At 33.7% G+C, this 72,089-nt stretch overlaps 3 protein-coding genes and 1 long non-coding RNA gene across 8 annotated transcripts; all 4 read left to right on the forward strand.

The window, feature by feature from the left end:
* The first annotated feature begins 21,947 nt into the window (after window positions 1-21,947).
* LOC112771982 (hexokinase-7) lies at window positions 21,948-25,991 on the forward strand. Of its 4 annotated transcripts, none has more exons than XM_072224163.1 (10): window positions 21,948-22,265; window positions 22,450-22,593; window positions 22,732-22,802; window positions 22,903-22,955; window positions 23,139-23,265; window positions 23,500-23,655; window positions 23,749-23,803; window positions 24,138-24,182; window positions 24,806-24,940; window positions 25,564-25,991. In XM_072224163.1, exons 2-8 carry the CDS (start codon window positions 22,503-22,505, stop codon window positions 24,146-24,148), a joined length of 564 nt encoding a protein of 187 aa, XP_072080264.1. In that variant the 5' UTR covers window positions 21,948-22,265; window positions 22,450-22,502; the 3' UTR covers window positions 24,149-24,182; window positions 24,806-24,940; window positions 25,564-25,991. The 4 variants fall into 4 exon arrangements, with proteins under 4 accessions (XP_072080264.1, XP_072080265.1, XP_072080266.1 ...); XM_072224164.1 differs by having other exon boundaries at window positions 24,832-24,940; XM_072224165.1 differs by having other exon boundaries at window positions 21,972-22,265; window positions 22,450-22,548.
* Window positions 25,992-29,201: 3,210 nt separating this feature from the next.
* Window positions 29,202-30,624, forward strand: LOC140181163 (uncharacterized). The gene is made up of 2 exons (XR_011875914.1): window positions 29,202-29,503; window positions 30,307-30,624. It is a non-coding gene; the product is annotated as an uncharacterized lncRNA (long non-coding RNA).
* Window positions 30,625-45,441: 14,817 nt separating this feature from the next.
* LOC112771396 (protein LNK3) lies at window positions 45,442-50,074 on the forward strand. Of its 2 annotated transcripts, none has more exons than XM_025816124.3 (7): window positions 45,442-45,695; window positions 46,920-47,231; window positions 47,614-47,702; window positions 47,819-47,895; window positions 48,565-48,681; window positions 48,779-48,924; window positions 49,524-50,074. In XM_025816124.3, exons 2-7 carry the CDS (start codon window positions 46,930-46,932, stop codon window positions 49,654-49,656), a joined length of 864 nt encoding a protein of 287 aa, XP_025671909.1. In that variant the 5' UTR covers window positions 45,442-45,695; window positions 46,920-46,929; the 3' UTR covers window positions 49,657-50,074. The 2 variants fall into 2 exon arrangements, with proteins under 2 accessions (XP_025671909.1, XP_025671911.1); XM_025816126.3 differs by having other exon boundaries at window positions 45,517-45,695; window positions 46,920-47,427.
* An 11,107-nt stretch (window positions 50,075-61,181) lies between these two features.
* Window positions 61,182-61,943, forward strand: LOC112772498 (protein MIZU-KUSSEI 1). Its single transcript, XM_025817461.3, has one exon. The coding sequence runs from the start codon at window positions 61,182-61,184 to the stop codon at window positions 61,941-61,943; it is 762 nt and encodes a 253-aa protein (XP_025673246.1).
* Window positions 61,944-72,089: the final 10,146 nt, after the last annotated feature.

Below are 72,089 nucleotides of genomic sequence, written 5' to 3' on the forward strand. Positions count from 1 at the left end.
GTAGGTTAAGTGTTTTGAATTGTAAGTTCTATTTGAATTGCCTTTGAAAAAAAAATTTCAAAAACTTAATGATTTTGTTAATTTGAATTTTGGTTGGTTTAGAGTTGTATATAGTGTTGGGAGAGTTCTCATTTTTGTTTTTATGTTAAAAAAAAAACACCCTCCCACGTGTACGCGTGGTCCCAAGATCTCCAGCGTGCTAGGATCGTGCGAGCACTGTGCTGATGCATGCCACAAAGATAGAGAGTTGTGTACAATGGGTGCTAAAACTATGTGTTTAGCACAATTTTGTCCCGCGCGTACGCGTGCTTCACGGGTACGCATCATTTTTCATTTCTCTCCCATCACGCGTGCTCATGCCTGACGCGTACGCGTCAGCCCTTCTTTTCCTCCCTTGCGCCCACACATGATAGACGCACACGCGTAGATGTCCATTTTCTCCATGTCCATGCTTACGCGTCACCCACGCATACGCGTGGATTCATATGTGATAACCCCCCTGACGCGAGTGCCCTAGGTCATTTGTGTAACCCTTCACCCCCAACGTCTCTCTGTTTCATCTTCTCTGCTTCCCCTTCCCCCATTGAAACAGCACTGCACAATCACAACTGACCAGTCACCGCCGGCGAACCTGAGCCGCTGCTGATCCATCCTTCTTCTCCCTTCTCTTTCCTTTTTCCTTTTTTTCCCTCCTCTCACCCGTTCTGTCTTCCCTCACTGCCACCATCACCGCCGCGGCCACACCTTCGCCGCTGGCATCCCTGTCACCAACCACCATTACCCTTCCTTCTTCTCTTCTCTATTTAGTTCGCCACATTCCCTGATTCTTCAAGCATTGCTCCTGAGCCGTTCCTCTATTCCTGCTCTGTTCTCCCGCAGCACCGTCATTGGAGCCGCTGCCTCTGGGCCGGCATTACTTTGCTCTACCCTTCTTTCCTGCCCACTTCCATTTCTGTTTCTGCCTTTCCAGGTTCCATTCTCTTTTCTGCTTTCAATTCTATTTTCTATGCCTTTTTCTATTTTCTGTTAGCTCAGTTTAATTAGTTGTTTAATTTCTGTTAATTAGGTTAGTTAGAGATGCATGCTTAGTGGATTATAGGTGGTTAGGTAGTTTATTAAGACTTTTGTAGTGGATTTAGGTCTGATTTTTGCTGATGCAGATGCCTGGAATGAGTGTTTGTCTGAGTTGTTCTGATCATGTGTTGATGATGGTGATTTGTGATTTTGTAAATCTATATGTGTTATGTTGATGCTGTTAGATGCTGTCTCTGTGTTAATGCCAGTTTCATACGAGTTTATTATGTTTTACTCTTGTTTAAATTTATTCTAAGTCCATATGGATTGAATTTGCTGCTTAATTGTATTTCGAGAACGTCCAATTTACTGCCAGAATGCTGCCAAAATTTTTTGAAAACTTTTGTGTTAATTAGATGCCAATTTGTGAACTGAATTTGGTGAACTGTTACTTTAGTTATGTTTTGCCATTACCAGATTTAATTCATAAATTGATCGGCTAGCATTTTCGCTCCCTTTTTGTTTCCCTTTATTTGAATTACTTGGTCGACGGCAATAAGGAGCTATTTGATGGATTTCTGTGTCAAATAGGCCTTTGTTGACATGAACCTCTTCTATGTTTTGAATCCTCAAGTTTAGGTCAAAATCTCTCTTCTTCATGGTTTATTTCAATTCTCTTTTCTTCAACCATTGAAACCTATGTTTGTAACTCTCTATTTTACCTAATCTTGTGTAATGTTGATTGAGGTTATTTAGATTTGTAACAATTGGTGCAACTCACTTTTGTAACCTTTTTGAATGAAGTTTGTGTCTCAATACTTTTTAGGTTACACTAAGTGCTAATTCTTAATCTCTTCACACCAATTTTTACAATTTTGTGATCAAACACATTGATGATGAATTATACCTCTCTTTTGTACTTACCTTGCTTTACTAATTTCATCATCAATGACTTGCATTGCATATCATGAATGTGGGTATGGTTGTCTCTCAAAATTTTTGAAATTATCTTGGTTGAGAGCATTAATTGTTATGCCTCTAACTTCTAATTTTCTTTTCTAACTTTTGATTCAACTAACCTCCTAACTTTTCATTTTAATTTTCCCTTTTCCAATTAACTCTTTTTAAATTCTTTTGAGGCATAGCAAATTTCTGTTTCTTAATGGACAAGCATTCTAAATCTTATTGTGTTTAATTTCTTGGAATGTGATTTCTGATTGATTTTGAATTCTATTTTCATTCCATTCCAAGAAACTACATTTTATACACTTACATCATGTTTCAGTTTTAAATCTTCTATTCTTGATTTTCTGTCTGTTTGATCATATACTGTTTGCCTTTCTATTCTTCTGCTTTTATTTGATATCTTGTATCCTGTGAATTCTATTTTTTAGGATGGCTGACAAAAAAGGGAAAGGCAACGCCAGCTCTAGTAAAAGGAAGAAAGCACAGTCATCCGCTGTAAAAGCAGATGAATTTTGGTGTGAGAAGTAATTTATTGCGAAGGAGAAGGCTGATCAGAATATAGCTTCTTCTGACTCAGTTAAATTTGCTAATCTCTACTGTGAACTTAAGTTTCTGCACTTTCTAGAAAAGCAGAACCTTCAATTGGAGAGAAAGTTGCAAATACCGTCCGAGATGAGAAAGTACACTGAACAGCAAATTGAACAGCAGGGTTGAGTATTTTTGGATAGAGAGCTGGTAGAAGTGAACTCATCATGGGTCTGAGAGTTTTACTGCAACTATTATCGGACGACGCTTGATGCGGTTCAACTTCGGGACAAACAGATTGTAGTCACAGAGGAAGCAATAGAAGAGATCCTCTATTTCAGGCTGAAAACAGATGATAAGGATGGTTTTCTTAGGGCTGAAGAGGCTATTCGCATGATGGATTTTGATTGGGATGCCGTCCGGCATCGTGTAGCTATTCACCCTGACGTTCCATGGGCAATCGGGAAGTCGAAGTCGACTCCATGGGGCATCAAGGTTGATTATCTCAATGATGAGGCTAGGTTGTGGCAACAGATACTAAGCAACTATGTCGTGCCTAGCACTCACGAGTCGGAGGTGCCAGCAGACATAGTGATTCTTATTTGGTGTGTCTTGGAAGGAAAGGACCTGTGCCTTCCAAGACTCATCAGGAGGTATATGTCCTGAGTACATGTCAGAGGCACCTTGGCATCCCCATGTTTGATCACCCAGATGGCTCGCCAGGCTACGGTACCTTCGGAGCCTCAGGATGAGAGACCGCTGGTTGCCGACCACAAGAAGGTTATTCCGCACGGCAAGCGATTCGGACCTCTGAGCCGCAGAGCACCCACTACTACTCCTACAGAGGCTGCCACATCATCAGTAGCACCTTTAGCAGGACCATCCGCATCTTCTATACCAGCACCATCATCCGCATCTCAGCCGATCTACCATCTAGTGTTGCGCCTCTTTTTGCACATGGATCAGATAGAACATCGCAACCAGCGACGTTATAAGCAGCTGGAGCGTCACAACCGGCGTCGCCATGAGCAGTCAGAGCGTCGCAACAGGAGACTTATGCACACCTAAAGAGGATAGTAACTTCTGGCGGTATTGACATTCCCTCTAAGCCTGACACCCCTTCAGAGTATTCTGATGACGAGGTCTAGTCCGAGGAGGAGGTTCAGTCAGAGGAGGCTCAGCCAGAGGAGACCCGTCATGAGGCCCCTGCATAGACACAGGCTCCTACCGAGCAGCAGACCTCTATAGAGCCAGAGCCACAACCACAGTTGGCAGAGCCAGAGGCACATCCACCTACAGGAGATGGTGGAGATGCACTCTCACCCGACTTGATCTGAGGAGCATCGAGGACGATGTTGTCATTTCAGTGTGGGGAGTGACAAACCCCAATTTGACGGTTTATCTTGTATTGATTTTTGGGGATCTTATCACCTTTTACCCATATTTATTCAAGAAATAGCATGGTTTTGTATATTCTCCTTTAATTGTGCTTGAATGTGAAAACATGCTTTTTAGGACTCAAAATAGCTAAATTTAATTCACCTTGATTCTATTAGATGCCTTGATATGTTTGTTAAGTGATTTAAGGTTTAGGAGGCAAAGATTGGATCAAGGGAATGAAGAAAGAAAGCATGAAAAGTTGGAGAACTCATGAAGAAATGAAAGAACCGGAAAGCTGTCAAGCCGACCTCTTTGCACTTAAACGACCATAACTTGAGCTACAGAGGTCCAAATGATGCGGTTTCAGTTGGGTTGGAAAGCTAACATCCGGAGCTTCGAAACGATATAAGATTTGCCATAGTTGCTACACGTATGGTGGCGCGCACGTGCAAAGTACGCGCACGCACCGTTGCTGCCACCTAGTTCACTTAAAGCAAAACGTGGCCAACGAATTCTAAAGCCTTGTGGGCCCAGTCCAACTCATTTCTGATGCTATTTAAGCCAAGGATTGAAGGGGAATCAACATACTTTTCATACTTTTGATACTTTTCATACTTTTCATACTTTTCATACTTTTAATCATTAGTTTAGTTTTAGCTTAGTTTAGTAGTGAGAATTAGTTTCTAGAGAGAGAAGCTCTCACTTCTCTCTAGAATTAGGATTAGGATTAGGTTTAGTTCTTAGATCTAGGTTTTAATCTTTGCTTTCTTCTACTTCTACCTTTCAATTCTTTGTTGTTACATTCACCATTCTTCCATTCTTTTGTTGCAATTCCCTTTATGTTGTTCTTATGTTTTGTTGTAGATCTACTTTTGCTCCTTCTATTTTCTTTCAATTCAATTAGAGGTAATTCATAATAATTGTGTTCCTTTTGATTGTTGTTGTTAATTCCTTGCCATAATTGTTGTTAGATTCTATTTTTGTTATCAATTTACTTTGCTTTTCTTTTATGCCTTCCAAGTGTTTGATGAAATGCTTGGTTGGGTTTTAGTATAGATTTTGTTCCTCTTGGCCTAGGTAGTAATTAGTGACACTTGAGTTATCTAATTCCTTTGTTGATTGATAATTGGAGAGATTGCTAATTGGTTTGGAGTGCACTAAAGCTAGTCTTTCCTTGGGAGTTGGCTAGGACTTGTGGCTCAAGTCAATTCATCCACTTGACTTTCCTTTAATTAGTAAGGGTTAACTAAGTGGTAGCAATGAACAATTCTCATCACAATTGAGAAGGATAATTAGGATAGGACTTCTAGTTCTCACACCTTACCAAGAGCCTTTTTTAGTTGTTAGTTTATTTTCATTGTCATTTACATTTCATGCTTCTTATCCAAAACCCCAAAATAACTCATAACCAATAACAAGACACTTTATTGTAATTCCTAGGGAGAACGACCCGAGGTTTGAATACTTCGGTTTATAAATTTTAGGGGTTTGTTTTAGTGACAAACAACTTTTTGTATGAAAGGATTAGTGATTGGTTTAGAAACTATACTTGCAACGAGAATTCATTTGTGAAATTCTAAACCATCAAAAATCCATTCGTCAAAATGGCGCCGTTGCCGGGGAATTGCAATGGTGTTATGTTATCGGTTATTGTACATATGTGAATAGTGTGAATATCTTGCTTTTTGCTTTATTTGCTAGTTGTAGAATTTTATTTCTCTTATTTTCCATTATCTTTTGATTTTTGTTTTCTCTTTCCATTATGAATTCTCATTTTGGCTATGAGTGTGATTACAACTATGTTGTAGGTGATGAGAGCTTCAATGAGGATGTATATCAAGGATGGGACAATCAAAGGTTGGAGGAGCCATATGCTTATGATCAATCCTCTTGGCAACAACCTCCACCAATGCACTATGAAGAAGAACCATTCTATGATGCATATCAATCCAATGGCTATGGTGAATCTCCTTGTGACTTTCAAGAACCACCACCATATGCCTATGAGTCATATCCTCAACATGAACCTCAACCACACTCACAAGCCCATTTTCAACAAACACCTCCATATGACCATGATCCTTACCTACCATACCAACCTCCTTTTGAACCATATGAGCCATACATGGAACCACAATTCCAAGATTACTACTCCCAAGAACCACCTCAATACACACCACCACCTAACCTAGAAGAACCACCTTCCTATAATGAACCCTTTCTCCAAGACAATGAACCCTCTTATCCACCCCAATCCTCAATGGATGAAACCCTCGGTGTTCTTCTTCAAGGACAAGAGGAGATGACAAGGGATGTGCAACAATTCATGACCGCCTTGGATGAGGTGGTAAACCGGTTAGCATCCCAATGCTTGAACACTCAAGGTACTCCCATGGCTACATGTGGAGAAACAAATGAAGAGCATAACATAAAAGAGAGATTGGTGGAGAATAAGGGAAGTTGCTTTGTATTGGAACAATTGGAGGAAGCTATGATTATTGAAGAAAGGGAAGAATTGGTTGAAGACTTAGGAGATGCGGAGCCTCCATGGGAATCTAGAATTGAAGAAAACCCCTCCAAGATGATTGAAATTGATGCTAGGAAGGAAAGTGCACACCCTCCAAGACATATTCCATATGAAGATTTGGATGGGATAGAGCAAGAAGTGAGTTCCCTTGGTGATGAAGATCAAGCATCAAGTCTTAGTGGTGAAGAATCCTTTAAGCATGAAGAACCTTCTCCGGTTGGATTTGAAAGCGTTGAGGAGGTAAATTTTTCTCACCCTCCCTATTATGATTTGAGTAAAGGAAAAGGTTTAGATAAAATTGTTGAACAAAGGATTGAGATTAAGAGATCTTGTGAAGAGGTGGAAGTCCCTAGAAATAGAAGAACGAGGGTTGGTTATGCTTTGTCAAGATCTTTGGAAGCATCTTTGCCTAGGTTGTCATCTACCCCTTCACTTGAGTGGGTAAAATTCATTTCTATTAGCTTTATTGTCCCACTTGAGTATGGCTTACTTGAAACGGATGGTCAACTTAGGATGCTTTGTGGGATGAAGCGTAAGCGAAAGATGTTTCGTGGTTGGCGTTGCAAATCAAGGCTCATTTTGGTTGATACTTCAAGAGTTGAATACAAAGGTGGGAATAGTGCTCAATTAGATGGGTCTAGGAGGATTGTTGGCCACTATATAGAGAATTCACCTCACTCACCACCCGGTTGGACTAATAATGATGATCAACCTCAAGACGGGTGTGAAAACAAAGTGTGGGATCCCGGATTACAAGAAGAGGATCAACTTTGGGAGCCCCAAGCTTGTGAAGAACTCCATCAAGACTTGGCTCAATCCATCAAGAATCTTGGGGCACAATGGAGAACCAAGCATTGGTGGGAGTTCCAAGATGAATACAAGCACAAGCCACCTTGATGAGGAGCTCCCCATAAGTCCAACTTAAGGACAATAAACAAAAGTGCTAGGTGGGAGACAACCCACCATGGTAAAATCCTTTCATTTTCTCTTTTGTACATATTGATAGAATTAGCTTAATTTCATGTTTTGTTTAGTTAGTTGAGTATGTTTGGTAGTTTAAGTATGTTAAATAAGGTTTTATGGTGTTTTGGTAGCTGTTTGGAGGTTTAGAATGCTTGGATTGGTGCAAAAACATAGAAAATTTTTTTTTGAAAAACAGAGCACCATCCACGCGTACGCGTACATGGCGCGTACGCGCACTTACAGCATTTTCGACCATCCACGCGCGCGCGCCATGCGTGCGTACGCGTGGATTGAGAAGTTCCAACCTCCATACATTTTCCAGAGAGTTGTGCCTGCGCCGCGCCAACGTTATGCCTCTGGCACAAACCTATTTGCGCGCTCGCGCACATGACGCGTACGCGTCACTCTCGAAATAAGTCATCCGCGCGCGCGGCATGCGCGCGTACGCACGGATTTCCTTCCTTCACCACATTTCTTTTCTTCTCCTCTTTCTATTTCTTTCCTTCTCCTTTCTCCTACCCCTCATCCAACACTTCCAAACACCATTGATAACCATTTATTTTAGTTAACAAATTAGTTAGTTAGTTAGTTGATTAGTTAGTTTTAGTTTAGTTTTCATTTTATTTTCTCTCTTTTCATCATAAGTGTTGGAGTATTGACTTTGTTTACTATACATTGCTATATCCCTTATTGCCTAAATGCTATTTTAGCATGAATGTTTTTAGATAATCTTTGTTGGATTCTATGATTGAGGTTATATTTTGTTACTTGGTTTTGAGTTCTTCATGCTTACCTTTTGAAAAAATACCAAGTGATGAGAATTGTCTTCGAGCTTATAACTCTTTTGAATTGCACGTTGTAGCTAGCCATCATGTGATTTGGATCCTTTTCCCTCGATTAGGCAACCTCTTGATGGATAATGTTGAGCATTTACCTTAATGCATTGTGTTCATGATTATATCCATCCATATGTTTGACTTGAATGCTTTCATGCTTCTCTAATGCTTGTCTTACCTTACAAGCTTACTTAAAGCATCTCAAGCACACTGGGATAAGTGAAGTGCATGCTTCTTTTGTGACATAGCTTTTATGCTAATGTGTATTCTAAACCGCGCAATTTAGAATTCACACACCTAATATTTCTTAATGTCACACTAATTCACTCACCTCATTCTAGTGATTTACCTCATTCCAACAATGTATGCTTCCTTGCTTTTATATCTTCTCATCTTATAGTGTTATATTTTTGTTTTTCATAACGAATGCACCACAAGCAACCATGGAGGCGGAAGAAAGAACACATAGCAATCCGGAGAGTCGTCGTACCCCCTTGCTCATCTTTGAGTGCACCGAGGACGGTGCAAACTTTTAAGTGTGGGGAGGTCGTCCGACCGATCGGCAATCTTGGGTGACAAATTTCTAACTCCAATACTTTTGCATTTCATTCTAGGATTTTAGGATTTTTACTTGCATTTTCTTATTTTTGCATATGCATACACAATAAGCTTAGTCAAAATAATGAGAATTTTTCAAGATTTCTATCTATAGGGCATGTCAATTGATTTGAGTGAAAACCTTTCATAGAACTTGCTTGAATTATATATATTGTAGATCATGTTTTGAGCTAAGAACACAAGCTTGTGAGACTTGAGCCTAATAGCGTGGTTACATCTTATAACCACTTATTTTTTCCTTCTTGTGTGCATTAGTCTCTTTCTATGATTGTAATCTTTGATTTGTTTGATTCTTTAATGTCCATTATTTTGTGTATTCATGCATTTATATGATTGAGGCCATCATTTCATTTAGCTCACTTACCCAAATAGCTTACCTTTTATCCTCCTTTGTTAGCCAACTTTGAGCCTACGCTTAACCCACTTGTTCTTAATTTAGCACATTACAAGCCTTAAAGCGAAAAACAATAAATGTCCTTAATTTGGATCTTTGATTAGCTTAGGCTAGTGTGTGTGTGTCATTTAAGTGTGGGAAATATTGGGACATTGGGGGAGTAAAAGGGTAGTTTTGTATTTTTGTTGTAAATATTGGGAATTGGGTACATGCTCATGTATTGATTAAATGTATAGACCTTATGCATTGGTACTCTTGTATACAGTTTGAAAGAAAGAAAAAATGAGAAAAAAAAATATATGAAAAGTATAGAAAAAAATAGAAAAAGAAAGAAATAAAAAGGGGACAAAATGTCCCAAGGTGAAGCTCAATAAGATCAATGCATATGAGTTGTGAAATGAAAAGAAAATGCATGAGTATGTGAAAAAGTGAAAAATGGGTAGCTAGATTAGAACTTAATTGTATAGGATGTCATAGGTTAGGTGGGAAGTTTAAGCTTATCAAAGATTCAAATTTCAAGCTCACTTGACCAAATATGCATCCTACCTTGACCCTAGCCCCATTACAACCAATGAAAAGACCTCATGATACTTGTATGCATGCATGAAATAAATGTTGATTGTTAGAAGAAAAACAAATCTTGGAAAGCATGAAATAGAGGAGAATTGAGTGAATCAACCCTAAACACTTGAGCGAATAGAGTGCAAACACATCCGGTGAGGGTTTGATGCTCAATTACATGTTTTCACCTATGATCATCATTCTTCATGCAAGTTTGTAAAAATATTTAATAACTCAATTCAATTGTGGATTAGACTTGCTAGTCCTTAGCCCTTGTGCATATATGTTTCTTGGGAATTGATTTATTTTGACCAAGCACTTGCATTCATTTAGATAGTTGCATATAGGTAGATTGCATTTAGTTAGTTTCCATTGAATAAATGCCATACCCTTACTTCATTCTTGGTTTAAGCATGAGGACATGCTTGGTTTAAGTGTGGGGAGGTTGACAAACCCCAATTTGACGGTTTATCTTGTATTGATTTTTGGGGATCTTATCACCTTTTACCCATATTTATTCAAGAAATAGCATGGTTTTGTATATTCTCCTTTAATTGTGCTTGAATGTGAAAACATGCTTTTTAGGACTCAAAATAGCTAAATTTAATTCACCTTGATTCTATTAGATGCCTTGATATGTTTGTTAAGTGATTTAAGGTTTAGGAGGCAAAGATTGGATCAAGGGAATGAAGAAAGAAAGCATGAAAAGTTGGAGAACTCATGAAGAAATGAAAGAACCGGAAAGCTGTCAAGCCGACCTCTTTGCACTTAAACGACCATAACTTGAGCTACAGAGGTCCAAATGATGCGGTTCCAGTTGGGTTGGAAAGCTAACATCCGGGGCTTCGAAACGATATAAGATTTGCCATAGTTGCTATATGTATAATGGCGCGCACGCGCAAAGTACGCGCACGCGCCGTTGCTGCCACCTAGTTCACTTAAAGCAAAACGTGGCCAACGAATTCTAAAGCCTTGTGGGCCCAATCCAACTCATTTCTGATGCTATTTAAGCCAAGGATTGAAGGGGAATCAACATACTTTTCATACTTTTGATACTTTTCATACTTTTCATACTTTTCATACTTTTAATCATTAGTTTAGTTTTAGCTTAGTTTAGTAGTGAGAATTAGTTTCTAGAGAGAGAAGCTCTCACTTCTCTCTAGAATTAGGATTAGGATTAGGTTTAGTTCTTAGATCTAGGTTTTAATCTTTGCTTTCTTCCACTTCTATCTCTCAATTCTTTGTTGCTACATTCATCTTCTTCTATTCTTTTATTGTAATTTCCTTTATGTTGTTCTTATATTTTGTTGTAGATCTACTTTTGTTCCTTCCTTTCTCTTTCAATTCAATTCAAGGTAAATCATAATAATTGTGTTCATTTGATTTGTTGTTGTTTAATTCCTTGCAAATTGAGTAGTGTAGATTTACTTTTCTTGCAATTTTACTATGCTTTCCTTTTATGCCTTCCAAGTGTTTGATGAAATGCTTGGTTGGATTTTAGAGTAGAGTTTTATGTTCTTGGCTTGGAAAGGTAACTTAGGAACTCTTGAGTTACTAATGTCCAAGTAATTGATGATTGGGATCCATTAACTCTAGTTCTCACTAATTGAATTAGTGGAGAGTTAGGACTTACGGACTAGGATTGATATAGCTCATTTGACTTTCCTTTACTACTAGTTAGAGGATGATTTAATGAGATTAATCCTTGCCAATTCTCATATTGTGGTTAGTGATTAGGATAGAGATCCTTGACCACCAACCCTTGCCAAGACCTTTTTAGCCATTAGTTTACTTTCTTACCATTTATCTTTCATGCTTCATATCAAAACCCCAAATATAACTCATAACCGATAACAAGACACTTCATTACAATTCCTAGGGAGAATGACCCGAGGTTTGAATACTTCGGTTTATAAATTTTAGGGGTTTGTACTAGTGACAAACAACTTTTTGTATGAAAGGATTAGTGATTGGTTTAGAAACTATACTTGCAACGAGAATTCATTTGTGAATTCTAAACCGTCAAAAATCCAATCATCAAAATGGCGCCGTTGCCGGGGATCGAACCCGGGTCGTCCAACGACCATAAGTGTTGGAGTATTGACTTTGTTTACTATACATTGCTATATCCCTTATTGCCTAAATGCTATTTTAGCATGAATGTTTTTAGATAATCTTTGTTGGATTCTATGATTGAGGTTATATTTTGTTACTTGGTTTTGAGTTCTTCATGCTTACCTTTTGAAAAATACCAAGTGATGAGAATTGTCTTCGAGCTTATAACTCTTTTGAATTGCATGTTGTAGCTAGCCATCATGTGATTTGAACCGTATTCTTTGATTAGGCAATCTCTTGATGGATAATGTTGAGCATTTACCTTAATGCATTGTGTTCATGATTATATCCATCCATATGTTTGACTTGAATGCTTTCATGCTTCTCTAATGCTTGTCTTACCTTACAAGCTTACTTAAAGCATCTCAAGCACACTAGGATAAGTGAAGTACATGCTTCTTTTGTGACATAGCTTTTATGCTAATGTGTATTCTAAACCGCTCAATTTAGAATTCACACACCTAATATTTCTTAATGTCACACTAATTCACTCACCTCATTCTAGTGATTTACCTCATTCCAACAATGTATGCTTCCTTACTTTTATATCTTCTCATCTTATGGTGTTATATTTTTGTTTTTTTATAACGAATGCACCACAAGCAACCATGGAAGCGGAAGAAAGAACACATAGCAATCCGGAGAGTCGTCATACCCCCTTGCTCATCTTTGAGTGCACCGAGGACGGTGCAAACTTTTAAGTGTGGGGAGGTCGTCCGACCGATCGGCAATCTTGGGTGACAAATTTCTAACTCCAATACTTTTGCATTTCATTCTAGGATTTTAGGATTTTTACTTGCATTTTCTTATTTTTGCATAGGCATACACAATAAGCTTAGTCAAAATAATGAGAATTTTTCAAGATTTCTATCTATAGGGCATGTCAATTGATTTGAGTGAAAACTTTTCATAGAACTTGCTTGAATTATATGTATTATGGATCATGTTTTGAGCTAAGAACACAAGCTTGTGAGATTTGAGCCTAATGGTGTGGTTACATCTTATAACCACTTATTTTTCCTTCTTGTGTGCATTATTCTCCTCCTATGATTGTGATCCTTGATTTGTTTGATTCTTTATGTCCATTATTTAGTGTATTCATGCATTTATATGATTGAGGCTATCATTTTATTAGCTCACTTACCCAAATAGCCTACCTTTTATCTTCCATTGTTAGCCAAATTTGAGCCTACGATTAACCCACTTGTTCTTAATTTAGCACATTACAAGCCTTAAAGCGAAAAACAATAAATGTCCTTATTTGGATCTTTGATTAGCTTAGGCTAGAGTGTGTGTATCATTCAAGTGTGGGAACCTTGGGACATTGGGTGAATAAAAGGGTAGTTTTGTATTATTATTGTAAATATTGGGAATTGGGTACATGCTCATGTATTGATTAAATGTATAGACCTTATGCATTGGTACTCTTGTATATAGTTTAAAAGAAAGAAAAAAAAATGAGAAAAACAAAAAAAATAAAATAAAATATGAAAAGTATAGAAAAAAATGGAAAGAGAAAGAAAACAAAAAAAGAAATAAATAAAAAGGGGACAAAATGCCCCAAGGTGAAGCTCAATAAGATCAATGCATATGAGTTGTGAAATGAAAAGAAAATGCATGAGTATGTGAAAAGATGAAAAATGGGTAGCTAGATTAGAACTTAATTGTATAGGATGTCATAGGTTAGGTGGGAAGTTTAAGCTTATCAAAGATTCAAATTTCAAGCTCACTTGACCAAATATGCATCCTACCTTGACCCTAGCCCCATTACAACCAATGAAAAGACCTCATGATACTTGTATGCATGCATGAAATAAATGTTGATTGTTAGAAGAAAAACAAATCTTGGAAAGCATGAAATAGAGGAGAATTGAGTGAATCAACCCTACACACTTGAGTGAATAGAGTGCAAACACTACCGGTGAGGGTTTGATGCTCAATTACATGTTTTCACCTATGATCATCATTCTTCATGCAAGTTTGTAAAAATATTTAATAACTCAATTCAATTGTGGATTAGACTTGCTAGTCCTTAGCCCTTGTGCATATATGTTTCTTGGGAATTGATTTATTTTGACCAAGCACTTGCATTCATTTAGATAGTTGCATATAGGTAGATTGCATTTAGTTAGTTTCCATTGAATAAATGCCATACCCTTACTTCATTCTTGGTTTAAGCATGAGGACATGCTTGGTTTAAGTGTGGGGAGGTTGACAAACCCCATTTGTAGGGTTTATCTTGTATTGAATTTAGGGGATTTTATCACCTTTTACCCACATTTATTCAATGAAATAGCATGGTTTTGTATATTCTCCTTTAATTGTGCTTAAGAGTGAAAACATGCTTTTTAGGTCTTAAAATAGCTAAATTTAATTCTCCTTGATTCCATTAGATGCCTTGATATGTTTGCTAAGTGATTTCAGATTTAGAAGGCAAAGATTGGATCAAGGGAATGAAGAAAGAAGCATGAAAAGGTGGAGAACTCATGAAGAAATGAAAGAACCGGAAAGCTGTCAAGCCGACCTCTTTGCACTTAAACGACCATAACTTGAGCTACAGAGGTCCAATTGATGCGGTTCCAGTTGGGTTGGAAAGCTAACATCCGGGACTTCGAAACGATATAAGATTTGCCATAGTTGCTACACGTATGGTGGCGCGCACGCGCAAAGTACGCGCACGCACCGTTGCTGCCACCTAGTTCACTTAAAGCAAAACGTGGCCAACGAATTCTAAAGCCTTGTGGGCCCAATCCAACTCATTTCTGATGCTATTTAACCCAAGGAGTGAAGAGGGAAACATGTGTTAGTTACCAATTAGTTTAGTTTAGCTTTGTAGTTAGTTTCTAGAGAGAGAAGCTCTCACTTCTCTCTAGAATTAGGATTAGGTTTAGTTCAATAATCTTAGATCTAGATTTTAATTCATGCTTTCATCTCCTTCTATCTCTCAATTCTTTGTTGCTACATTCATCTTCTTCTATTCTTTTATTGTAATTTCCTTTATGTTGTTCTTATATTTTGTTGTAGATCTACTTTTGCTCCTTCTATTTTCTTTCAATTCAATTAGAGGTAATTCATAATAAATGTGTCTTCTTTGCTTTTCTATTGTTGATCTCTTGTTTTTGTAGTTGTAGATTCCTTTAATTCTTGCATTTAATAATGTTTACTCCTCTTGCACTTTATGTGTTTGTTGAAATGTCTCTTTTAGTTTTAGTGTAGATTTTGTTCCTCTTGGCCTAGGTAGAGTAATTAGTGACACTTGAGTTATCTAATTCCTTTGTTGATTGATAATTGGAGAGATTGCTAATTGGTTTGGAGTGCACTAAAGCTAGTCTTTCCTTGGGAGTTGGCTAGGACTTGTGGCTCAAGTCAATTCATCCACTTGACTTTCCTTTAATTAGTAAGGGTTAACTAAGTGGTAGCAATGAACAATTCTCATCACAATTGAGAAGGATAATTAGGATAGGACTTCCAGTTCTCACACCTTTCCAAGAGCCTTTTATAGTTTTTAGTTTATTTTCATTGCCATTTACTTTTCATGCTTCTTATCCAAAACCCCAAAATAACTCATAACCAATAACAAGACACTTTATTGTAATTCCTAGGGAGAACGACCCGAGGTTTGAATACTTCGGTTTATAAATTTTAGGGGTTTGTTTTAGTGACAAACAACTTTTTGTATGAAAGGATTAGTGATTGGTTTAGAAACTATACTTGCAACGAGAATTCATTTGTGAAATTCTAAACCATCAAAAATCCATTCGTCAGGGAGGTCGCCATCATCGGTAAAGTTATTATTTTGGTGAAACATTCTATTCCAGATACTCTTATTTTATTTTGTTTTCAGTACTTTCACCTTTATTCCAGACATTCCAGATATTTTTTAGCTTGTTGCACTTTACACTTTTGCTTGTATATATTTTAGATTTTTAATTAGTTTGCGTCTTTTTATGTTGGTAGTATTTAGATATATTTTAGTTTATTGTAGTTGATTAGTTGTGATTGGAAATGTGCATATGTGAACCTAGTTTATTCCGATACACATGAGGAATTGAGTTGATTGAAAATGGGAATAAACTAAGAATTTTTAATTTTGCACAATCACATACATCATAGTATATATATAATAAATGTTGGTCAATTGATGAAATTTTCAAGAAATTCTTTTCTTTTAAAAAAGGGCATTGAAATTTAAATTGATTGAGTTGAAGCTTTTTGAAACTTGCATGATATATATATATATAGTTTGGAATATAATTTTTGAGCTAAGAACACACAACCTATAAGTTTTGAGCCTAATTGTATGGTTACATCATTTAACCATGATTTTGATTCTTGTGTGTTTTCTTCTCTATGATTACAATCTTTGATTTGTTCTATTCTATATGTCTATTATTTAGTGTATATTCATGAACTTTTGTGATTGAGGCCATTATTTAATTATAACTCACTTATCCCAAATAGCTTACCATTTCATTTACCTTTGTTTGCCACTTTGAACCTTTTTAATTCCCTTTTGTTCTTTATATTACCACATCACTAGCCTTAAGCAGAAAAATAATTAATTGTCCTAATTGAATCTTTGGTTTGCTTAAGATAGTAAGGGTGAGCACGGGTTGGTTTGGTTCGAGTTTTAGGTGAAATTAGAACCGAACTGATCAAAATGTAATTGGTTCGGTTTGGTTTGGTTTGGATTTACGTTTTTTTGTGTATGTACCCGAACCAAATCAAATCGATTAAGAATATATTGGTTCGGTTCGGGTAATTGGGTACCCGATGACTTTAAAATTCATAAAAAAAAACAAATTTTTATCTTAAAAATTCAACCGGTACAATAAAACATGTAACATCAATAGAAATAATCCAAACATGTTAAACACTAAATACATTAAAAACTAAACTCATTAAAATCCAAACATATTAATAGTGAATAATCTTTGTCTAATGGAAATACAAAAGTGCAATAGAAATATTAGAAGCTAAACACAAAAGTCTAGTGAATAATCTTTCAAAGAAGCTAAAATCAGAACACATTAAAATCCAAGCATTAGAAGCTAAATTCAAAAGTGCAATTGAAATATTTGTCTAGTTTTCAAAGTCTTCATTCCATAATCATTTATTCCATCAACCAAGCATGTTTCAAGAGAGGAGTTGTCACCTTCAAAAAATCAGTATATAATTAGCTAATGTCAATATATGAAATTGATTAATTGAAAGTAATTCAATAAACAAATAATTAGTGAAAAAAATGTTAACCTCAAATTGTTGTAAACAACATCAACTCCAATGGCTTGATTAGATATTGCTAAAGCTGAAAGCTCTACACTAACAGTAATTAAATTATTATTAAAGACTCAACAATAACAACAATTACATAATGATTTAAAGAAATATAATTTAAAAATAGTTACCTAATTCAAGTTTTTCTTGGTCCTCAAGATCTTGCTTTAAATCATGCATCTTCTCTTGAGCCATCAACCAATTTTGTGAGCAAATTAGAGACTCAACAGTAGAAGGACTCAACTAGGTGCCCTACTGGATTTACGTTTTACCCCTTTTGGAGGCTCACCAGTAGCTCCAACAGCTTCGATCTGTGTTTCTGATGAAGGATTTGAGACAGGCAATGGTGGGGGAGCTGGACTTTGTGATGCTCCACCAAAAATACCATCGTTAATAACAGCGGAAGTGGCTGCACTTGGAGAAGAAGTACTTCCAACAATCGTATCACTTTTAGGGTTAGTTTTCTCCATTTTTGAATATGAAAAATACATAAAATAAGTACGGAGCCATCAACTTTATAAAAATATTCAATATTAATTTTTAGGATATTTATTATTAGCAAAACTCTATATATTATTATTTCATAAAATAAGAGAAGTCATGTATTTTATCAGATCTTGACATTCATTAATTAGTACAAGTATTATAATAAGTTACTAACCAAATAGTACAATTGGAAGACCTTACTGCAGAGTATTTGTTAATCACTTAATCGATTATATAATTACAACAACATAGGCAATCCTGATCCAACATTAAACCCAGATTATTTACAAACATTGCAAGCAATATGTCCCCAAAATAGAAGTGGAGATAGCCTAACTAATTTGGATGTTTAACTCCAAATATATTAAACAACAGAGGACTAAGAATGTATAATTTCAAAAATTGAACAAAAGGATTGCTTCAAAGTGAATTAGAGGATTGAACAACAGAGGACTAAGAATGTATATTTAACTCCAATTTAGGTCTTAAAGAGGATTGCTTCAGAGTGATCAAGAGCTTTATTCAACAAGAACTAAGAATGTATAATTTCAAAAATTGAATAGAAAATTAAATATTTAACACTTTAACATATAACATTCTCCAAAAATAATAGACTAACCTGACTGAGTGACCGGAGAAGACGATGCTGGAGCCTGGAGGAAGCTGGCTGCTGGAGAGGGAACGACTGACCGAAAACAAAGCTGGTTGCTGGAGAGGGAACCACAGACGACGATGCTGACGGAGATGCCGACGAAGACGTCGACAACGGAAAGGAAGTTGGTTGCTGCGTCGCTGCCGCTACTAGGAAGACGATGTGCCTAACGGTCCTGTGGACGAGGTGGAGAATTCATCTAGGTGAGAGACTGAGAGTCTAAGAGGGCCCCGCTAGTGACACAGTGTTAGGGTTACAAGTTGGAAAACTCACTAAAAGCCATATATATTTTTTTTATTTTTCTATTTAATTAATATATGATCGGGTTCACGGGTTGGTTCGGTATCCGCACCCCCAGAACTGATACCCGAACCAATCACCAACAAAGGCCATTGGTTTAGTTCGGGTTGGACCCGAGTACCCGTTAGTTCCAGAACCAATTTAATTGGTTCGGTTCGGGTTCAGACGGGTAATCAGATACCCGCCATGCTCATCCCTATAAGATAGTGAGTGTGTGTGTTAATTAAGTGTGGGAAATGTGAGAACTTTAGTTGATGAGAATGTGTTTTGTTGAGAATATTGAGAATTTGGGTGTATACTCATGTGAAAGTATAGAAACCATATGCATTGATGTCCTTTGTATATATTATGCTTTCATATATATATATATATATATATATATATATATATATATATATATATATATATATATATATATAAAGAAGAAAAAAATAATAATATAAACAAAAAAGAAATAATAAAAAGGGGACAAAATTATCCCAATGTGAAGCTCAATAAAAATCAATGCATATGTGATTGAATTGAAATTGATACATGAGTGTGTATATATGTAAAAGTGAGATTTTTGGGTAGCTAGGCTTGATTTTAGAATTGCTTAGAGTGTGTGTGTGTTAGGTGAGAACTTAGGTTAGTCAAAGATTCAATTGATAGCTCACTTAACCATACATATATCCTCACCCTTACCTTAGCCTCATTACAACCTTGAAAAACCCTCGTGATATTTGCATATGTACACTAAATATTTGTTAATTAGTTAGATAGAGAAAAAACTTTAGAAAGTATGATTAGAGGATATTTGAGCGGATTAACCCTAAACACTTGAGCGATTAGAGTGCATATACACATCCGGTGAGGGTTCAATTGCTCAATTCCATATTTCCATCTTTGATGATTGCTTATCTTGCAAGTTTGTAAACTCTTTTGAATAACTCAAATCAATTGTGAATGTGTTTTGATATGATTGATTTAGCCCTTGATTGTGCATATATGATTTCTTGGAAATTTGACTCACTTTGACCACATACATGCTTATATATATATAGATAGATAGTAATCAGAATAGCTAGATGCATGTAGGTAGCTTGTATTTATATAGTTTGCATTGAATAAATTGATTACCCCTTTTTGTCTTTATTGAGTTTAGCATGAGGACATGCTTGGTTTAAGTGTGGGGAGGTTTGATAAACCCAAACTTTAGGGTTTATCTTGTGCAGAATTTGGTGGATTTTATCAACTTATCTCCCATTTATTCAACAAAATAGCATGGTTTTATGAATTTCTCCTAATTTTGCTTAATGGTTAAAAATATGCATTTTAGGCCTTTAATTAGCTAAAGTTAATTCACTTTGATTCCACTCGATGCCTTGATATGTTTATTAGTGATTTCAGGGTTAAGAGGCAAGGAATGGATCATAGAAATGAAGAGAAAAGCATGCAAGATGGAAAATTCATAGAAAGCAAGGATTTGGAAGATTCAAGGTGACGCGTACGCGTGACCGACGCGTACGTGTGAAAAAGAAATTCGTCTAGGTGACGCGTACGCATGACAAGGAAAGTTGCCAGGTGACGCGTACGCGTGACCCACGCGTATGCGTGACAAGCGTTACGTGACCTCATTAAAAGCAACACGCTGGGGGCGATTTCTGAGCTCACTAAGGCCCAAGTCCAACTCAATTCTAAAGTATTTGAGGCAAAATTCAAGAAGGAATGAGGGGGAGCAATTAGGTAGTGTAGGAAACATGTTTTAGGGTAGTTTTCTAGAGAGAGAAGCTCCCTCTTCTCTCTGGAATTAGGGTTCTTAGATTAATTTTCTCTTTAATTTCAGATTTTATTTCATGTTTTAGTGTAGTTTTCTTTACATTTTCATGATCTAGTAGTTTAATTCTCTTATTTCTTCTTGTTAATTTCTCTTTTGAGCTACTCTTTAGTTTTATCAACTCTCTTGTTAACTTTGCTTTTCTTTAATGCAATTTGATGTTTCTTTGTTTGTTGTTGCTTTCTTGAGTTGTTATTGTCATTTTCTTGCATTGGGTAGTTGTAGATTTATATTTCTTGCAATTTAATATGCTTTTATTTTATTGCACACCAAGTGTTTGATAAAATATTTGGCTTAGATTTGGAGTAGATTTTGTACATTATTGGCTTGGAAAGAGAAATTAGGTGATCTTGAGTCATTAATACCCAACTTATGTTAGTGATCTAGAGTGATTAGTTAATCTTGCTTCCAGGGACGGATCCAGAAAAAATTAACAATGGGGGCAAAAATATATCAAGTAAAATTTATGTATAGATATTTTATTTTATTTTATTTTTTCATAGTATACTCTAACTTAACAGATTAAGGATTAATCTGTCGTAGATCTGTACTTTATTTAAGAGTCTATCATTATCCAATAAATTATTATATATACAAAATAAAATTTAAATTCTTGATTCTTGCTTAAATGAACTACTGATATTCTAAGATATATTCCAAATAATTTCTAATTAATTAGTATCATGAAGCTAATTATTATTATTATTCTTTTAGTTAATTTATTTATTTATTTTAGAAATAAATATAATATAATAAAAAAAATAAATATCAACATTTATAAATAATTATATTTGTTTATCAAAATTTTTGTGGGGGCAAATGCCCCATCTTGCTTCTACCTAGATCCGTGCTTGCTTGCTTCCATTAACATTACTTATGGATTGAGATTAACTAGACTTATTTGACTTTTTCTCGACGTTGGAGATGACGATTGACTTTCTCCCGATGTTGGAGATAGCGAAATAGGATTAGCTCCTGATAACTATTGTATATGATTAATGACTAGGATAGAAAGCCTTGATTCTCAATCCTTGCCATGAATGTCTCTCTTTAGTATTTGCTATCTTTATTTGTTACTTTATTTTATTGTCATTTAGGCTATTATCATCCTATGATGTACGGACACTGACACGGATACGACACAATACGGGACACACCGATACGGGAATTTTAAAATTTTACATGATATGGGGACACACATACATATAAAATATCACTACTAGAAAATTAGTTATTACAGACGGATATTTCCGACGGATTTTATCCCACGGAAATACAGTCGGAATTTTAGAGGGATTTTTTGTCGGAAAACAAAAAAAAATGAATTAACATAAATTACAGACGGAAAAGAGAATTTGTCGATAATTCTGTCGGAAAAAATATTTTTTTTTGTGGGAAATGATTACAGACGGAAAATCCGTCTGTAACTAAATGAACAAAACACTGCGTTTTATTAAATTATTACAGACGGAAAATCCGTCTGTAATTTAAAATTTTCCGTCGAAAAATATTGATGTAAACCTAACTTAACCTAATGTCTCGAGCTTCATTCACAATTCACACTTCACACACGAGCTTCTTCCTCACGAGCTGCTTCTTCTCTGGTCGCACGAGCTTCTTCCGCCGTTGCCGCTGTTCGCATCCCGCGATCTCTCTGTCATCCCTTGTGTCGCACGAGCTCCTTCCGCCGCCTCTCTCGTCGCGTCTCCTCCCTTGGTCGCCATCGTTGCAGAGCTCCCTCCGCCGCTTCGTCGCATCTGCTCCCTTCATCGCCGTCGTCACAGAGTTCTCTCCGCCGCCGCTCTTGTCGCGTTTGCTCCCTTAGTGAATTTCAGGTATAATTGGATTGTGATTTTAGTGCTTAGGGCTCAATTTTTCTGTGCCAATTTTAGGTTTATCAATTTTTCTTCGCAATTTCTATCTTCTTGTTGCTGTTGATGCTGATTGAGCTTGTTGTAGGTTTATTAATTATTTTACTATCAGTGAAGAAAGAGATTTTTTTGTTGGTCATGTCTACAGCGATTCGTGAAAAACTCAGCCCAACTCGGTGGAAACTCGGTGGTTGTTGTTGAATGGAAAAACTTGAAGCGAAGCTCGGAATGATAGTTGACTCCATTGGTAACTTTTTCTCTGGCAAAGACCAGCTTCCCTTGTGTGACCCTGGTAACTTCTTTTAAACCCCAGTGCTATCTTTCTCCTGTCTAATTTGACGTAAGACAGAAGTTAATAGGTCCTTTGTTGGTTCCATTATGCATTGCTGCAGTTACACTGATATATAAAGTCTGATTCTTTAAATTGCAGCTCTAAATGCAAGTGGTCTTGACAAATTTCTTAAATCAATAGGAAAAAATCCCTCATATGTTGATTTGGAGGTGAGTTAATATTCAGGACATGTCTTGTAGCCTATTTCTCCTCATTAAACCAAATTTTGTTGCTTTATTCTAATTATTTGAATGTGTTCTTGTTTGACAGTTGACTGAACAAAAATTGACAAGAAGGGAAGGTAGAAGCTTTTCTTGTTTGAGGTTACTTGCTAAGATTAAAGCCTCGCTATCTTTCACTTAAAATTTCTGAAGGTTTTGATAAATTTTACCACCAATAGAAGCAGGAGGCTAATCTGATTCAATCTGCTCTTATTGTCAATTATCTCTGTTTCTATCTCAATGTGTTCCTATCCTAAATAACATTGTTCATCTTTTGTTGTTTAGGAAGCTTGCAGACAAGATTGCAGTTTCTGGTTACTATGTGGTTGTTCCGGACTTCTTTTATGGTGAACCCTATGATCCTCAGAATACTAATAAACCTTTAGGAGAGTGGCTAAAAGATCATGGAACGGTTAGTTCTTTTTAATGATTCAATATTATTCTTTGTTCATAACTTTCTTTATTGTTATTATTACAATTATTGTTATTATTACAATAAAGTGGACTAAGGGTTTCAATATTGAAGATGTGATAATTATTCTTACCTCGATTATGATATATTTAACTTTGTTGTAATTCTTCTTGCCATCGTTTATGGTGCATTTGCAGAATCTACAATCAGACTAACTCGGTGATTTTGCATTAGGTTAATGATACCATTGGAACACTAGCTAGAGGCAGATTCTACAATCAGGATGTCATTGCTGCTGTGATCCTTGGTACAGGGACAAATGCAGCATATGTTGAACGTGCAAATGCTATTCCAAAATGGCATGGCCCTCTCCCAAAATCAGGAGACAGGGTAAGTAGGTTATACTATTTATGGCTGTCATTGTCTTGCATGTTAGAAATATCTTCTAATTGGTTGTTTCTTCTATTTTGTTTGAGGTTTTAGGGAAGAAGAAAGAGCAAAAAAGAATGGGTGAGGAGAATATGCTGCTATCTCTCAGGTATTGTTTCACTATTGACTCTCTTTCTGATGAAATTAGCTCATTCTCATAGTAATAGGTGCATTTCCTTAGTTTATCCTTTTGGTCTCCATGCATATGTGAAAAGTTATTAACCAACTAGCCAAGAGTAGTGGCACAGCTGACATTTTTAAAGGGTTACTTAAACATCTAGTTAGGGTTCAAATACTGGCAGTGTGTTATTAAGAGATGATTTAGGATTGACTGTGTTATTAAGAGGCTTTGTTTTACTCATACAGATGATTTAGTTAGTACATTTTGTGCTTTTGGTACTGGTTTTGTTTTCACTGAGAAACTTAGAATTGTTCTCTTGTAGGAAGTATCTGAGATCCTTCCTCCATATGATCGACTCATCTTAATGGTATGTGAAGTTGCTTGAGTCTCCCATATTTTCCGAGATTTTTTATTTGTTCATTATATATTATGGTTGTCCATGACACTAGACATCAGACATGATTTAATTCCCCATATTTTCCGAGTTTTTTTGTAAGTATTCTATTACATATAAGCATACAGACATGATTTAATTCCCCATAACGATCCAGCACTCTTGTGTCCTTGGTGGACTACATGTAAGAAACACTTTAGGCCTTTTGCATATTTTGAGTCTCTGATATGTGTTCATTGTCAACTGTGCAATTTTTATAGCATTTCGTGTGTGGTTTGGCATGTTTCTAAGTCCCTTCATTCATTCTAGAAGCTTGTTTCTATTCCCTTACTTATTTTTTAGTAAACTATTGAAATGGCAATAGTAATTTCAAATATACTTTCAGTATTTATTGAACTTTTTACAGTGGGGTTTTTGAATATTATTAAAAAACAAAGACAGTTTTTATTTTTTTTTATTTTTTTTATTAACCTGCTTTGAATTCTAAGTCATGATAGGTAAAGTTATAGCTTTTGTTTACTATATTTTATTAAATAGGTATGTCTCTATTCTGAATGTTTGTTTCTTTCTGTTTGGCTGGAACTGATGACTGATAGGAGGGCCAAATAATAATGCTTTTCAGATGCAAGCGGAGATTCAATTGCTTTCGCCACTCGTTCCTGTTCGTCAATTGAGCTTCCTCAGGTTGCTGGTCCATCATGGGCACCCTTTGCTTCTTGGATCACTGGTTGGTAAGTCAACCTTTTCTCCTTCTTTGCCTTTATATGCTTTGTTTATTTTTATTTGCAAATAGTATCTATCATGTGTTGAAGTAATTAAATTCAAAGGAACTTGCTTGTTTCTTTGTTTTGCAATTTGAACACTATAACGATATTCTATTAGAGAAGAAGATATTCACATCCCAGAATCAAGATTTTCTATGTTCAATTTTCAAGTTCTACTTCTATATCACTGCTGAATCAAAAGGCCACATCAATTTGGAGTACATTTAAGCCATTTAACTATTCAGTAGTACAATCATAATCATATATTATCATTTTCATATTATCAATTTCAGTTATAGTCAATGAAATTTCTGCCGCTTTAATTTCCCTGTTTTCTTTATTACCCAATTTTTAACTGTAGTTTTGAAAGTCTACATGCTTTTTGTTACCATCATATTGATAACAATTCTTAATTTGCTAACACTAGGTTGGTTATTGAATTATGATTATCTTTGATTTTTGTGTTAACATTTTCTTTATCATTAAGTTGGAGTATGAATCTATGATAACTAATATTTTCACTTGTCCTAAACCAATGTGCCAATGAAGTGTGATTGCAACATAAACCCTTTTTTTTTTCACTGTTGTAGATTACTTGGGTTGAGCATTCCCAATATGATGAGAGTCTCATTCACCAACTGTATCGGCCGTTGATTGCTAAGGAATCTAATGGGAATAAGGATGCTATGGACCTTGAGATTTGTTCAAGAGGGAATGTGGTGGGGAAACTAGTAAGAACAAAGCACCATAAGGAAATTATTTTCCCTTTGGTGATCAACTCTTCGGAATCAAACCTATCAAGTTCAAGAAGAATTCATGCACATATGGCTGATGGATGTTGATTCATGTCCATTTTTTGAGAAAGAATTCAGTTAATCTTTCTGTAATATATGTAAAATTGTGTAAAATTTAGTACGATTGAACAATATACTGAGGATTATAGTTGATAATACACTTTGTTTATGTTTTGAATTATATTTACTTGCTTGTTTATAATAATTTTCTTTTAGTTTTATAATACGATGAATTTGTTTATTTTTTGTAATATTATAAATATTCGAGTACAAATTAGATAAAAATTTGTATTAAATTTATATTTATTTTGTATGAAAACAAGTTTATTTTGTAATTGAAAAAATAAAAAAAATATATTTTAGTTTACTGACGGATTTATAGACGGATTTTCTGTCTGTAATCAGAGTGTGAGATGATTTTTCAAGGTTCAAATTACAGACAGAAAATCTGTCAAAAAATCCGTCTGTAATTTACAGACGAAAAATCTGTCGGAAAATCCGTCTGTAATTTTCGACGGAAAATCCGTCGGAAAAGTTTGTCGGCTTCGGAAAATGGATGGAGAATTTACAGAGGGAAAATCCGTCGGTAACGGGTAAAAATCCGTCGGTAATTTTCCGATGGAAAAAAATCCATCGGTAAATAATTTCCGACGAGGCTTTTACAGAGGGACAAAATCCGTCGGTAATTTCGTCGGTAACAAAAAATCCGTCTGTAATATAGACCAAATCTGTCTGTAAATCTGTCTGTATTAAGCCATTTTCTAGTTGTGTATAAAGTATTTTTTAGATAAATCGTAATAATATTTTGATATTTTATTGATATTAAAATATAAATTAAAATTTTGAATTATTTTTAATGTCTTATTTTAATTATATCAAGTATTTAAAATATTTTTTAATAAATAATAATATATACTATAGCTAAATTTATTTTAAGAATATATGTTAAGAATAAGACTGAACACGTTGACACGTGATGGTAAAGGTGTGTCCAGGTGTGTCCGGAGAAGAATTTTTTCTTTTTTATTAAGACACGGTTTGACATAGCAGACGCGCGAAATGTGTTATCATCTTATCCACGAAATGTGTTATCATCTTATCCAGTTGTGTCCGAAATGTGTCCGACACGCAGACACGGCAATTCAGCGAAGTGTCCGTGCTTCATAGTTATCATCTTATCCGCAAATCACCCATTAAACTTCATAACCAATAATGTGCATACCTCACTGTAATTCCTTTGAGAGACGACCCGAGACCTAATACTCTCGGTTATTTTTATTGGTTTGCACTCGTAACAAAAAAAAAAATTCTGATGGAGAAGTGATTGTTGATTTAAACTATACTTACAACGAAACAATTCCATTTTTATTGAGAAATTCTAGATCAACATAAATTTTTACGTCATCTATTCATTTTACTCTTTATTGATTGGCATCACCATCTGTTCATTCTGTTAGTTTCTTTTGTTCAGTTATTAGAGTTGATGAAGCGAAATAATACAACTAAAATTTACGAATGAAAAATAAACGAAACTGGACTAAATAATTTAGACAATAATGTAAATAGTATTATTTAATAGTAAAGATTATAATTTTTCAATATATAAAAAAGTTTATAATACTCTTTTATATTAGTTATATATTATGAAAATCCATGTAAAGAAATCATACATACGAGAGAACTTAATATTTTCTAATTTTTTAAATATTTTTTAATATAAAATATGGCATTCAATAGTATAGTAAATGTTTTAACCACTATATATAATTAGCTATGGTGATAAGAGAAACAAATAAATTATAATTTGTTCATGTTTATCAATTTGAACCATATCATCTTATTCAACTTTATCTAGTTACCATGATAAGTTGACAAATATCAACTTGAGTCTTATCATTTTGTTTATATTAAATGATTTGCTAGTAATTTGGTTTTTGACTAAGTCAAAAACTACAACTAGTTAGCTTATCCAATTTTGATTAAGTAAAAAATCGCAACTTGTTAGCTTAACCAAATCACCACAATGTCCACTTGTTTCTTTAACTATTTACATGAATCTATTTGACAAAAACAACATCAACTCTACAGTCTGCCATTTAAAATTATTTTTTGGTGTATTTATGTTATATTTTTAACAGACAAAGGAAAAATCTATACTAACTAAATTTACCCATATCGATTGGTTTTCTCATGATATTTAAAAGATTATCATTGATGTATATGGATTGAATGCTTATGTGTTTTGTTCTTGAATGAAATGCTAAATTACTTGTGATATGCAAGACACTCTAATTGGCACAAGATATTAGAATCTTTTTTATTTGTGTCTGAGATCCTCCAATAATCTTTGCAAACAAATTGCTTCCTTATAAGATTGTGTAGCCGCATATTTAGTTTCTTTAGTTGATAATGCTACCACAATTTGTAATTTAGGTAATTAGGATTACGTTTAATTCTAATTGTTTGTTTGGGCACTATTATTTTGTTAAAAAAAATATCTTTTTTAATAAAAAAGATCTTTTTTTACTTTTTAACGTGTTTGATAAATTTTTAGTAGTAAAAATAAAAGTACTAGAAAAATTTAAAAAAAAAACATTTTTTTTGAGAAACAGTAATTTACATATTTTTTTAAAAGATCTTTTTTCTATAAAAAAAGATGTTTTTCATCTAATAAATAAACAAAAAGTACTTTTATATTATTATACCCAAATATAATTGATAGATAAAAAAGTCTTTTTACATGAGATACCCAAACATAAAATTACATTTACTTTTTCATAAGATCTTCTAGAAAAAGATAACTCGAAAAAAGATCTTTTCTTAGAAGCTCACCCAAACAAGCCCTAAGAACATGATAAGACAAGACATTGAGAACAAGACATAAAGGACAGAGACATAAAAATTAGTGTTCTTGTATTTTGTTTGGTGATAAACTAGAACAAATGATAAAAGTCCAATTTATTCTCTTTTTTTTCATTCAAAAATTTCAGAAGAAAAATATAATATTAAAAAATATAATTATGAAAAATTAATAAGAATAATGAAAGAAAAAGTAAAAAAAAATTGTGTCTCTTGTTAGTATCTCTGTGTCTTCCTATTAGAATAGACACAAAATACACTAATTCAATATCTCTGTACACAATGTCTTTGTCCATGTCTCATTTGCCAAACGATTTTATCTCTTTGTATCCCTATCTCAATGTCCCGTGTCTATAAACAAACACAGCCAAACTAATATTTTAAAAATCGGACCGAACCGACCAGTCAAACTGGTCCAACCGCAAATCGGTGGCATTAACGATCTGGTTAGATATGCAAAACCGTTGAAACAAAAACCGATGGAGAACTATTGAATTGGCCGAGAACCGACTGGTTGGACCAGACCGGGAACTAGCCGATTCGAAGGAAATGACGTCATTTGGCAACTTTGGCTTATTGATTACTAAACTGAACCACTTCACTTCTTACTCCTCTCAACCTCTTCTGCATACCTGAATCAGTCACTGTCCCTTCTGCAACCCTATCTACTCTTCGACCCACTGTCCCCGCCCATCCGTCGAGCCACTATTACCGTCCATCCGTCGAGCTCGGCCGCCGTCCGTCCGTGTTGCCACTGCCCCTAAGTCTCCAACCGCTATTCTCTTCTTCCGCGAGCTCGGCCTATCCCATACTCTCTGCATCTTCTCGCCGTCGTTCTTATGTTCTCGCCATCGTCTGGTCGGCGTTGTCTTCGAAGGTCAGTGAATGTCTTGCTCGCTTGTTCTTCAGTTGTTCTTCGTTTTTTTTTTTACCTTTTTATGCTCTGTTTTTGTGATTAGCTCAGGTTCTTTACTAATTATTGGTTCTTTACTGATGTGATTAGCTTTGGTTTTTTACTGATTTTGTGTGTTGTAATTTGATTGATTAGTGAATGTCTTGTGATTAGCTTTGGTTCTTTACTAATTATTAGTTTTTTACTGATTAGTGATTAGCTCTAGTTCTTTATTGAAAATTTTACTGTTGCTGTTGTACTAAAAAAAATAACATAAAAATGTATACATACAATCTTCAACAAATTAAGGTTCGTCGCTTCCCAGAGATCCACTCTCCAACGATTTCTCGTTGCCCCTTCCAATTCCTTGGTGAAATATTCAACCTAAATCTATTTCATGAATTGTTTATAATCTGTTTTTAACTTTTTCTATTTTGTTGTTGCCGTGAGGCATGATTTTCAGTAAAAGAAATTCCTACTTTTTGTGCTTGTTGATAACTTGTACTGTGTTGTTTGTATTGAGGTTTTGTTCTACTGCATATTTATTCATTTCACCGCTTCATGTTTTAGGAATGGCTTTTATTGGCCTCGATTTTTAAGTATTTGTTTAATAATTCACTTAGGTAGTTGTTATGTTTATCATCTAAATTCAATGAATTGTTGATTTATATTTCATTTAGGTCAGCTTGAATTGTTCTAAAACTTTTTGTTTCGTCCTTGAGCCATTGTGCTTGTTTTTCATGGGATCATAATTTTTTAGTCTTATTATTTTTTGATTGCATCTATAGGTCCCATTGGTTTTGTTTGGTGGCTCTCGAAAGTATACTTCTGCTTTGTATGTTGCAACAGTGAAAGCTAATTCAGTCGAAAAGGTTGAGTATGAGATTCTTCAGTTTGTTGAGGAAGTTAAGAACAACATTATAGTTTCCTAGTTCATAAGTGACTTGTATGTGAAGAAAGATCATAAGACTTTGCTTGATGACATTTCAAGTAATGCTTTAAATTTAGAAGATATTTTAAAGTTTATATTAGATTATAATTACATTATAGGATGTTTATTTATAATTTATTAATTATTTTATAATAAAAGGGTTTTTCTGGTTGAACCACTGATAGCTAGAAATTAGATTTCTATGCACAACCATCGGCAAGCAGGGACGGATCCAGAAATGTTATCATGTGGGGCCAATAATACATATAATATTAAAAATTATGTAAAAAATTATATAATATAAGATGTATTACAAAAATATACCGATAGATAATATATTTTAAAGTACAAAAAATATGTGTACTTTTTACTAACGAAGTGAATCGATTCTTCGTATCATAAAATTCATCGATAATAGAATTTGTGTCAAATTTTTCAACAATTTTCTTTTCAATATAATTAAAAGATAATTAGCAAGAAATTCATCTTTTATTTTGTTTCTGAGTTATTTTTCATAATATTTATAATTGAAAAAGATTTCTTAGTTGTAGCAGTTGAAACAGAGAGAATTAATACCAAATGAATAAAAAAAGATGGTCACAAGAAGAAAAAGAATTCACTCTGAGATTTAAAAATTTTTATTTAATTAAAAAATATTAGTAATAATATCTTTTTTAAATTTTTTTAATATTGTTACTTACTTTTTAGATATTAAAAATTATTAATATTTAAATTAGACTGGATATTTATTTATACTAGATTAAATACTAAATAATTTTTTAAAAAAATTAAATTATACATAATAACTTATTACTATTAAGTTTTTTTAAAAAAAGTTGGAGGGGCCGAGGCCTCCACTCGACCCCCTTATGTCCGTCCCTGTCGGCAAGTACACCAAATCGTATCGAGTGATACCACAATGAGTAGGTTATTGTTCCCACAAAAATTAATGGATTAAGCAATCAAAATCAATTGATTATTCTAGTTAAGCAATTTAGAATTGAAAGAGAATTAATCAAAGAGCATAGCATAAAACTAGATAACTTGGCATTAAAGTAAATAACTGAAATGTAAATAACTGGAATATAACTAACTAGAAAGTAAATGACAAGAATTAAAACAGTGAATACGTAAATCAACCGGAGTTAGTAAAGTACAAGAAATCAATCAATGTAAATGTGCATACATTAAAGACAATTCTAAAGCAAGACAGTGAGATAATGATAGTAAAATCATTAGAGTTTAGAGATGCTGATAAAAGATTATCATGTTGTTTATAACACGCAAGTACAAGAAATCAATCAATGTAAATGTGCATACATTAAAGACAATTCTAAAGCAAGACAGTGAGATAATGATAGTAAAATCATTAGAGTTTAGAGATGCTGATAAAGGATTATCATGTTGTTTATAACACGCAGTGGAAGTAATAAAGTAATCTTAAAGATCTATTTTGTGCTTAAACTTTATTTTAATAATAAACAATATGTAGATCAGATCTAAATACCTTTAGACGCTTTAGTAAAAACTTTATTCTTCGATTGTATGAAGACTCTATATGTATCCACACTGAGACCAATCTTTGCTGTCAACTCCTTGACCAATAGCCATCTAATCTAAATTGAGAAACTTCTTGCAACTCTTTGTACGCTATAAAATTTTTCTCCAAGAACTAGACTCACATACATTTATGTGTGTAGAGGTAACGGAATAAAACTCTTATTATTCTCTCACATTTTCTCTACTCTTGGCATACATATATATAGTATGAGATTTGTTACTGATTTTAAATTTGATTCTCAATTCAAATTTAAATCGTATCTTGAAATTCCAAATTTGAATCCTTCAAATTTATGAATCATATTATAACTCAATTTGAAACAGAATCAGTTAGGATCTGATCCAAATTTAGAAATAGAATAACTAATTATTCTCAAATCTCATTTAATATTCTCAATTATCATACTATTATTATATTCTTGGTGCTAGCAAAAAATATAATAATATTCCATTTTGAATTAATATAATATTTATTTGATCAAATCAAAATAATGATTAAATAATTCTATAATAAAGATTAGAACACTCGTTAGTGTGTGACCCTATAGGTTCAACACTAAGCGGGTAGTAAATTAGTCATACTAAATTTACTAATCAAGGTTGGTGTCTAACAACACTCCTCAACGACCCGATAGTATGAAGTAATATATTTTTACTAAGAACCTTGGAAGAACAAAGTATAATTCATTCCATCTTTCCAGCTCTTGGTTAACCTTTAGAGTATGGTTTAATTGTCAAACTCTAACTTGTTACCATTATTATAAAGAACTGTGAATGACCTAAGAAACTCATTTCTTCATTCATTCAATCTCCTTGGCCAATGTTTTATTCATCTCAGTCATTATAATCATAGAGCTCAAACTCTTTACCGAGAGTTGACGGATTCCTTATTGACTAATAATTAATTCTACAAGTATTTAAATTATATCCAATATCCATTCAACTAGCACCCTAGGGTATTAGGTGTCCGGAATCAAAGTATAATAAATACACTATGACAGTCGCAGGTCAAAGGAAACTCTATTACCATGTTCATCTTGAGAATATCGTATTGACAAATATACGGTAATTATAACCATTAAAAATTCTCAGAGTGAGTCAGATCAATGGTCATATCTCTATATGCACCATCTATATATATAATTTAATAAATGAGATCTATTAATATTCATCCAATGATATATATATATATATATATATATATATATATTGATCTTTTCGGATTATTAATATCCTTTTTAATAATCCTATGACCAAGAATAATTTAGATTAAATTATAAAAGATTTATCTCTCAATATTATGATCACTATCACAATGATAAATCTCTAAATTTAATCAAAGACCTTTTTATATTAACATTTTAATATAATAACAATAACAAATTATTTGACACATGATTGATTGGATTATGGTCATACTACTTATTCCCAACAGCTGAATCCTCATGATCAATAGATCTTATCTCTACCTCAATCATGCAATCATTAATCTCTGGCAAATCATAAGTAATTAAACTCCAATTTCTTGGTAATTCAATTTCTCTTGACTTAATCAATTGCCAATTCCTTGATCAATTGCTCATGAGAAAAGATAAAGCAGACTCTCCGATTTAGCACCACACAATTCTTAAAATCTGGAAATGGTTGATTCAATATCACTTATCAAATCTAAATCCATAATCATAAGAATTAAGATAAAGAGTGTTAAGCTTGATTTCTTTGATTCAAACTATTTTCCAATAGATTTGAATCTTTAAAATGAAAAAACAAGCACTCTAATGCAAGAATTGAAGATAGAGAATCAATCACATTAATCCATTAAAATTCAATAGAGCTCTTCTCTCCTAATGGAGGAGAGTTAGTGACTCATGATTCAGAAAAATTAAAAAATGGGTTTGAAAGTGAAAAATGAAAGTAAAAGTGTAAAAAAAATCCCAAAAGTAAAAGTCTCATTCTCAGTGTTCTTTGAAGAACCTTTATACTCCTTTCCTAATTACATTCAAACTCAAATACAAATTTACCTCGAATTCAAGTCCAATTCAAGTCACATGCAAATTTAATTTCACTTGGATTCCCTGGGCTTGTGAAGTGTTGATTCCTTCGATTAGAAGTGGATTACCTTTTCATCTAATGTAAGTGAACTTGATTCAAAAAAAAGAAGAGCTATTAAACCTTTCGAGAAAACTTTTAATGCAAATACAAGGGAGACTCTAAATTTACATATTGCTAGAATATTTTTCTCATTTGGATTACCTTTTCATCTAATAAAAAATTTGTATTTTGTCAAAGCTTTTTTTATACTGCTAATAATTATGTTAATGGTTATATTCCTCCTGGATATAATAAATTGAGGACAACTTTGCTTGAGAAAGAAAAATAACATGTGGAGAGAATGTTAGAGCATACCAAGAATTCGTGGAGTGGAAAGAGAGTGAACATTGTAAGTGATGGATAAAGTGATCTCCAAAAAAGGTCTCTTCTTAATTTTATGGTTGTGATTGAAAGTGGACCTATGTTTTTGAAAGCTGTAGATTGTTCAGATGAGATTAAGGACAAGAATTATGTTGCAAAGCAAATAAGAGATGTGATAAGAGAAATCGATATCTCAAATGTAGTACAAATTGTGACTGATAATGTGCTGCTTTGTAAAGAGGTTGGTTTATTGATTGGAGCTAAATTTCCATCTGTTTACTGGACTCCTTGTGTTGTTCATACTCTCAATCTTGATTTAAAGGACATTTGTGCAACTAAGAATACAGAGAAAAATAATTTTATTTATGAAGAATGCTCGTGGATTACTCAAAATGTTAAAGATGCTTTTTTTATAAAAAAAAAAAAATTCATTGTTAATCATTATATGAGGTTATCTATTTTCAATGAATTTAATACATTGAAGTTGCTTAATGTTGCTCCTACTCGATTTGCCTCTACTATTGTGATGCTCAAAAGATTTAAGTTGTTAAAGTAAGGACTCAAAGAGATGGTTATAAGTGAAAAGTGGTCTTCATACAAGGAAGATAATATTGGCAAAGTTGAGTTTGTTATAGAAAAAAAATTTGAATGAAAATTGGTGACAAAAAATTTATTATATTCTTGCTTTCAAAAATCTTATTTATGATGTTTTAAGAAGTGCAGACAGGGATGCACCTACTCTTCATTTGGTTCATGAGATGTAGAATTCAATGATCAACAAGGTAAAAAGAATTATATATCTCTATGAAAGAAAAGACGAACAAGAATCATCGTCCTTTTACAATGTTGTGCACTCAATATTAGTTTAAAGATGGACAAAAAGTAGCACATTCCTTCGTTGTTTAGCACATTCATTGAATCCAAGGTAATTCTTTGTATTTATAGTTTATAACTTTTATTTATAAGTGAAGATAATTGAATTATTACTAATTTTTGCTTAACCTCTAATTATATATATATATTTTAGCGACAAATGGTTGAGAGAAGATCCTACACAAGTTTCTCCTCATTAAGATATTGAGATCACTAATGAGTTAAATGTTTGAAGGGTATTTTCCTGATAAAGAAGAGAGGAAAAAGTAAACATTGAATTTGCAAGCTTTTCTGATGGTAGAAGTGTTTTTGATGATTATGATTCATTGAATGATAGAGGTATAGCCGATGCAAAATCTTGGTGCCTAATTCATGGTGGTAAAGTGAAACTTCTTCAACCAATTGCTCTTAGGCTATTAAGAAAATCATCTTCATCTTCTTGTTGTGAAAGAAATTGGAGCACTTATTCTTTTATCCATTCCCTAAAAAGAAACAATGCAAGTTGAAGTCTAAACGTGCAGAAAATTTAATATTTATCCATATTAATCTTAGTCTTCTTTTAAGAAAAACTCCATAAAATAATAAAGGAGAAACTATGATGTGGGATATTATTGGAGATACTTTTTCACCAATTGATGAGAAAAATGATAATCTTGAAGTTGTTCACCTTTTTCTTGATGATTCGGAGTTAGAAAGAGTGACTTTTTCTACCATATATGATGAAAAAATAGCATGACTTTTTAGATAACTTTTTTTGTGTACATGTGTGACGTACAAAACTTTTACTAACTCTATTTAGACATAAGAATTTAAAATTTTATCTTTTGAATACCTATATACTTTAGGAAAAAAATGCATATTATCATATGGTTGTTTTTGAAAATACTTATTGGTTTAATATTAATGAATATATTATATTATTAATATATGCGTGTCTCCGTATTTGCCAACTTTTTAAAATTTACGTGTCGTCGTGTTGCGTGTTGTATCATGTTCTGTGTCTATATCTGTGTCTGTGTTTTATAGAGTGAATGTATCCTAAATTTCTTTTGTTGTATTTTTTTTTTTAAATATTCAATGATATAGAATCTGCTATAACTACGTATAAATTGGCAACAGAATTTTTGTAAGTCTACATTTTATTGCTTCTAAGCATTTTTCTTTTTTCAAATTGTCTTGATTTTTAGTTTTTAAAAAGAAAAATTATTTTCACTAATTTTTTTTATATTAAATTTTGTTGCAATAGTTTTAACACTAATTTATCCATTTGCAGCCGAAAATTAAGAACCTACCCAAAACTGTTATGCCACTATTGGGTTACAAAAGTTGATGGAAAAAATAACAAAACTAAAATTTATACATGAAAAATAATAACACTCTAAATATGGATAATAATTCACAGAGACTTCATGTACCATTTTGCAATTGGTCAACTTCATGAAAGCCTTGGTATGTTCGAATATTGTGTGAATATCCGGCGGACAATCAAGGCCATTGTTCAAGGAAGGCTCATTGAAGAGGGATCTTAGAAAAGAAACTGAGCCTGGTTATTGGTAGCTCCTCTACTTCTTGAGGTTATTATATCTAGTTTCTTATAAAAGGAACTATTTTTCATGTAATCCGATAATATATGAGGAAGAGTACAACGAGGATTAGCCAGGAAGAGTACAACTACGAGGATTAGCCTTTATTGGTACAGTCTAATTATACATCTAAGTATTTTTGATAATTTTTTTTTGTTTTTAAATTTGTGTATGTAGATTCTTCTTTTTTTTTTATTTTTTCTTTTTTTTTTTTGGGATAAGTACGATTTTGGTCCCTAAAGTTTTGTGCCAGAATCGAAATCGTCCCTCTTCTAATTTTGGATTTAAAATCGTCTTTAATGTTGCATTTGTATTTAACTTTGTCCTTTCTAATTAAAATTTTTTTTAATGACAATTCTATCCTTTTCATTTCGCGCGAAACGCTTGATTTCTTCACTTAGATGAAAAATCCTTAACGTTTATTACAGCACCCTTTATTCACAACGCTTGGTAAACCAAATCCATTACATTGTGCCCTAACCCAGAATCGGAGAGGACCGTAGATGTTGACGGACTGAAACTGAAGAGAGGAGGCGAGATCGAGGAACTGGAAGGAAGGGACGTGAAGAGTCGCTGAAGCATTACTGATAGGGTTTGCGTAGGTATGATTTTCTTCCTTCTTTTCAGTATGGTAGCTCTCGCTGCAGTGGTTAGTGTCGGGTTAGATTACTTAGGGTTTGGTGGTCTGTTTATCGTTGGAATGAGGCCATGTGTGTGGAGAGTAGGGATTAGCATCGGTGTGAAATAGGAAGATGCGTGTGTTTTATCATTTTTTATGAATGTCTATGTGTTGTTGTACTCTGTTTCAGGGTGTTGTAGAAGACGATGGGTTATTTTAAAGTGAAGGTCTACCATGGAGGATGGTTTACATATAAGAACGGTCCATTAGAATATGTGGGAGGAGAAACAACAGTGATAGAAGAGATTGATGGTGATCGGTGGTCTGTATTTGAAGCGTATGCTGAGCTAAAGCAACTTGGTTACATCGAGGAGAATATCCCATCATTGTGGTTCAAGGATCCAGTTGTTGAAGACATGGAGAAAAATCTGAAATTGTTTAAAACTGATGCGGATTCCATTGAGATGTGTCGAATAGCAGAGTTGAGAGACCATGTAGAGTTGTATGTTGTCCATAAGGTTCAGGACGAAGAGATGTTTCCTGATGATGGCTACATTGATGTTGGGGATAAAGATGGGATGGGTGACATTAGTGAGGGGCAAGAGCTAGTTTTGTATGGTGGAGTAGATGAGGGGCGAAAGCAATCTGAACCATTTGCTGTTTACTCTGGGGCAGAGGACGACAATAAAGTTGAGTATGATAACTCTAGTGACAGTGACAGTCTCGATTCGGAGTATAATCTATCTGGGGAAGAGGACGATAGTGAAGATGATGTGCACTTTACTGATAGTGATGATGAGCTTGATCCTGAGGTAAGTGGGTTTCAACATGTGAATGTGATGAGTAAAAAACCTAGGGCTGTGAAAAAGAATGCTGGAGCAACTGAGCAGTTTGAAAATGATAAGGGAGGAGACAGTGATGACTTAGATTTCGATCACCAGGTTGGGGCTGATGGGTCTGATTCGGAGCATGAGGGTTTCATATTTCCAGTTCACAAGCTTCAGAAAGATATGAGTCAATACAAATGGGAAGTTGGCACAGTGTATGCATCTCGGGAGGAGTTCAAGGACACTGTAACTGCTTATGCTGTGCATACGGCAAGGTCAATCAGGTTTAGGAAGTGTGATTTGTAGAGGGTTAGGGCTGTTTGTTCGGGTGATTGTCCTTTTTGGGTGTATGCTGCAAAAATCAGAGGTGAGGAAACTTGGCAGCTACGCAGCATGAATTTGACACACAAATGCACACAAGCACACAGGGTGGGATCTTACACTCGAAATGGCTCGGCAAGGCGTTTAAGAAGAAGGTTGAATCAAATTCGAAGGTAAAAATAAGGGAGTTGGTTTCGAAGGCACAGAAGAAATGGAACTTGACTGTCACTAAATCATTGGCCACTAAGACCAAGCATATTGCACTTGATCAAATTCAGGGTACCTTCCGAGAGCAGTATAAAAGAATTTATGATTATGGACATGAGCTGATGAGGGCAAATCCATGATCCTCAGTTCGCATACAAGTGCAGAGGTCCCCAGATCTTGACAATGAAGCACCAACATCATCCAAGACCACTCACTGCATCTTTCAGAGGATCTATGTGTGCTTGGAAGCATGCAAGTAGAGTTTCCAGCATTGCAGGGATTTCATTGGCCTAGATGGCTACTTTTTGAAGACACCCCAGGGAGGACAACTGTTCACTAAAATTGGTTGGGATCCCAATGACCAAATGCTGCCGATTGCATATTCGGTTGTGGAGGCCGAGACGAAGGACTCATGGAGTTGGTTTCTAAGTCATCTTGCATCTGATGTTGGGCTGGATAAGATGGGAAGATCTACCTTCATGTCTGACCAACAAAAAGTAAGCAAACTTCCCTAATTTTACAACATGAGTGACATCCATTCAATTCTCCCTAATTACAATTTCCTTGATTTCATGCGTGCAGGGTTTGTTGCCAGCATATGAGGAGGTTATACCTGGTGTGGATAATTGGTTCTGTGTGAGACACTTGTACAGCAACTTCAGAAAAAGGTTTCCAGGATTACAATTGAAGAAACTGATGTGGAAGTGTGCTAAGGCAACTCACTGGAGGGATTGGGAGAGGCACATGGCCGAGGTGAAAGCTGTGAATCAGGAAGCCTATAGGTACCTAATTGCTATCTCTCCTAGGTATTGGTCTAGATCTAGGTTCACCTATAACTCTAAGGTAGATACATTGGTTAATAACATGTCCGAGAGCTTTAATTTTGCCATTGTTGATGCTAGAGAGAAGCCTATAGTCACCATGTTAGAGGAAATCAGGGTTAAACTAATGACTAGGTGGGTAGAAAATAGGAAACTTGCACATAATTATTCAGGGACAATCTTATCTAGGATTAGATTCAGGTTGGAGAAGAGATCTAGTCAGCTGGGGATTGGCGGCCATACTAGTCTGCAGCCTCAAAGTATGAAGTGGTGAACGGTTTAGACAAGTTTGCGGTCGACTTAGGATCCTATGAATGTTCATGTAGAATGTGGCAGATGAGTGGCATACCCTGTGTCCATGCTATCAGTTGCATAAAGTTCAAGGGACTTGACTTAGAACCTTTTGTGGCTGGGTGTTATAAGAAAGAAGCTTACACGAGGTGCTATGACTCAATCATACATCCCTTGAATGGAGTAGATCTTTGGGAGAGAACTGCACACCCTGATGTTATGCCTCCCCCCTATCGAAGGCCTAGTCACAGGCCAGTGAAAAAGAGGAGAGCAGCTGTTGGAGATGAAGAACAGAGCAGTCGCACTCACCTATCAAGGAGGGGAGAGAAACAAAGGTGCTCTCTGTGTGGATCTGTTGGGCACAACAAAAGCAGATGCCCTAAACCTATTGAGGAGTTGGTATGATTTTTAATTTGTCTTCCTTCTATTAATTGGTCTCTCATATGTTATTGCTATCCCATTATAAAATTGTATATGTTTGTGTGGCCCAGCAGTCAAAGAAAAAAGGAAAGCAGCAGAAGGGAAGCACCAAATCAAACCATCTAGCTGCCAATGGAGGAAGGAAGACTGCCTCTTCCCAGCCCAATCCCAAGCAATCTGTCAAGAGAAAAGCTGTTTCAGCAATACAGCCACCATCTGCAGCCCAATCCAACAATGCAGCACAGCCAAAAAGGCCTAGAGGCAGGCCCAAGGGGACTACTAAGCCCAAGTGCTCAACCCAACCTGCTCCACATCCCAACAAGGTTGCCAGCCCAACAAGTTTAGCACCTCCTTCATCCTCATCACAGCCAGCCACTAGAACTCTTCCTTCATCTCAGCCTACCCTTTCCACATCTTCAAACCAACCTGTTGGTCACTTCTCTGCCAGGCTCTCTGGAGCACCTCACATTTCTCCAAAGAAACTGAAGTTAATGGCAAAGTTGTCTCCAAGGAAATGGAAAATGCTTTAGGAAAAGGAAAATGGAAAAATTAGCATCCTATTGTCATGATTGTATTTTATGCATGTTGTCTTATTTTGGGTTATGTTTCTGTGAACTTTGCTAGAAAAGTGCAGTGTGACTTGTTAGCTCCTTTTTTTGGTGATATTTTGCCTATGAGCATCTATGTGTGTTGTACTTGGTTGCTGGATTGGACCAGCCAACCCTTTTGGGATTACCTCTGTGTCTGAAATACTTTTTATTATGTATGTTACTATGACATTTACCATATTCAGTTGAGGTTGTCTTTGATTCAAGTTTGTTATATTGTTAGGAAACTAGTCAGTAGTGGAAAACAGGTATTTACCAAGCAGAAATCAAACTCACATTACAACAACCAACCATGCATACATAATTGTCATTTATACATGCTGAGAACCAATTCAACAGAACACATTCATAACAGGTACATAATTGTCACCTAATAACTTACCATCAAAATACTTTTCACCAAACCACATTCAACAAAACCAACCTTAAAAGAATTTACCAACAACAACAGCAGCATCATACCCAAATACCTTTTTCATACCAGGTTCAAGGGAATTACACACTTAGGCCTAGACATAGAAAAATTCTGCAGTAGCAGATATAGGAACCTAGCCCACCCAACAAACCCTAACAGAGCAACGACCATTAACTTCCACTCTGCCGCTTTCGTCCTTGATTTCAGGGAGGCAACCTTCTTCTTCATCCTTGTAATTTTTGGGTTTTCCACCTCTGTCTCTGGCTCTGCCCAACGAAAGAAGTTGCAGCCTTCATGCACCTACACATAATCACCGTCTTCACTCTCCAGTCCTCAACCCAAATAACTCAACTCAGAAGAAAAGAAAGAAAAACAAACCCCATAGTAAACATAGCCCCAGAATCTGCGCCCATAGTTCTCCTTCGTCCCCGAGGTTCGCATCACCGGCCTCTCACCATGGAAACAGAGCAGCAACCTACCATGCGAGGAAGATTTGCTTCGAGACGAGATTGAGCTTTCGGCAGCCATGGCGTTCTCCCTCCACGACGTGCGCGACGGTGGTGTCGGCAGCAGTTCCAGATTCAAACAACTTGCCCTTATTTTTGGGGGTTAACATATACATTTATATTGCTATTACCTTTATTTTTATATAACTATTCTTCTAACTACCCTAACGATGAAAAGGGCATTTATGTCCGAAAAAAATTTTAAGGACGAAGTTAAATACAAATGCAACATTAAGGACGATTTTAAATCCAAAATTAGAAGATGGACGATTTCGATTCTGGCACAAAACTTTAAGGACCAAAATTGTACTTATCCTTTTTTTTTGTTATTGTCATCACTAACAACACTAATATTTTGCTAACATCTTTATTGGTTCTGATTTTTTTATGCCATCATTAAAAATTTCAATTTATTTTTTAGTTTATTTTGGTCCATTTGTGAATTAATTGAGTTTCACTTGATGCTGCTGATAAGTATTGACCAAATTTTTTATTCCTTACATAATTTCGATTCATTTATTAGTTTAATTAAGATTCATTTGGATTTAGAAATGTATAATTTATTAATAAAAACCCTTAAAATCAAATTAAAATTATGGCCACAAGAAGAATCAAACTACAATGGACGAAACTATTAAAAGAAAAAAAAATCATATTCCATTATTATTATTATTATTAAGAGGCCTGCTACACATACAAGTCTTTTTGACTTATAAGTCTTACAAGTTGCTACACATACGGGCCTTTTAATGCGTTATTCAACCGTTTCCTGTTTTCAAGCGCTACACTCACCATGTATTATGAACGACTCTTCTTCTTCTTCTTCCTCTTCCTCTTCCTCTTCCTCTTCGTTCTTCTTCGATTTTCATGGTTTCTGAAATCAAGCTTTGAAATCGTTTTGAAGATAATGGAACTTCAGAAATACACCCAAACGATTACAGAAATATACCCAAACGATTACAAAAATACACCCAAAGGATTACAGAAATACACCCAAACGGTTACAGGAATTCACCCAAACGATTATAGAAATACACCCAAAAGATTACAGAAATACATCCAAAGGATTACAAAACTACACCCAAAGGATTTAAGAAATACACCCAAAATTCGTTGAAGTACACCTTATGCATAATTCAGAACTCTTTCTCTTTCTCCTCCTTATCTTCTGCTGCTTCTTCTTCTTCAAAAACGATTTCAGAGCTTGATGTCAAAAAATAATGGAAATCGAGAACAACGAAGAAAGAAAACAGAGAGAAAATCACGTAAATGAAGAAGAGGAAGACGAGGAAGAAGAACGTGCAGCAAGAAGAATAAGAAGAAGAAGGAGAAAGAGAAGGCAAGAAACGAAAGAAAAGAAGAAGAAGAAGAAGAAGAGGAAGAGGAAGAAGAACGTGCAGCAAGAAGAAGAAGAAGGAGAAAGAGAAGGCAAGAAACGAAAGAAAAGAAGAAGAAGAAGACGAAGAGGAAGAAGACAAAGAGGAAGAAGAACGGTTCGAAGCGCGTTTTGAGCGTTAGTTTTAATTGGATTTGTAAGGCTTACAAGCCTTAATCGCTTGTATGCGAAGAATTTCTGTATTATTAAATACCATGAAAACTAATGATTAGTTTTTTTTTTTTTTTTACCAAAGATAAAGAGACTCAAATTCGCAATCTCTTAAATAAGTATGAAGAGACTATGTCATTTGAGTTATAACTCGTTAAAAATTATTAAATACCATAAAAATATCTTATCCTTAAACTTTATCCCTAAGTTATGCCATTTAATGATTATTATTAAATACCATGAAAATTAATGATTAGTTAAACATTTAATATCTCATCCTTAAACTTTATCCCTAAATTTCTTTTGTCTTAATAGAATGCGTATTTCCCAAAAGAGGAAAAAAACTATTTCAATTTGAATTTTGAATATAAGAGATTGCGATGAAAACAACCTACGTAGCAATGAATGAGTCAATGAGACAATGACGAAATATTGCAACGTGTGCCACTGAGATTACAGATTTAGGTAGAGCGCTTTGAGGCCACAAGTCTCAGAACCAAAGCATTCTCTGCCACAAACTATATAACAAGTCCCTGTCTTTCGCCTTTTGGTTTTCTTAGAAGTGTTTCCTGCTTTTTAACCCTTTTAGGGAATAGGGATAGAGATGGAAATAGAAAATGAATACTTTGCACATCTTAGCACTACGGCACTACCAGTTACCATGTGCTTCTTAAATATAATGTACTTCTCATTTTGTTATTTTTATTTTATAAATAAAAATTGATTGGCCTCAAATATTCTTACAATACAAATATATACAAATAAAATATAATTTTAAAAAAAAAATACTATATATCCAAATTTTTTTATTAATCAAGTTTAATCAAATTAGTCTAATATTAATAAAAATTAGTTATCAATAGCATTATTTTAAGTCTTATCTTAATTAAACTTAATTCATAAAAAGACTTGAATATATAACATTACTCATTTAAAAATATATATAAAAAAACTATACTTCTATCATATTTTAAATCGTTTTAAAATAAAAAGAATTTCTAAAAATAATTCATGTTTATTATAAATATAAAAAGTGTACTAAAAGTAATATAAATAACACAATTTTTAATATTTAAGATTGTTATCATAACTTAAATTGATAATAAAAAATTTAAACAAAATATACTGATTTGACAATATAACACATGTTCAGTAATTTTTAAAATATATTTATATAAAAATATAATAATAAAAAAAAGTAGAGAAAGAAGATTATATTCGTTCCTTAAAAAAATTAATATACCAAAGTAGTTTTCGAAAAAGGTTGTGTGGGACAGTTTAAACCTTTACAATTTTTAATTACTAAATTAATTTTTAATATTTTATTTTATTAGATATATCAATTTTTATGTCAAATTTTAATAAAATATTAGACAAATTGACTCACATAATTTATTTGATAAAAAGATATCAGTTTCTAAAATCTTTTAAAATTTTAATATAAATTTTTTTATTTAGTAAATAATCTGTTATGAGAATTTATTTATTTAACGAAATAAAAATTTAAAAATTAATTTAATAATTAAAATTTATTAAAAATTAAAATATTCCATTAAAAAATTTTAGGAATAGACTTGATTAAGAAGTACGAAGACTTTGCTAATTTACCACATTTTCTGTGTCCAACCATATCTTAATAAAAAATATTTTTTTTTAAATATATTTGGACACACATTTAAATACCATCATGTATTAATATGTCTAACCTTATTTTTAATATATATTTATAAAATAAATTTAAAAATAATATATATTATTAATTATTAAAATAAAAATATTTTAAATATTTTATATAATTAAAAAATTAATTTATATTTTAATATTAAACTATTATTATAATTTATTTAAAAAATATTATATATATATATATATATATATATATATATATATATATTAAATTCGTGTGGCTGTGCATCCTATATTGTGTCGTATCCTATTAATAATAATAAAAAAAATTGAACATTTCCTATATTGTGTCATACTGTCATATCCTATTAATAATAATAAAAAAAAACAATTGAACATTTCCTAATTCAACCTTCGACTTTTGATATATATGTGCCTAAAAAATTCTTACAAGTTACCGTAGCTAGTCCCCAAAACCAGAGCCGCCTCTGTTTTGCGTACTGAAAACACTCTGAAGTTCATTGCTGACACTACTCTTTTCTTCAGCTGTCTCTATTAGCTTTCAACTTTCATCAACTATAGTTCTCTTTATTTTCTATCATTTTCTGCGGGTAAGCCTTTGAAATCAATCTTATATTTAAAATATGTTTTCTGTTCAAAGAGGATTCTTTGGAAATTATGACGATAGGAGAGTTATGTGGTTTTTAGGTTTTTTTGTTTCATCGATTTTCTCTTAATTTGTTTTTTTTCTCCCCCTTGATTTATTCTGTCATTTTTATTTCCATTCGTTTCCTTTTGTTGTTTGCTTTTGAATTCGGTTCAAAGATTTTTAGTTTTTAAACCTTGATTCTCTGTTTTACTATCATGAATGGAGTATCGTGCTACGTTTTGGAGTGTAAGCTTTTCATGAAACATATTTTTAATTTAATAATTTTCAACATAAAAAAGAATAGAGTGATGGATCTATCATAAAAATATAAATTTTTTATAAGAATGTTATATAACTAGCTTAATCCAAAATTATCAAGTATACCCAATTAAGTTTACATTCATGACTTTTTGGGTTCTAAAAGTTGGAGTCTGTTACCTTTTCCTATGACTAGAGATGAAATCTTGTAGCTTTGATAATGAAATTTGTATATTTAGCAAGTAGAAGGAACATAGGATTTATGGTGTTTTATAATTTAGTACACGAAAGAAAGAAATACACCTATGATCCTCCAAATATGAACATTTGACAAAATGCCCCAAAAATCCCGCTTTAGTAGGAGCCGCTTGCGCATTAATTCCTTTTAGGTTTAATTACTCTGTCGGTTTATATAGTTTCATCGAATTTTCAATTAGGTTCCTATACTTTTTTTTCTTTTCAATTAGATCCTTATACCATATCAGATTTTGTAACTAAGTTCCACCATATCAGATTTTGTAACTAAGTTCCACCATATCAGATTTTGTAACTAAGTTCCTACCGTGACAAAAACGTTGAAATTAACGGAATATTCTGTTAAACTATATAGAATATTCAGTCAAGTATTAGGCATATTCGTTTTGCTTAACGGAATATTCCGTTAATTCTAGTGTTTTTATCACGGTAGAGATTTAATTACAAAATTTGATATGGTATAGAGACTCAATCGAAAAGAAAAAAAGTATAGAGATTTAATTGAAAATTCAGTGAAACTATAGGGACTAACAGAATAATTAAAACCTTTCTTTTATGGTTTTGATTGTCAGTGCCACAAGTTTTTGGAGACTAGAAGTCCATATTTTCATGATTCCATTTATAATGACAATTTTTTAACTGGCTAATATTTGCACTTATGAACACTCTACAGAGTATTTGTTATGGATTGCTACGATGGTCATGGGATTAATGATTTTATTCTTCCCAAAGATGAAGATTTATTCAATGCATGTTCACCAGAGAATTGGTCGAGATGGGAATTAAGTGCACCTAATGCAAGAGAGGTGGAACTCACTTACATTGATAAATATTTCATTGAAAAGATTGATCTTGGACCTTCTCAGCAGGATAGTTCAAGTGTATGTGGACCACAACGTTTTCAACAAATGGCATTTTCGCACAACGAGCCTAATTATGAGCTTCAGGACCTATCAAGTTTTGAACAGATTGATGACATTTTTGTGTATAAGCGTAACCTCTGGGACTAATCATCTAGATTCTGTGACATGCTTTAACTAGTTCAAATTGAATTGCTCTGTGGTGTTTTTGTTGCATTCCAAATTTCGCCAAATTTATCTTTATCCTGGGAGCCAATGTGGACTAACACAATCATACTTATGGTTCCCAGAACTGTATAAGCATGAACCTGTTATGGCATGGTAAGAGCTCCCATTTTCCTTAATCATTCTGTTGTGGAAAGGCTTTAATTTTTCACTTCTCATTGCATTATCACATGTAACTCGACAGAGACGTTCAATGTTCACTTGATTATGATAGGACAGAAATTCAGTTCGAAATGATTATTTGTTTTCTTACAGCATCATCTCTTATTTTGCATATTGCAGGGATTCTCTATTTGAAGGTCCTCCCTGTGTTGAAAACTCACAGAAGTCCTTTTTCTTGTGCCCTGAAAAATGTTGCTGCAATATACCTGGTGATGATTCTTTACTAGATATTAATTTAATGTATCAAGTAACTTTGAAAGTTATCTATTATATGTGGATGAACACTTGAACAAAATACCTGAAAAAATATGCTTCTTTTCAACAGATCAATTGCAGGAAGATTTTGAGGCTTCAACGTTTGTTCCATGTGACTCAGAATCTAAGGATTGTCTCGATGTAGAGGTGATAATCACCTCTTGACTTGTAGTTGAAAAGTGTTCTAACACTTTGCTTGATGAGATAGAAATTATTGACTCGAATGGAAGAACAAATATTTTCCTAGTATACCCAAATGGCTTATACTTATTTGACAAATTGACCCAAAGAGAGGAAAGTTTCTATTAAGGATTTGAATTTTTATGTTTCCATGGTAATTTTGTTAGCAAAATGATGTTTCATTTGGTAATTTGGGTACCACACTTGTTTATTAATTGTTTTGCAGTAGTTTGGGTTAAATACATGCCACTCTAGTACTTTTTGTATTTTATATATTCATATATGTTCAACCAAGATTCTATGACTGCACCTATGTACTTGAAAATTTAAAGGCATTGTGTTTTCCAATGTTGAATATCACATTCATATTTTCATGCTTGGAGAAGCTATGATTTGAGACAGAGAGTTAAGATTATTCTCTTTTCAAGACATCTTTTCGATCTTTGATTTTTGCTGAGAATACAAATATTCTTGCACTGTCTGACCTATCCCTTGCCACTTGCGATGTACTTAAATGAATGTTCCATCCTTCTTGGTATAGACAGTAGAGAAAAGAGAATATATGTATGGTTTATCATATTTACATAATTTCACTTTAAGGCTTTAAGCAACTAATTGTATCTCTTTCTCTTCAAGGAACCTATGTTCGAGGAGTTGGATGCTTTCGAGTGGTGCAGTAGAGATGAGACCATGGATGAGCAGTTCTCTCTTGAGGAATCTATACTTCAGAATCTTGAGACAGTTATTGTGCAGGTAAGATGATCAAACCGAAATCAATGGCGTCTGATCGGATGAAATAATGAATAATGCATGTTGCTGATTTGTTTTGTTTTCCTTTTGCTATGACCAGTTCAATGAGAAGACACGGATTTGTTTCCGAGATGCTTTGAACCGTCTTGCCCGAAATACAAAACAACAGGCTGCAGGAGAGAATCAGAATCAAGATCTCTATATGGTAAAGGCAATACCACAGGCAGTTCACGGTTTAACCGAGAGGTATTTGATTTGTTCTGCCTTTCTGTTATGTTCTTGTACGCCTTAAATTCATGATGTTATCATCTGCCAACCATTTAAGGTATATCCAAAACATAGAGAGATTTACTTTTACATTTTTCTTTTTAATTGAATAAAAGACATAAGTGAAACTCGTTAAAAAGACACTTGGTAAGGTACTTAAGTGTTCAGCATGAACTATGATTGAGCTTTATCTTTTTCATTCTTTTTTTACCTTCGAATTATTATTCTATTTAATAGTTGATAAAAAAAAAAAACCCTGATATGATGACAATTTGGTTTAATTGTAAATTTAGAACCATGGTTTTAAATTGTTGTGCATAGGCGCAATTGTGGCTGAAAAATTGCTGTTGTGGTGTTCACTGCATTGGCATTGCAGCAGCAATTGCAGCACTATCATGTTCTGCCACAATTTTTTGTCCACAGTGCCCCCGCAACCGTAGCTGCAATTTAAAACCATGATCAGAGTAGAGTAGTGGTGATAAACAATAAAAACTATTCTGGATAATGGTAGTCTCCATATTGAACAATGTTTTATCTCTGTCCAAGCAAATTTCAAGTGGTTACAACATTATGTTTAGGTCTGAGGAAAAGGAACCAATGGAATCAGAGACAAACATTGTTGATAGAGCAGTTGCAAATCTCTTGTTCAACAAGATGGACCTTAATTTACAACATGTTTTCTTACAACAGTCTACTAGAGACGAGAAATAGCTGGAAATAAAGGTCTTTGGGGGAAGTTGCTAATAAAGAAACTCGAATCCGGGGCACAAATTTCGCCATCCCGAGCCGCAGATGTTACAAGGGTATGATGCCAAGGTTCCAAGCAATGAAATCACATTGAATATGCGCCTATCTTGTAAATAAATGTCATTCATGCTAAAGGTTTGATTAGGTATTGTTATTGTGAGCTTCCTAGTAGTAGCTGAATAAACAAGAAAAAAGAAATTCTAAATTTCTAAATTCTGAATCCTTTATTGTGTTAATTTGAGATTCCCAGTAGCAGCTGTATCAATAGCTCAATTTTCTGCTTGGGAATGGGATGTATTGAGTGAATTGATTATTGATTATTGATTATTGATTATTGATTAACTAGCTATAGCAACATAGGGTCATGATTCTCAGATTAAAACCTTGTGTATTATTCTACTATTCTCCATGTTGAATATTGTTCCTTCTTCATTTTTCCTATTAAATGTATTGTTTATGATATAGATTAGTGAGAAGAGTAATCTTTATGTAAGAGTAAGATGCAAATCTAGGTTAATTCATGTGAGTACTTCATTAGTAGCACTAATATAATAAATATTTTCTCCCAATTTTTTTTTGAAAGAGTAAAGTATATTTTTTGTCCTTGAAGTTTGGCAAAAGTTTTAAAAATACCCATAAGTTTTATTTTGTTTCAATTTTGTTCGAAAAGTTTTCGATTTGCATCAAATATACCCTTGACAGCTAAATTTTCAAAAAAATTAAGACAAATCTAACAATAATATATGAAAATTATGCTTAATTTGCTTGTGTTAAAAAGTTGTTCTTATAAAATTGTTGAATCGGTTTTAAATTATTTAAAAAATTAACTGTCAGGGGTATATTTGATACAAATCGAAAACTTTTGGGATAAAATTGAAACAAAATAAAAGTTAGGAGTATTTTTAAAACTTTTATCAAATTTTAGAGACAAAAAATATACTTTACTCTTTATAAAATAAAATACGTTCTTTACTACTTCAGGAGAATATTGTGCTTACTCCATCAAAAATACCTGAATTTGACTTTAACACAAAATCTTAAATTTTAGAATAAAATTGTCTTGGATAAAAAGATACCTATGTTTTTAGGCTTTTTTTTTTTTTTTTTTTTTTTTTTTTTTTTTTATGGAAAGGGATAACGTGTTAAACCATGGAATAGACGTGTGCAAAAACTTGGAAGAGAGGAAACTTGGTTGAAAGACTTGATCATGGTCCGAGCAACATGGATTGGCAAATTCGATTTCCTGATGCGAGGATGAAGCACTTGCCAATGTTAAAATCGGATCATGCTCCGCTATACCTGCAACTCTCTACTGAACCTGTTCCCAACAGAGGACGGAGACCATTCAGATTCTTAGCCTCATGGATATCTCATTCTGATTTTAATAATATGGTCACAAATAATTGGAGAATAGATAGCAACTGGTCCCAAGGAATTGGTAACTTTCAAGATTCCCTTTGAACTTGGAATTTTACCGTTTTTGGGAACATTTTTAGAAGGAAAAATAGAATTCTAAGGAGATTACAAGGTATCATGAATACTATGAGTGTGAGCCATAATCCTCATTTGGAAAATCTCCAGGGTATTCTTTGGAAAGAGTATGAAGAGCTCCTTTCTCAAGAAGAGATGTTATGATTTCAAAAATCTAGATGTAAATGGATTGAGTTTGGAGACAGAAACACAAAATACTTTCATGGCACTACTATGGCCAGAAGGAGGAGAAACAAGATTGTTGCCTTGCAAGATGAAGCAGGTAATTGGATACATGATAATCCTAATCTTGAAGCGATGGCTACAGATTTCTACAGCAAGCTTTATTGTGATGACCTCCCTAATATTCCCTTTGTTCTAAATGGTGCTTTTCCGGTACTTAGCAATGAAAATAGACTGATGATTGGTTGCAATGTTTCCCATAAGGAGATTAAGGAATCCCTTTTTAGTATGGGTAGTTTCAAAGCACCTGGAAGAGATGGTATTCAGGCAGGTTTTTATCAAAACAAATGGGACCTGGTAGGATCGGATTTATGCAGGATGATTGAAAATGCTTTTGCTCACCCCCAGGACATTGGAGAGCTGAATGAAACCCTTATTACTCTCATTCCCAAGGTGGAGCCTGTCACCAATCTTAAGCAAATGCGACCCATCAGTTTATGTAATGTCTCGTACAAGGTAATTACCAAGATTCTGGCCCGAAGGCTTCGAAGGGTAATGGAAAAATTAGTGAGACCTACCCAATGCAGTTTTGTCCCGGGGAGGCAAAATTCTGATAATATTATCATTACTCAAGAAGTTATTCATTCTATGAGGAATAAAAAAGGTCAGAAAGGTTGGATGGCGATTAAAATTGATTTGGAGAAGGCTTATGACAGACTTAAATGGGATTTCATTGAAGATACTCTTGGTGATATTGGGTTGCCTTCTCAGTTCATTTCTGTGGTTTACAGTTGTATTTCTTTTGCCAGGATGAGGGTCCTCTGGAATGGGGAAGCCTTGGATGAGTTCTCTCCTTCAAGAGGTATTCGGCAGGGTGATCCCATCTCGCCGTACATCTTTGTCCTTTGCGTGGAAAGGCTCTCGCAACTCATTAGTGCTGCAGTGGAACACGGCTTTTGGAAGCCCATCAATCTCTCTCATCTCTGCTTCGCTGATGATTTGATTCTCTTTGCAGAAGCAACTATGGATCAAGCAGATGTTATTAATAGGGTTCTTGAAGCCTTTTGCAATAGCTCCGGTCAACGGGTCAACAATGATAAGACGCGCGTATTCTTCTCTAGGAATGTGGGCAATCATGTTAGGAGTCAGATAAGCAACACCCTGCAGTTTTCCAGAACCGATGATTTGGGAAAGTATCTTGGTGTTCCTCTCATACACTCTAAGGTTTCAAAAAATACATATAGTGACATTATTAACAAGATGAACTTGAGATAAAATAGTTGGAAAGCCTCATCCTTGTCTCTAGCAGGAAGAGCTACCCTGGTGAGATCTGTTCTATCTTCCATTCCTAGTTATACTATGCAAACTGCTCTTATACCAGTTTCTACTAGTAACTTGGTTGATTGTAAATGCAGGGATTTTCTTTGGGGAGAGGCAGAGCACTCTAGAAAAATCCATCTCATTAGCAAACCGAAAGCCTCGGGAGGGCTGGGTATTCGTCATACTCGTGATGTGAATCAAGCTTTCATGATGAAGAATGGCTGGGGTCTTGTGGAGAAGAAGGACGCGCTTTGGGCAAGGGTGATCAGGGCCAAATATAATTGTGGTAGTGACCTGCTCCCAAGGGTCGAAAGGAAGAACAAGTCCTCGAATCTTTGGAAAGGGATATGCTTGGCTTGGAAAGGGGTTGAAAAGAACCATATTTGGCGTATTGGAGATGGCTCTAGCATAAAGTTTTGGCAGCATAATTGGGTGCCAAACCTTGGAATATTAACCCAATATTCTGATAAGATATTAACGGAATCTGAGTTAAATGTGTTTCTAACTGATTTCTTTTCAATTTCAGGTCATTGGGACGAGAATAAACTAAAGGAATGGCTCCCTGACCCTATCGTGGGAAAAATTCGAGCTTTGTCTCCTCCTTCCCCTTGGAAAGGTCATGATTCTGTTGCTTGGGCTCCAACTTCTGATGGAACTTTTAGCCTTAAATCGGCTTATAACTCTCTCCACGATGAGCACAATGACCCGGACAAAATCTTCAAATTAATCTGGAAGTGGGGCGGTCCGGAGAGAATTCGTTCCTTCATGTGACTGGTTTCTAATGACGCAACTCTAACAAATGTGGAAAGAAGGAGAAGGCATCTAGCAACGGAAGCCAACTGCTCCAGGTGTAACCGTGAGGAAGAAAGCACCTTACACGTCCTCAGAGATTGCTCCTATGCCAAGTGCATGTGGAGCCTCTTGAAGCCACATGAGGTTGTGGCCGACTTTTTCAACCTGAGTATCAAGGATTGGTTGGCTCAGAACCTATCAGCGAGAAGTGACTGGGCTTGTAAATTTGGAGTATCCGTTTCATCCCTTTGGTTCTATTGTAACTCCCTTATTTTTTAAGGGAATCGAGTGAGGCCAACGGTCGCGGCTAGAGCAATTAGAGTGCGAAGTGAGGAAATCTTGGGCACCATGAAGTTTCGGTACTCTATGAAAAGGATTAGGAAGGACAATAATCAATTGATTCATTGGATACTCCCGCCAGAACATTGTATCAAGCTAAACATTGATGGATCCTTTTTTTTGTGAGAATAATAATGCAGCTTGTGGAGGTATTTTCAGAAATCATTTGGGTAGGTACATGTTGGGGTTCTCGTGCAATTTGGGTAGTTGTTCTATCACACATGCAGAATTGTGGGGCATTGTCAAAGGTCTTCAGATTGCTATTGCTCAAAATTTTCAACATATCATTATAGAGTCCGACTCCTGGTCAGCAATCAATTTCATCAAGGAAGGCTGTTCAGCTTCCCACCCCGTGAGACCTTTGTTGGAAGACATTAATATCTTAGCAAGCAGATTACAACATGTTGTTTGGAATCATACATTGAGAGAGGCCAATACTGTGGCAGACTCTTTTGCTAAGAAAGGACAAAATCTCCCTTTGGATATTCATCTCTTTGACAGGCCTCCTCCCGACACGCTTCAGGCCTTAGCTACTGATATAAATGGCAACTTTAGATTTAGAGGTTCCTAATTCTTGTTTGGGGTTTTAACCCCCCTTTTCTCACAAAAAAAAAAGACGTGTGCAAAAACATTGCACTGCTATGGTGTAAGAACTAAAACGCAAGTTGCGTTTTGAACTTGTTAATTTTTTTTTAAATTTGAAATACACTAAACGTAAGTTATGTTTTGTCATTTTGATTTTTTTTTATTTTTGTTTTAGACTAAACGCAGGTTGTGTTTTTGAAACTAGAAAAGTCAAAAAATTTTTGAAGCCCACAAACGTAGGTTGCGTTTTGTGAGTGTCATAAACTTTTTCTTGGAAGTCCCAAAACGCAGGTTGCGTTTTGTACACAAAATAATATTCAAATTCACAGCTTTGTTTATACAAAGTCCAGTTTCATTCATCTTCATCTTCACTTCTCCTCTTACTCTTTCTTGCATAAAGTCCTTAATAGTGTGCTTTTTTGACAATTAACTGTGTCAAAAAAATAGAGTTAGTTGAAGCTGAAGTTATGGAAGGTGTTGCAAATTTGCGAGTATATTATAACAGTGAGGTTATACCAAACACACATGAAGGAGTGACTTTTGTTTGTGAATGTCCCTTGTCATTTGCTATTCCATGTACCATGAGTTTTGTCGAGTTGTAAAATGGTCTTTGTAATAACATTCAAAGCCATATTTCGAAAAGGGTGAGCAACATTTTATACAGAAATCATGTACAAGTATTTGATGGGCTGATACAGTTTCAAATGATGCACATCACTGACGATGCCAGTATGCAGCAGATATTATGTATTTATCAACAAACCCGATTTCATGTGCCGATGATAGAGCTGTACGTTGAGTTCGAACAGCAGTCAGGGTTGGGCGCGGTCAGCGAGGAGGTCAATGTTGATGAGCTCGAGAATATAGATTGGGAAGAAGATAATAATGACAGTGAAGAGGAATTCGAAGCTAACTATGAAGTCGATGACGAAAACGATGACGGAGACTTGGCAGGCAATCTGGCGGTGCAAAATGAAGTGAATGCGATTGTAAGCCAGCACTCGTTTGGTGTTCCGTCTTTTATGCGAACTCTAGATCTCGAAGCCATGCATGCCCCGAAATTTCCTGAGTATGCGAATACGGGTATGTTATGATTATTAACTCAAGTTTCCTATAGTGCTTATTTTATTTTCCTTGTCTGACTGATGGTGATGCGCATGTCGTAGGTGAAGGCAACGCTGCGGCGGAAGATGGCGAGTTTAGTGTCGGAATGAAATTTGGTTCGAGAGATTCGGTGATATCTAAAAGCTACATCATCTCTAGAGAAATTGATTACACTGTGTATGAATCTGAGCCGCAGGCATTCTATGCGAAATGCAAGGGGTATGGTGCAGGGTGCGACTGGCTTATCCGAGCTATCTTGATTCGAAAAAAAACTAGTTGGGAGATCAGGAGATACAATGGTAAGCACACGTGCACCATGGACACGATTTCACAAGATCATGCCAAGTTGGACTCGGACACAATTGCAGATGCCATTAGGCCGTTGGTCGAAACAGACCCCTCGATAAAGGTGAAGTTTGTTATTGTAGAAGTTCAATCCAGGTTCAACTACACTGTGAGTTACCGCAAGGCTTGGTTGGCAAAGCAGAAAGCTGTCTCAAAGGTCTTCGGTGATTGGAAAGTTTCTTACCAGACTCTGCCAGTATGGTTGAAAGCAATGACGGTGAAGATGCCAAGGTCTCGTGTTCAAATTAAAACGCTCCCCGTTTACCGTGAGAGTGAGGAGGTTCAAGGTGTAAGAGTTCTGCACCGCGTTTTTTGGAACTTCTATTCGTGTATTGTAGTATTCAGACACTGCAAGCCACTAGTGCAGGTTAATGGCACGCACCTATACGAAAAATATAAAGGTGCATTTCTGGTAGCAATTGCACAAGATGGGAATCAATAAAATCTGGCAGATCGAGTTTCCTGAGCAACAAATTCCTAATAGCCTGCAAAAAAAATTATTATTTAAATTCTATATAATATCAATTAATAATTTATTCAAAAATTTTGTATTATTAAAAAATATATAACAACTTATTATTATCATTATTATTATTATTTTTGTCATTATCCTAAACGGTATTTTATTATTATATTAATAGAAAAACATTAATAAATTGTTAACAAACGATTAACATTTATTTAATTAACAGTATTATTTATTTATTTATTATTAGAAAATAATAATAATTTATTATTATTGTCCTACACACTACTATTATAAAAATAACTTATTCTCACTATCATAATAATTGCTCAAATATAATATAACAATAATAACAATAATAATAACTATTAATTATATTATTATTATCTTAAACGGTATTTTATTTTATGAATAAACAGTATTACTTATTATTAGAAAATATTAATAAATTATTAAAAAATAATATTTTTCTTTTTTTAATTAAACATTGTTAAAAAAAACTGTTTGCTAAACAGTATTATTATTATTACACAGTATTATTATTAAAAAATATTAATAAATTATTCTCATTATGATATCTACTACTATAATAATAATAATAATAATAATAATAATAATAATAATAATAATAGTAATAAAAATATTTACCGTAATGAGAAATAAATAATAATATAATATTAGTAATAATAATATTAATAACCATAATAGTACTAATTACAACACAAATAAATAAAATTCGAATAAATATGTATATATTCATCGTTAAATATTAAAAAAAAAAATTACATACCAATTGAGGATGATCCAAATATTCAATAATATGTTTTTTCGGTTTGATAAAATTTCGCACCATTTTTTCTTGCTGCACCGTATGCTTCTTCTTCTTCCACACTTTTCTTCTTCACTCTTAACCCTCTTCACTCTAGCTTCCTCACTCAGGTTCAACTCTTTCTCAGTGTAACTTACTTCGTTTTTTTACTTTGCTTCCCTAGCCATTTGCGTTTTGGCTTTAAAGCACCCAAGTGAACACCCACAAAGACACATGTCGCGCATGCAGCTAGGAACGGTGCAAAACGCAATCTCCGTTTGGCTGTGCAAGGCTAACAAACGCAACCTGCGTTTTGCCTAACTCTATGCTGGTCAACACTGCTCCTCTCAGCATGCAAGCCACGTTTCGCAACCTGGTTTCCTTCTCAACCCAATCGCAGCCTGCGTTTTGCAGGAGCTGCAGATTTTTGTTTTTATCGCCTGCAAAACGTTACCTGCGTTTTACAGGTCATTAAACAACGCAAGTCCACATTTGTGGATAACTCATTATACATCCATATGTGTGCATAAGACTATTTTTTTCCATTTTTAAATGATTTTCTGATGTTTTTACCAAGAGAGTAAATGCAAGAAGTATACTGTGATAACTTTGTTTAAGTTAGAACTGACACATATTTGTGGGTGTCCATTAACTGAAAACAATTTAAAATAATCCCTTTTCAGGATAAATATCTTGCTATTTTTAAGTAAACGCTGCCATTTCTTTACAATTAAAAAGGGGGGCAAAGAAGGGAATGAAATAGAATATTGCCAAAGTGTCAACTCCTTAGTCCTAATAGAATATTGCCAAAACTGTCTTTCTGGAGACCTTGGAAGTTAAACGCTTCCAAGTTCCAACTTTTATTTATTTTTATATTTTTATTTTCGTTATTCTTCATCTAATTTAATAATCAATAGCTTTTTTTTTTGGGTAAATACAACACAAGTTTGTTATAAAATATTGTTTTGTAAAACTCTTTTGAAATTCTAAATAATAATTATAAAGAGTGATTAAGTAATTAATTCATTAATATATTAAGGAAAAAAATTGACCTGTACTTATTTTGCTCACCTAAAGTGTACATGTTACCGAAAAGCAAAAGTAAGATGTTACTATTAGATTATTTAGTGGCACACTAAAAATTATTGACCTAATAATATTTAAACTTTTTATTTGTAAATTTTACTAATTTATACCATTTAGATTAATCAAATCATATTGTGTACCATACAATGTAATCTAAAGGTTAGATTGTGATGACGGTATATGTTATATGTTTTAATTTATTTACTTTTTTTAAGGGACAATAAAAATTAACCAACAAAAATGTACATATCCAAAAATCTAAAATTAGACAGTTAAAATCTAAATAGTTAGAGATTCAAAATTGATGTTTCTAATTATTCCTATTTTTTTTCCTTCTTGTTGATCATATTTATTCCTCGCCAGACAACAGCAAAGTCAGCAATGACATACTGCTGCAACGAAAAAGTACAGCTCTAAGCCATTAATAATTCAAAATTATATTGTTTTTCTATATGAATTAATCACAATTGTTATTTAACTACAACCATATTATTATTAGGATTTTTTACTTAAATAAATTGTATGGGAGTCAAAATTACCTGATTCCCCTGAAAAGGATTTTACAACGTAAATTCCCTCTTAGTATTATTATATAAATCCTCCTAGGCTGCACAGGGTTACATAAAACATGAATCATCTCAGCCTAAGACGATTAATGCATGAACATGTAAGGCAAATCAAACGTAAATCGTGGCAGGGTCTCCAGGATTAGAAGAAGAGCATAAATCGTCCCAGGGTGATAGGTTTCACGTGTTAATGAGCTAACTCTCACTGGGCTGCCATGATTTATGCATTATTGGGACCCTCTTCAGCCTGACACGATTTATGTGTTAGTTTGTAACACTAACTGGGTTGGGACGATTTATGCCCAAATTAGTAACCCTAAGAACTCAAGGATTTAATGATTTAGGGTGTATGTAGTTTAACATAAGACGTTAGAAATCAGGCTTCTTAGTAGCTTAGTTAACACTCTTTCTATAGAGTAATGATTGCATAATAGAGTACTCTTATTTATAATATTTTAATTTAAATTATATCTATTTAAATTTTAACTTAAAAAATAAAAATATACTTTTTATAATTTCAATTATTGATTTTATTGAGAAAATTAAATTAAATTAAAAAAATACTAACAAATTATAATAAAAAAGTACTAAATTTTAATACATAAATTTAAATTTTTTTTTAAAAAAAAATGTCAAAAGATGTTAAAAAATATTAATTTTGCATAATATAAATTTATGTTGTTTTAAGTAACATAAATTTAAGTTTTTATAAAATTTTTAGTATTCGATGTTTATATAATTTTTTTAATCATTTTTATTAATGCATATTTTTTATTATAACCGGTTAGTATTTTTTTTATTTAGTTTGATTTTTTTAATAAAATTAATAATTAAAATTATAAATAAATAATTAAAATTTATATGAAGTCAAATAAAAAATGACAAAAAAAAATTCTATAAAAAATATGCATTAATAAAAATGATTAAAAAAATTATATAAACAACGAATACTAAAAATTTCATAAAAACTTAAATTTATATTACTTAAAACAACATAAATTTATATTATACAAAATTAATTTTTTTAATACCTTTTGACATTTTTTAAAAAAAAAATTTAAATTTATGTATTAAAATTTAGTACTCTTTTATTATAATTTGTTAATATTTTTTAATTTAATTTAATCTTCTCAATAAAATCAATAATTGAAATTATAAAAAGTATATTTTTATTTTTTAAGTTAAAATATAAATAGATATAATTTAAATTAAAATATTATAAATAAGAGTACCCTATTATGCAACCATCACTCTATAGTAAGAATGTTAACTAAACTACTAAGAAGTCTGATTTCTAACGTCTTATGCTAAACTACATACACCCTAAATCATTAAATTCTTGAGTTCTTAGGGTTACTAACTTGGGCATAAATCGTCCCAACCCAGTTAGTGTTACAAACTAATACATAAATCGTGCCAGGCTGAAGAGGGTCCCAATAATGCATAAATCGTGGCAGCCCAGTAAGAGTTAGCCCATTAACACGTGAAACCTACCACCCTGGAACGATTTATACTCTTCTTTTAATCCTGGAGACCCTGCCACGACGTTTGATTTGCCTTACACGTTCATGCATTAATCGTCCTAGGCTGAGATGATTCACGTTTTATGTTTTATGTAACCCTGTGCAGCCTAGGACGATTTATATAATAATACCAAGAGGGGATTTACGTTGCAGAATTCGTTTTAGGGGAATCAGGTAATTTTGACTCCCAAATAATTTATTTAAGTAAAAAACCCTTATTATTACGAGAAATGCCAGGACCATTAAAATTTATTATTTTTTGCCATCACTTACTCTTCAATTCAATTCCTTTTAGTGTAGTATCTTTAGTCTAATAATTTAACAAAATATTTTATCCTATATTTTTAAATATTGATGGCTAAATGATGACCAAAACCAATAAATTTTGATGATATTCTAATATTCCTCTATTATTATTACCCACCTCTAAAAATAGATTTACCACAAGAATTGAAACTAAGAAGCTTAGAAAAATACTCAACTGATTTACAGTAATAGTCACCTATCTTTGTTTGGCTTATCTTATTTGAAACAGAACCAAAACAAAAAAAAAACAAGTTAACCATTTCTCACAAATCTCTTGACAAGAAATAATAGAGAAACAATCTAATTCAACTAATACTTTAAGTACCTAACAAGAAGTCAGTACCATGAAAACGAAAACATGAAAAAAAAAGGATTAAAATTACTAAATCAACCATATATCAAAATCATAACTAAAACCCCCTCAACGTGGAATCCACAACTTAAAGTAGTTTTCTTCACATCTTCTATAAACTCCTCCAAATTCAACAAACCACGAAACCATTAATTCAACCGGAATTTCCCCCTAGAAATATAAACCTAATTAACCACAAAACTTTCCTTTATACCTCATTATTTCCATTATCTCGACTTAATTAATGGCACCACAACTGCCGCAGCCGCAGCCCCCGCCGCCGCCTCCAAAACCACCTGTACAAAGAGAAGATTCAGGCACCACGGCGAAGAAGAGCTCGGCTCTCAACATGCCGATCTCCCTACAACCAGCATACAGCAAGAGAAGAACTCCTTCAAGATCCGAAAGATTCTTTCGGAAGTTCAAGTCGACGTTCCGATCATTACCAATCGTGGTGCCGCCGTGTAATATGCCAACAGTCCCCAGGACCCGTCCTGGAGACCTGCAGATACACGGCGGCAAGAGAATAACCGGAACGCTATTCGGCCACAGAAAATCTAGGGTTAACCTTGCATTCCAAGAAACACCTAATACTCTTCCGTTCCTTGTCTTAGAGCTGGCTATCCCGACGGGAAAGCTGCTCCAAGACATGGGAACTGGGATGAATAGAATCGCCATGGAGTGCGAAAAGCAGCCACGGAACGATAAGGTTGAACTTGTTGACGAACCATGTTGGACAATGTTTTGCAATGGAAAGAAAATGGGTTATGGGGTGAAGAGGGAACCCACGGATGAGGACCTGAGCGTGATGCAGCTTCTGCATGCGGTGTCCATGGCGGTCGGCGTGCTGCCGGAGGAGATGTCGGACCCTCACGACGGCGAGTTCTCGTACATGAGGGCGCATTTCGAGCGCGTGGTTGGGTCCAAGGACTCTGAGACTTACTACATGACGATGCCTCATGGGAACAATGGACTTGAACTTACTGTGTTCTTCGTGAGGGTTTGACTGGAGAGAAAAGTTTGATTGTTTTTGTTGTCCATAGGATCTTTAGGTTCCACAGGCTAAAGATTATTTCATTAGAAATTTTAGTTTTACTTAAAAATTTAGTGATGATCAATAAATTATTGTATATATAAAATAAAATTTAAAATTCTATCACTTATTCAAATGGAGTAAATTTTATTCTTTTGATGACAAAAGAAAAATTACAACTCAGCTTTTGTGGGGCAATGTTTTTTCCCAAATTTGCTACCATTTCCATACAAAGCGTGGCTGAAATGTTAAATATGAGCGATAAATATAGTACAAAGCATAGTTCTTAAACTAAATCGAATCTACTCTCCAAGAGACGTTTCCTCACCTAGTCCCGGAGACTTAACCTAACGGCTGGGACAGAAGAAAGATCGGGGAACCTGCTAGCCTATTCGTTATGGGGAATCAATGCGCCAAAGCTATCGGCGCTGACCGCGTCGTTCTCCCAATGACCTTTTCGATCGGGTCACTGGATTTATTTTCAAACAAGGTCTTTTCCACTCATGTTAAACACACGATTCCGGAAATCCTCAATCCATACATTTACCCATCGATCAGACCGATTCTTTTTTTTTTTTTTTGTGACTAAAATTTGAAAAGATAAGAAATTTGAACCCACAACCTCTTAATCCACCGATTCAGTTAGATTAATCTAAAACTAATTATTTAACCAATTTAATTATGAACCTCAAAAATCGTTTGACAAAAAATCAGTTAAAGAATTGCTTAAACCGACAATTAATTGGTAAATTGTTGAAATTGGCCAATTTATTTAAGAGTTTCTCGTTGGGTATCAACCCTTTAAAACGGCGCCATTTAATCTTTAAAAAAAAAAAAAAAAAAAGAGACGCAGCCGTAGCCTCATTCCACTCTTTCTCTCTGAAAAATAAAAATTGAACATTCAATTGGAGAACCCTAGTCCCCAAACACAGTCGGCAGCTCTGTGCCCCGCAGCCTCCAACCACCATCTCTCTTTGTAGTCATTGCCGAAGTTTTCTCCGGGAACACGCGTCGCGTGTGGAAAATCTGTTGCTATATCGTAGAAAGCTCTGTCGCGTGTGGAGGTGCTGTCGCCGTCTTAGGAAGCTGTGTCGCCGTTGTGTGGAAGTTCTACTTCTGTTCAAGCTTTCTGTCTCTATCTTTGCCGGTAGTTTCCACTCGCCGCCATCACTCCCCTTCATCCCTCGCGGCTGGTAAGCTATGTCCTCTAATTTGTACTGTTTTTAATAATATTGAGTTGCTAATTTTCAGATTTTGATAATACTTTTGTAGTTTTGTTAATAATACCGGGTTTTTGTGCTGAATGTCTGAATTGTTGAATGATTCTGTTAAATAGTTTTTGTTGAAGTTAATTTTGTTCATGGTTGTTTTTGTTGTATGTTAAAGATGGAACAATTACAAAGTGATCAACGGTATAAGTTGCGCCTTTAATTAGTTAAAAACTTGTTTTTTAATGTTTCTTTTGATAGTAGAACATTGTGTATTTGTCATTATGCGTGTTTTGATTTATATTTAGTTATGAATTTTAATGTTTAAAATTGTTTGTAAACTTTTAATATTAAATTATAAATAATTTATTATGTGAAATTGTAAAATTTTAAATTTTATTTAAAAATTATTAAATTTAAATATTTAAAATTATATATTAAATTTTTAATAATTTTATTTAATATTTAATTTAGTTAAACTTCGATTAAATTCCAATCGAACTATTAAACTAATAAATCATTCTATTAAACTAATAAATCGATGATGATCTCATCAATTTATTGACCAATCCAATTTTCACAATCTTAGTACAAAGCAATATATACAGCTTCTATTTTACTTTTTTTTATAAAATTATTTTTCTTATATTTTTATTGATCATCACTTGGGTCCCATCGGATTTGTCCTAGGATGTAACTATGAAACAATGAGATAGCTACATTGACATTCTTTTTGGAATAGGCATAAATTTCATGTATTTGTATTTTTGGAATAGAATATTTCTTAGTGCATTTTTTTTTCTTACTCAAAAATATTTTTCATTATTATTTTTTATTTCTATTTTTTAAAAAAATATTATAAATTTCACTTTAAGACATTTTGATAAGAAAACAATTAAAAGAATGGTGCTATATTATCAATTTATTTTAATAATTAAATTGAATTAAGATAATTTAATAGTTTATTGGCACAACAAAAATCATCTATATATGTGTGTGAATTCACGCTTTCTTTTCTTAAGAAAAAAGATTTGATTGGACTTAATTATAAAAATGATTTATTTACCTAGCATTTTTCTAATTGAAATACTCAGGGTCACAATCTAGTAGCTGATGAATGAACGGGTAGATTGCTAAATAGTGATTAGCAACTCAAAAATGTTATATTTATAAAAAAAAAAAATCAGTTACTAAATCAGTTAAAATATATTTGTATATAAATAATATTTTTATCTTATTTTGTGTATTTTATATTTAAACATGTATTTTTTACAAATAGTTATTTAGTAGCTGATTTTTAGAATTAATATTGCTCTGCAATTAAGTAAATTACCTAACTAAGTCCAACCAAAATTTATAACCTCTTTTATATCCGCGCACCACTTATATCGTCTTTGTTGTCACCATTACCATCACCACCTCCTACTTCTTTTTTTTTTCTCATTTAATTTATTCTTTTTGTTGCTTTTCTTCCTCCTCCTCCTCCATCATCATCATCATCATCATTATCGTTATCTTCGTCACACTGTTCATTTTCTTTCGAATTTTTGCACTTGTTCTACTTAATTTTGCTGCGTTATCTATTGATCTTTTTATCACTTATTTTGTTTTCAATCAAAATTTGTAAATCTGCAACTTAAATCGTCATGAAATAAATTCTTAATTCTATTACATCATTTAGTTAAAAATTTCGATATTAGAGTGAATACATTTCGGTGTTATTCTTTAGAAATTTATGTGTTATTTTATATATTAGATATGTCGTCTTCTTCTTATACATAAATATCACCGTTGATTCTCTTTTGAACTTTTGCACTTGTTCTATCTAATTCCGCTGCATTATTTATAGATTTGTTCACTTATTTTCTTTTTTATTAAAATTTGTAAATTTGCAACTCAAGTCTTTATGAAATAAGTTCTTAGTTCTATCACATTATTTTGTTGAAAATTTCAGTATTAGAATGAAGACATTTTGGTATTATGTTCTAAATTTTTATGTGTTGTTTTATATATGAGATAAGCATTCAGTTCATTGAATGTATGATATTTTTTTAGAAAAAATCAATATTTTGTGTCATGTTACTGAATTTCCATGTCAATTTTAAGTAATTTTGGTGTTATATATCTTGTTTTATTTTATAAACTCAATGTGATCTCTTAATATGTAATTTATTTTTTACATTCTATGTCATTGTATTTAAATTTCGGTGTCACTTTAGATAAATTTCGGTACTATTTTTATTTCTACCAAGAATTTAATCCAATAAGTATGAACCTACATCCATTCAACTAAATAAGATTGCAATACAGTACAAACATGTTCATTCAAGTCTAACATGAGAAGTAATGCTTTTAAAAAAAGAAATAAGAGCAATGAAAAAAGAAAGAAGGAAAGAAGAATAATAAATAAGAACAAAAAATAATACAACATTAAAGAAGAGATTTCTGTGTCAAAGAAGAAGAAATAACTATAATAACACATGAAGAAGAGAAGGAGATGAAGAAATAAAAATACAGCGCAACAATAACAACACCAATAGAAGAAGGAGGAGAAGGCGGAAACAACGAGCGAAAAAAAAGAAATACGAAGAAAAAGAAGAAAATTATGTAAGTGAGTTTTGTTAGATTTCAACCAACTTAATTAAATTTTGTTGTCAAAAAGACTTAAATGTGTGTAGTAACGCAGCAACATCAGTAATAATAGAAGAAGAAAGAGAAGGCAAAAACAACACGCAAAAAAAAAAAAAAAAGAAACATACATGAAGAAAAAGAAGAAAATTGGCATGTGATTTTATGCGTACGTTGTGTAAGTAGATTTTGTTAGATTTAGACCAACTTAATTAAATTTGGTTAAAAAAAAAACTTAAATACGAGGCATAATTATTTTAGTATACATATAGTATAATTGTTAGCAACTAATTGTGGTTATATTTTTTTTTTTGAAAGTAAAAGCTCAACACAATAAAGTGGAGCATGACAGACAAATACCACAACTTATTTATTTACATGATCACAACAAAAAAGTAAAAGTCCCCAAGTCATCTTCGGCATAGCCATCAACAACTAAAGGGGGCAACACCTGTCCACTCATCCACACTAGTCACGGTCATGTCGATGATCTCTTCAACACCTTTGCTTTTATTCTTGAAAATCCTCATGTTCCTTTCTAACCAAATGTTCCAAATAATCGCACAAAAGCTTCTCAGCCTCTGCTTTCGCTCCTCCTTATTCCTCGGTTCCTCTGTCCAACTAAGAAAATGCTCTTTCATCGAACCCGGATAAGACCATTGACGGCCAAATCCTGATATCCAGGCACTCCACACCTGCCAAACAAATGCACAACCTAGAAACAAGTGATGTATATATTCCAATTCGTTATTGCACAAAACACAGACAGTATCCTCTGGACTGACAATCCCAAAGCGGCTTAGCCTCTCCTTTGTATTCACCCTGCCTATCAAAACAAACCAAGCAAATAGCTCCACTCTTGGTGGAACCAAACCTTTCCAAACGGTCCTAGTGAAACTGTAGCTGGTTACCTCCTCTAGCAGCATTTCCTGCTGCAGTACCTGCACAAATGAGTTAGTTGGAAAAACACCTAACCTATCATATTTCCACACCACTCTATCCTCTCGGTTATTTACTAATTTCACAGGTCTCAAAGCCTCATGGAGTTGACTCAGGAGTTCCAACTCCCATTGGAACAGCTCACGCCTCCATTGGAAGTTCCAGATCCACTCTAACCCATCCCAAAACCCACAGTCCCCAATAAAAGATCCACACTGGTTTGAAACAGAGAAAAGCCTCGGAAACCGATCCTTCAGAGAGCCACACAGTAACCATATATCCTCCCAGAACCGAGTCCTTCGCCCGTCACCAACCTCCATAGACAACCCTGTAACCATCTTATCCCTTATACGTTGATCCGTGAGTTGTAACTTGCAAATATCCTTCCAAGGGCCTCCTCTAGTAGGTAACGTTTGAGTTGACAGTAGCTGGTTAGGAGTCAGATTATTACATGAACATACAACCTTTTTCCATAGTGGACATTCTTCCTTTTCAAACCGCCACCACCACTTAAACAAGAGTGCCGTGTTGCGAATCATAGCATCTCCAACTCCCAACCCGCCGAGCTTCTTAGGAGCTTGCACCACTTCCCATCTTACTAACGCCATGCCATTTCTACCATCTTCCTTGCTCCACAGGAATCTTCTCTGCAATGAGATCAGTTTCTCAGCAACTGCTTTCGGCATCTTGAACAAACTCAAATAATACACTGGCAGACTATTTAATACTGATTTGATAAGCACCAGCTTTCCCGCTTTATTTAACACCTTCGCTTTCCATAGCCCAAGTTTCTCCTCCACTTTGTCTATTATAGGCTTCCAGGTCTTCACCAACCTCGGGTTTGCTCTTAAAGATATTCCAAGGTATTTAACTGGGAGGGTGTCTTCCTTACAGCCCAATATGTTGCACATCCGTTGGACCCCCTGCTCACCACAATTAATTGGAATCAAGCTGGACTTATCAAAATTAATCCTGAGACCTGACATCAACTCAAAACAGCGCAGAAGTCGCTTATAATTCTTGATAGTCTCCTCTTCAGGCGAACAAAACAGAATAGTATCATACTAATTGTGGTTATATTAGCAACCAATCTAGTAGCAAACTCATTATCCCTAATATGCCATCAATTTTGGTAACTAAAGAATCAATTACTAATATGTAACTGATATATTGGTGCTAATCAGTGACTATGCTTTAGTTTCAATCACAGCCTATATTTAAAATGTACCAAAATAACTTGGTCACCTTTTAAAGGTCACTGCAAATGTTACTAAATTAGTCTCTAAAATATAAATTGGTCGCAAAATCTATTACTAATGAGCAATTAAAATGAAAAAAAAAATGTTTTTCTAAAAGTGTAAGTGTTAGTTTGAATTGACTTATTTAAATAAAAAAGATATTTTTTATTAAAAATAAAGTATTTTTATTAAGTTTTATACATGTTTAGATACATCTTTTCTAAAAATATATTTTTATTACAAAAGTAAACTATGTTTACTTTTTTTAAAAGTCAATAATATCCTGTTTTAAAAAAAAAAGAAACAAAATACGCTTTTAATATTTAAAATCTCTTTTAAAAAACTTATCCAAATATAAAATAACTTTTGTCTATTAAAATATTTTTTTAAAAACAATAAAAAAATTTCTTTCAAAAACTAATCCAAACTAACCCTAAATAATTAATTTTAATAACCTTAATAGTTGCACGACAATAATAACAACTATTAGCAGACATTATATTAGATTACAACTCTATTAATCAAAGTACTAAAATTGGACCATTTAATCATATATTAATCTGGGGTTATGTTAGGTGTACACTAAAATCAGCCACTAAAATCAGTTACTAATATAAAATACATACTGGAATATAAATATATATTGAAAATAAATTAAACCACCCATGTATTTATATATAAATACATTAGTGACTGATTTTAGTGGCTGAATTTTAGTATACAAATAACATTTTCTATTACTCTGCAAATCAAAAAGTAAATAAAAAAATTTCTTCAGCTTCACACAGAACTCACCATATACCTATAATGTAGTCAATTATTCATGTGAACCAGTTACTCAGAAAATTAAACATGATATTCAAGATCTGGATCCATGTGAACCACCTACCCCACATCGGGCAAAATTATCATGCACTATCATAACAAGATTACACTCACAACAATATTTAATACAAGCTTCGTGTAGGAAAGAAGAAAAAACAAAAAGAACGAGGTGAAAGAAAGATTTCACATTACTGATTTCATATCCAGCAACCAACGTTGATGTGTTGGAAAATATATATATTAATATACTTTGTACTTCTAACACTTTTATGCTTGAGTATATGTTATTTACATCACAACTAATCAGTTTGGACATCAATTTGAGTTTTAGTGAAAATTTATACTCGTGTAATTGTTCAATTTTCTATGCTTTTGTGTTTGGATCACAATTTTTTGGCTTGTAGAAAAGCTAAGAAAATGATATGTAACTATTATGAAGATCATTGGAGCTGAATCACTAGAAAGAGGTCAAATATTGCATGGAAATTGCAAGAGTGAAGGAATAACTTCAATAAGAATGTCGTGTAAGTATACTGAATAAGTGGTTATATTTTTAATAATACTAGCTTATTATAATAAAAAACCGCACACTTTAAGTTAAGGTTAGGAAAAATAATAAGTAGTTTAATACGGTATTATCTTGTGTTAAAAATTTATTGTTTGCAAATGTTGTTCTTGTTTCAAATGACTATATAGATTTCAGATGGAAATAGTTTAAGGTAAATTTAGGAAATAATTCAGATAGTGATTTTGTATTATTTATAATTTTGTATAGAATTAGACTTGACATTTCAATTTCTTTGATTTAAAGTTGTATAGGAGTATTAGACAGAATACATAAATGTGACTGTTTTTGAAAAAAATAAATCAAGCTACCGAAAAAAATATGCTAGAGATGCAACCAAAAAGAAGTGCAAATAGAAAGATTAAGATGAATGGCATAGGATAAAGTGCACTTTCATCAGAACTATCCAAGAGAACTAGATTTTAAATTATTGTCTGAGTTCTTCATTTGCACAATGGTCACTCTCAAAATTTAGAGATCGCTTGCACTTACCACGGTTCATCACAGAAACAAGCTTCAAACAAAAAGACATTGAACTTCTGATTTGTTTATCCAAGGTATCCTCAAGACATTAAAACAATGTTACTAAAAAAAATCATAAGTTTGTTATGATTATTATTATTATTATTTGATTTTAAATCACTTATTTCAACTTACGAAGATAGCGAACTCCTAGCTCCTATCTTGACTCACAAAATTATAGTATGTAATTCGTAAAATCATAAGACAAAACGTCGTACAATAATACATAAAAGAATAACATTGTTTGATTTTCGTATAGATATTTTATTCTTTTTTTTATTTGTCTTATGTAATATTTTATTTTGGAATTCATCAAAGATCGAATTTTAGACCTTTTGGACATAGAGCTCTGATACTATGTCATAAAACTATTCATTCCAAAAGCTTAAACTGATAGGAGAAGATAACATTAATGGACATCTCTAATAGAAACAAATGGGAAAAATATATTCACGCAATAGGAATAAGCCACAAAAACGTAAAAAAACTATCATGTAAAATGCAAAAATATTTTGTTTTTAAGATCAACTATTAAAGTAACGCTCTAAAAATTCAAATAAAGGAAAATAATTATTATTCTTATTATCATCATCATCATCAAGAAAAAACGATAATTAGTGCTTATAGAGAAGATTCAGAGAAGTATTCAATCGCATTAAAATGAAAACAAGAGGAGTTTCTTCAAAATGCTTACACAGAAGACCCAAGTCGAGAAGGTGAGAACACCGATCAGGAGCAGGATATTTATTTTAGTCATTTCACATTATATTTTAGTTTTGTTTATGTCTATCTAAATATAATATTAGAGTTTATTTTAGTGACATAAATATTACTTTTTAGTGTCTCTATTCTATTGTATCTGTCCTAGTATCATGTGATATCCTGTTCTACAAAAATAAATCAATTATTCTCCACATACAAGTTATTTTATCATACAAGTCATTTTTCTCTAAATCACTCTCATGCGCATGTCTTACACACGCACATTTCACGCGCCTCTTAATTTAACAGATTTCAATCAAGGCGCACCTTCTTCGTGCCGTTACTGCACGTTCTTCTTCTCTTTTGTTATCGTCGTCACCAACACCACCACCTCCTCCTCCTCCTCCTCCTCTTCCTCTTTATTTTTTCATTGGGATTTCTTCTCCTCCTTATTTCGTTGTTGAAGATAATGAATAATTCAAGTTCAGATTATCAATTGAACCAAAACAAAATTGATTATTGTTTTGAATCCAATCAAGTAGTTGAGGTGTGGTTCGATTCTAGTTAATTTTTTCGTTAGTAGTTTATAATTCTGTAAGTGAATAATGTTTCATCATTGATGGTTTGAATTGAATGTAATGTAAAAGTTCTGCGTTAAAGAAAATATTTTTCTGTATTTGCAGCAAATTTGGGTGTAACACGAAGATATTTAGGTGTATTCTTTAAGAATTTTTGGTGTGTGTGCTGATAAATTCTGCATAATTCAAAACTCTTCTTCTCTCTCTTCCTCATCTTCTGTTGCTTCTTCTTCTTCTTCTTTTTCATCATCATCATCATCATCTTCTTCTTCTTCTTCTTCTTCTTCTTTCTTCTTATTCATCCACAACAAGGGAAGCGCGAACTGCTAGCGTTTTTTTTCTTGATTAGTGGCGGTTTTAAACTGCCACAAAATCAAATGCCGACGGTTCACCGAACTGCCATGATTATGGGTGCCGGCATTAGGTTTGGCGGCAGTTTTTACTAACCGCCGGTATAACCACCGCTAAATCAACATTCCGCGGCAATCATTCAGAAAACCGCCGCCAAATGTGAGTGACACGATTAAAAAGTATGTTTACCGGTAGTTTTAAAACTGCCGTTATTTACTTACATGTTTTCAACTGGTCGCAAACCGCCGCAACATGGTACATATTATGCAAACTTCGAGACACTTTTCGGTGATTTCAAACCGCCGCTAAATTAAGGAAAAATCCTACATTTTTTTAAAATGTTATAGAACTATTTTTTTTTACATTTTTTTATTATTTTAAGAGTTAATATTTTCAACCTTAGAATCTAAACTTGAAGCAAAACCAAAAAAATTATCTGCAAAACAAAATAATATATTCATGAAAGTACAAAGAAAAAAAATCTCTTGCAAAGAGTTACATAGTATAATTAAAAAAAAGTGTGCTTCAAACCAAAATATCTCCAATCCTAATATACTATTCTT

Source organism: Arachis hypogaea, chromosome 18, assembly GCF_003086295.3.
Source record: "Arachis hypogaea cultivar Tifrunner chromosome 18, arahy.Tifrunner.gnm2.J5K5, whole genome shotgun sequence".
NCBI classification, from domain to species: Eukaryota; Viridiplantae; Streptophyta; class Magnoliopsida; order Fabales; family Fabaceae; genus Arachis; species Arachis hypogaea.

Bases quoted from the DNA above. Each gene is read 5' to 3' on its own strand.
- LOC112771982 (XM_072224163.1), top strand. From the start codon at position 22,503: ATGGAAAAACTTGAAGCGAAGCTCGGAATGATAGTTGACTCCATTGGT. The intron at 22,803-22,902 runs GTGAGTTAATAT...CTTGTTTGACAG, and splicing joins CCTCATATGTTGATTTGGAG to TTGACTGAACAAAAATTGAC. The intron at 23,656-23,748 runs GTAAGTAGGTTA...TTGAGGTTTTAG, and splicing joins TCCCAAAATCAGGAGACAGG to GGAAGAAGAAAGAGCAAAAA.
- LOC112771396 (XM_025816124.3), top strand. From the start codon at position 46,930: ATGGATTGCTACGATGGTCATGGGATTAATGATTTTATTCTTCCCAAA. The intron at 47,232-47,613 runs GTATAAGCGTAA...TGCATATTGCAG, and splicing joins CAGATTGATGACATTTTTGT to GGATTCTCTATTTGAAGGTC. The intron at 48,682-48,778 runs GTAAGATGATCA...TGCTATGACCAG, and splicing joins TTGAGACAGTTATTGTGCAG to TTCAATGAGAAGACACGGAT.
- LOC112772498 (XM_025817461.3), top strand. From the start codon at position 61,182: ATGGCACCACAACTGCCGCAGCCGCAGCCCCCGCCGCCGCCTCCAAAA.